The 72,089-nt window shown below is 40.2% G+C and overlaps 1 protein-coding gene across 5 annotated transcripts; it reads left to right on the forward strand.

Annotated features, from left to right (window-relative positions):
- Nucleotides 1-2,495: 2,495 nt before the first annotated feature.
- LOC127418892 (cadherin-like protein 26) lies at nucleotides 2,496-48,005 on the forward strand. Of its 5 annotated transcripts, none has more exons than XR_007893563.1 (18): nucleotides 2,496-2,596; nucleotides 4,672-4,794; nucleotides 5,697-5,855; nucleotides 6,473-6,617; nucleotides 7,106-7,278; nucleotides 7,514-7,645; nucleotides 8,396-8,578; nucleotides 18,042-18,361; nucleotides 18,472-18,614; nucleotides 23,297-23,521; nucleotides 24,330-24,551; nucleotides 33,101-33,219; nucleotides 33,346-33,405; nucleotides 34,657-34,740; nucleotides 34,831-34,872; nucleotides 34,970-35,062; nucleotides 35,238-35,574; nucleotides 45,635-48,005. XR_007893563.1 is itself a non-coding variant. In XM_051659787.1 (17 exons), exons 1-17 carry the CDS (start codon nucleotides 2,561-2,563, stop codon nucleotides 35,442-35,444), a joined length of 2,466 nt encoding a protein of 821 aa, XP_051515747.1. In that variant the 5' UTR covers nucleotides 2,496-2,560; the 3' UTR covers nucleotides 35,445-36,726. The 5 variants fall into 5 exon arrangements, 2 of the variants coding, with proteins under 2 accessions (XP_051515747.1, XP_051515748.1); XR_007893562.1 differs by lacking the exon at nucleotides 45,635-48,005 and adding an exon at nucleotides 41,869-44,239; XR_007893561.1 differs by lacking the exon at nucleotides 45,635-48,005 and adding an exon at nucleotides 38,122-40,492.
- Nucleotides 48,006-72,089: the final 24,084 nt, after the last annotated feature.

Genomic DNA, 72,089 nt, shown 5'->3' on the forward strand with positions numbered 1-72,089 from the left:
GTAACATTTTAAAATATTGTTCCATTTGTTAACATTAGTTAACAACATTCGTTTCCTATCTGTCACTCACTCGACATTGTGTCGATGTAGTGAAACTAGGGGTCACTCTTGGGAGCCCTAAACACCTCTGCTTTTTGAAAAAAGGCCAATGGGAATTGGCGAGTGGAATTTGCATGCCACTCCCCTGGACATACGGGTATAAAAGGAGCTGGCATACAACCACTCATTCAGATTTTCTCTTCGGAGCCGAGCGATTGCATTCAGTGCACTGAATTCAGTTCACCTCAAACTGCTGGACTTTATGGCGCATTTCAGTGGCTTCTCCCCCTCCGCATCCGTGGAGTGCAGAGAACGCCTCTGGGCGCTTCGGCAGAGCAAAACAAAAGAATATATATATTAAAAAAAAGAGTATATTTTCAATCCTAAAACAGCGGCACACACGGAACGTCTTTTTAAAGATGACTTTCCGTTTGTGTGTTATTCCTGGTTGCGGTCGTTATCTCTCCGTTTCTGACGGCCACGATCGCTGCCTTACGTGTCTGGGCGCTGCCCACGCGGAGACATCGTTCGTGGATGGGTCTTGTCCTCATTGCGAGAACATGACCATGGCAATATTGCGGTTGCGGCTTGCCTTCATGAGAAAGCAAGTCACCCCAGCGGCTCCCCGCCTCGGTCCTTCTACCTACGGGTATGAGGCCACGTCGGTTAGCGCTGGGGGCGATTTGGGGAATTCAATGGGAGCACCTCCACCGGGTAACCCCCCAAGGACCTCCCATCCTCCCACCCTGGTGGTCCAGGAGCGCCACATTTGGCTCAATGTGGTTGAGATGAGAGAGGCTGACAAGGCACGGTTCCTTGACACCCCCATTTCCCAGGTTGGCCTGTTCGGCTACACCATCGAGGACTTTGCCCCGCAGTTCTCGGCGGTGAAGCAGCAGACGGAGGCTATTCAACACATCCTGCCCCGGCGTGGCTCAAGACCCCACACCCCATTTGCTCGTCACCAAGGGCGTCCTCCTGCAGCAACAGCACCGGCTCCACCACAGCCCACCCCGCGGCCCAGCCCTGGTGTGGAGCCCACTGCAGGAAGCAGATGCAGTCCAACCAATCTTGGACCTGCCAGTACACATGCTAACTAAGAGCCCTGTTCTGGGGTAGGTGCTTCGCATGTGGCGGTTCCCTGTAAGGCAAACCCCATGCGATGTATATCTTCCGCTAATTCGTTTCCCTGTTGGCAAACTGCATCTTCCTTGGGCAGAGCCCCTCTGCCCCAGTCTCCATGTTTGTAGTAACTCCTCCCCCGTTGGGCAGAATCTACCTTGAAGACTCTCCACATGGTCGGCATATTTTTCCACTTAAATATCCCCCCCTCTCTTTGGGTGAGGTGTGGTCTCCTCAGTGTCCTCCCCTTGGGAGGGACACCCCCCGACTAGACCTGGCGGTCCAGTCAGATAATCCCCCTTCTTTTTTAGGGAGTGGAAAAAAGAAGGGGAAAAGAGGCCACAACTGGGTTAGCCTGTCTCTATCTTTTGGGTAGTCGACTTGTCCCCAAAGGGCTGTTCGACACTCATAACTATGTTGGGGGAGGTTACGTGTCGACCTGGTGTGCTGGCTACGAGGCACACAGTGGTCTGCCCGTGAGGCACACAGTGGTCTGCCCGTCACACACCTCCAGTTCACGTAGCACAGTTCAGCCAGTTGTGGCATTTCGTATAGGGACCCCTAGTGTCACTACATCGACACAACGTCGAGTGAGTGACAGATAGGGAACGTCCTGGTTACTTGCGTAACCTCCGTTCCCTGATGGAGGGAACGAGAAGTTGTGTCCCTCCTGCCACAATGCTGAACTACCTGCTGAAATGGCCGGACCTTGTCTCGGCTCCTCAGCATAAAACCTGAATGAGTGGTTGCATACCAGCTCCTTTTATACCCGTATGTCTGGGGGAGTGGCTCCCAAGAGTGACCACTAGTGTCACTACATCGACACAACGTCTCGTTCCCTCCATCAGGGAATGGAGGTTACGCAAGTAACCATGACATTATAATTATTTATTAGAAGTTATAAATTATAATAAGGTGTTTTATGATACATTATGTATGCAGTATAATGCATGTGGGTTCTATAAAGTGTTACCAAGTTTTTTAAATCAAGAGTTGTATTTGTTAACATTAATTAATGCACTATGAATTAACATGAACTAACAATGAACAGTTGTATTTTTATTAACTAACATTAACAAAGATCAGGTAGGAATAGCTTATTAAGGTAACAGTTATGTGGTCTTTCTTTCTTTCTTTCTTGCTTGCTTTCTTTCTTTCTTTCTTTCTTTCTTCCTTTCTTTCTCCACCTCTATAATTTTCCATCAGTTTCTGGGCAAAATATTTTGACACATCATAACCGTTGACGTTGTCACTGTAGTTCCTGCTCACCCTCATTTGACTGTCCCATCCTCCACACCCCTCTCTGTCATATGGGTATTGTATAATACTTTGATAGAAAGGAAAACTGTCTCAGTCGTGCCAAACTGCACGGTGATCACATCAAACCCCCTGCTTCAACATGAGGACCCTTCATGCCACTGTTCTCCTGCCACTGGTGAGTAAAAGGACTGTGTGAGCGGTGCGTGTGGCTGAGCACAACTGCTCATGTTTCTCTATGTGACCAGGTCATATTTCTAGACAGCAAACATTTTATGTTTCAGGAACTAAGCTCAGTGAATTCGAGGATTATTTACAATGGAAAACTGAATGTGTGGTTTCACTGAAAGATTTGCTGAAGTGATCATTTACCTTTTTTTAGATTAGCTCCACAAAAGGTAAAGTTAGGACATGCTTCAGTTGTTTCTGTTGAGTTGGGTGTACATTAACACCAGAGGGGTGGAGATGAATGTTTCCTTAAGTCTTTCATCATATAGGTACGTTAGAATGCACTGAAAGAATTGTTTGCATTGTGAAGTCAACCTGGATGCCTTGTGGTTATGATAGAATCCCAAAACATGCAAACTGTTGAAAACGTTTTAAAATTATGCTAAACATTTAAACTTGAATTAAAATGAGTGTTGTGAAATACCTATTAAATATAAATCTAATATTTATCTAATAAATATCAAATATCCATCTCTATTGCTGTTTATATAGTGGCTCTCACTTAAATCACTCTTGTAGCTGAATGGTCTACTTTAAATATAATATCAAAACTTGTTCTATATGTAAACAAATTACTCTTGAGCTTTTCTGGGCTTTTTTGCAATACATTTTAACCAACTGGTGTCAAGATGATTTTTAGAGGATGCATGAAGTCAGTAACCACAGGTGTAGTTCATCACATTAATAATGATCATGTTCCACTAACTTTTGACAAGCACAAACTGTTTTGTAACATTGTATCATTGTTTTATCATTTCACAAAACTTCTTTTTGTGAAATATTTACTTTAAAATTGTGCTATCTTTCTTGAAAATAAAGTAAAATTGAATAAAATGATTTGTTTTTATATTTTGCTCTCTAAATGCTACCATTGCTACCAGTGTTTAAATACTGTTTGGGGCCACTCTATTTTTTATAATATAATGCCGTATTGTTATGCACACAATTAATGGCTTCATTTTAAAGTGTTTGACATAACTGAAATATATTAGGCAGTTTTTAGAGGGGGTTCGTGTGTTTATGTCCTCAAGGGTTCTCCAGAGCCAACATCACAGATAGCTTGATTTACTGCATGTAGCCAAATAATGTAATGCACAATGACAGGTGATTAAAATCTGATAAGATGCTAATTGAAAGACAAAGACAGAAGGTATGTGGCGCTTTGTTAACAAGATGATGGATAATATTTTGGCGATGACATATCATTATTAAAGCTAAAGTAAAAACAAATTAAGTCAAATTGAGAATAAAGCCAATGAACTGAATGAAGGAACTTTTACCCTGACATTGACAGTAACGAATCCTTATTACTAAATGTTCTTCACATTATTTCTTTTGGTATTAAAATGTAATAATTAACCTGAATATAATAAGAAATGAAAATTAATTTAATTAGCTTTTAAATTTTTTTGCAAAGATATACCTGAAATGTATGTAACATACAATTTAGGGGAGTAAATTTGAATACAATCTACACTTTTTGCCAAATAACCATTGGAATTTACTTCACTGACTTTCACACGGCGTTGTCGAACTTAAGGTACACAAACAATTCACCTAGAGCAACCTAGGGTTGATTGTCTTGCTGAAAGGTTCAAGTTACTTTTGTTGGTGTAAACTAATTTTAGGGCCATTTAGTCAGGTAGATTAAAATTTTTAGTTGAATAAAACCAGTAAAAAAAAAAAACGTTTTAACAGTGTTGATTTTAACAGTCTTACAAAGCTTAATTTAATGTAATTTCATCTTTTTGCATTACTGTAATGAGAATTTGGATACTGAGAATGTGTTTAATTGTAAAATCCTAAATTCCCAAAAAATTATAAACAAAATCTTCCCATTGTTAAAGCACTAGGCATAATGTCTTGCTTGTGATTTTGGGGTGAAATATGACCTAGACGTGTTATTGGCAGGTTTTATGAAATTCACTCAATTAAATATATTTAGGTTACATGGTTTAGATAATTCAACAAGATTGTGAATAGAAACCGTGGTTGTAAGCTTATCGTCACTTCTCTTTAACTCAGTTTATCTGGACTTTGTGTTCATTGGCTGACACAAGAAAGATAAGACAGAAAAGAGCATGGATCATTGATTCTTTCTCTATTGAAGAAGAACACCCTGGTCCATTTCCATATAAACTAGGCAAGGTGAGTCACAGCTAAATGTACATAAAGGAATATTCAGTGTTCAATACAAGTTAAGCTCAATCAACAGCATTTGTGGCATAATGTTGATTACCACAAAAAAATAAGATTGACTGGTCCTTCCTTTTCATTAAAAAAGCAAAAATCTAGGTTACAGTGAGGTACTTACAATGGGGCCAATTTTTGAACATTAAAATACTCACTTTTTCAAAAGTTTAGCCACAAGACATAAACAAAATGTGTGTAAACATGATTTTAGAGTGAAAAATTACATAATAAACTTTGTGTAAACTTGTAGCGAATTTGTGACGTAATGTCAACAAACACTAAAACCCTCAAATGACTGAAAAATTACAATTTAAACAACTTCACAGCTCAAATAATACATGAGTTTTAACAGAAGAATTAATGTTAGTGCTTTTATAAAATTATAAGCTTCACATTTCTGCCTTTAAAGCCTCCAAAAATTGGCCACATTCACTTCCAATGTAAGTGCCTCAATGTAACCTAAATTTTTGCTTGTTTTAAACAAAAGGAGGGACGAGTCAAAATGTTTTTTTGTGGTAATCAACATTATGCCACAAATGCTGTCGATTGAGCTTAACTTGTATTGAACCCGGAATATTCCTTTAATCCAGTTTTCTATTTGTATAGCACTTTTGTCATTACATATTGTATCTAGTTAGATGGACACAAAGATGTTGTTATACAGTAGCATGAAGAAAACATTTTACTGTGTATTTATGGCATATACTGTATATAATTGCATTTCCTATTGTACAGGTGTGTTGTAGAAAATACTAGAACAGTACGAGCAGCACAGTTTTGACACCTCTGCTCATGAATACTTCTTGCAAACGATCATGAAAATGTATAGACAAGTGTAATGTGTGTGTGTTTTTCAGATTGAACTCGAAAAGACTTATTTAGTGAATTTCGAACTCAAAGGCGAGGGTGTTGATCAAGAGCCAAAGAATATTCTCTTAATTAATAGAGATACAGGTGAAATTGATGTTTATGGGAAGGTGGACTATGAAGCTATGGACATGGACAAGAGACTCAATGTATGTGCTCCCATCACGTAATATAATTTATGGGGGGCGTTCACAAAGGTTGCATTTTTGCAAAATGTAACAAAACGTGTTTTGAGAAGCGTATTTAATGGCTGAACTTTTTTTTACTTGACACAATGTTTAAAATATTCAGTGCTCATGGTTCGAGACTCAAAAAAACAGCAAGCCGCAACAGTCAAAGCAAAACAGTCATATAAAAAATAATAACATTAACTTTATGTACCTTCATTGAAATTCTCAACAGTTTTAAGCATTTTATGGTTAAGCAGTAACGCTTTTTAGTTCCTGAAAGTTCTGGAATCCCAAAATTAATTGTGATTAATTGTTGTAATCTAATTATTTTTATACGCTTAGTTTCCTAAGGGGGGATTGGGGGTTCCAATATTTTCTTGGACAACTGGGGGACTTCAAGTCAGAAATGTTGAGAACCACTGGTTTAGCACAGAGACCATAGGTGTTCACATAGATCAACATTTAAAAATAGAAAAGCGGAACACAAGACTGCAACCTGTATGAACGGCCTCCAACTTTTCCAAATGCCATTTATTTACAGTAAATACATTGCAAAAATGTATCCATGCTTTGATGTTCATCTCACCCAATTACAGTTACAATTTGAAGCGAGAAATAGATCCAATAATGTAGTGGACACAAGGCTTGGGGTTGAAATCAAGATACTGGACATAAATGACAACCCCCCAGTATTTCAGTTAGAGAAATATGAAGTAACTGTGAACGAGTCACTTGCGCAAGGTAACATATTATAGCTTGCACTCTCAGAATTATTTTTTTTACTATGTAAGGTACACAGGATGTCACTGGGTTGGGACCTTTTCTAGTTAAAATGTATAACTTGTTTTGGGTACATAATTGCATGCTAAGGACCTGTTGTGAGCCTTTAAAAGGAACATTTATATGTTGCGTTCTTCTCTGGGAAAAAAAAAAAAAAAATATATATATATATATATATATATATATATATATATATATATATATATATATTTTTTTTTTTTTTTTTTTTTTTGTCTTCTTAAGGGTAAAAATATGCACCCAAAACAAGGGTACCAACCCAGTGATGGCCATTGTACTTTAAACAGTACCCTTTTTTTCTGAGAGTGAATTTACTACATTTTATGTATTAAATTATATAAGGTAAAAGGAACAGTTCACCCAAAAATAAACAAATTCTGTCAACATTCACTTATTCCTTTAACACGTACTATTCTTTTACATTTATTTAGGTAAAACGATTCTGACAGTGTTGGCATCTGATAAAGATGATTCGAGCACAAAAAATGGCACCTTCTCTTTCACTATCAAGTCTATCATGCCAAAGACAGACAATGTTGAGTTCTATATAAAACAGCAAAAAGAATCAGGGACAGTTTATTTTAAAGGGTGTTTGGATTACCAGGTAAGAGCTTATTTTGTCTTTCACAAAAGTTAATGATCCATGACTTATTCCATTCAAAAAGCATTTTTCAAATACTTCCTAATTCCCAGCTGAATAATATTTTTAAGTAACATTTTTTCAAATGCTGATTCTACTAATAATGTTTTGTTGTTGTTTTTTTTTTTCATTATTTATTTATTTAATTATTATTATTATTTTTTTATTATTATTTATTTATTTTTTATTTTTTTTGCAGAAAGCTCAGAAATATGAAATCCTGATTGAAGCAAAGGATCAAGGAGAAAAGATTCAGCTTTCTAGTACAAGTACACTGATAGTCAACATCTTGGACGGAAACAACAACCTTCCAGAATTCTCAGGCAAAACAGTGAGTTTCCCCTTGTGATGTTCTTAATGTTTTTTTTAATGACATGGCTTTCTGGAACTCTTTTGTGTGTGTGTGTGTATGTGTGTTTGGGCAGGTTTAAGTGGTTTACAAGGAAATTTTTTTAGGTTACTAACTGGTAATTACAAGGGTATTATGCTATAAATGTGGTTTATGAGGACATTTCTAGTGTCCCCGTTATTCAAATCACTAAACAATGTTTTTTGGAAAATGTAAAAATGCAGAAAGTTTTTTGTGAGGGTTAGGTTTAGGGGTAGGGTTAGGGTTAGGGGATAGAATCTACAGTTTGTACAGTATAAAAATCATTATATTTATGGAGAGTCCTCATAAGGATAGCTGCACCAACATGTGTCTGTGTGTGTGTGTGTGTGTGTGTGTAATGAGCACTAAACTGTATATTTGAGTGTAGTCCCTGGCAACCAATCACCTACACTGTGCTAGCTGTAGCACCAAGTGGTCTATTTTCTTCTCGCATAATATTATAGTTTTATGTTTCTCTTCAAGTAAGCTAATAAAATACAATTCCAACTCAAATTAATATTTTATGTTCCTGTAAGTATTTATTTGGTAAGCTGCCATGTAATAATGTACAATCACCCTTTGATTTGCCGTTATTTTGCAATAATGACTAACTGACTGTACATTATCCCTTCATAATGTGCTCTAAGAAAGTTATTGGCATGTTAAACACAATGCTGAGTAAATTCTGATGATATATATTTTTGTTTTCAGGGACCTGGGAAAGTTAAGGAGCGAGAGACTGGGGTTGAAGTTTTGCGACTGCAAGTAACAGACAAAGACAGTCCTGGTTCAAAAGCCTGGAAAGCCAAATACACAATCATCGGAGATCCAAAACAGTTTTTTAAAATAGAAACAGACCCTTTTACAAATGAAGGAATTTTAACAATTGTTAAGGTAGGCTGATACCAATATTTAAAGTCATTTTAGGGTCTTTTTTTTTTTTTTTTACTTGAGGTTCTCTTATAATGCTTTTAAATGTTTTTGCCAAAAAACAAACAAAAAAAAAAGTCATAATATAGTTTGAATGACCTTTTTTCACATTGTCTTTGGCCCTCTGTCTGAGACGCTCCATTTTCTGTGCTGTCCTCCTGAGAGCACCCAGGCAATTATTAATAGGTATGTTCATTAATGTCCAAATTTATGTGAAGCATGTAATCAAACTATTACAGTTGATCCGAAAATAACGAATCAAAAACTGAACAAAGTTGGAATACTGTTGTGGTCGCTTCAACGTGCATCCTGTGTCATGGGAAATACAGGATGTTCACTGAGTGGGAGCTGAATTATCTCAGCCACTCTATCAGTTCATCGTGATAATTACGTGTTATATTGAGGCAGGAATACTAAAATGATCACCCCATTCCTACGTCACTATGGGGCCTATTTTAAAACAAGATATTTTGAAGGGTGTAAACAATAAATACTCTTTAAATGCTTAGGCAACCCTTCCCTATTTAAGTAAAGGGTTTTTTTTCTTCTCTTTTTTTTTCTACTCACCCTCATGTTTTTCCAAACCTTTATGAATTTTTTCTTTTTCTTTTGTGGAACACAAACTGAGAAATTCTGAAGACTGTGCTGGTATTTTTCCCATTCAGTTACAATGTATGGGTTCTGAACCAAGCTTCAAATAAGGATGCAAAAAGCACCATAAAATTATCATACAATTGACCCTTCGCAAAGCCCTGCCTTTAAAAATGTTTCTGAGCAATCCTATCTTAGCAACTGTTGCCCTGCCACCATCTCTCTGACAAGTGCATACCTTTTTTTACAGTGAGAACCTATGCAAGTAATGTGTGTTTGAGTAGATTTAAGTGGGATTTTATTTATCAAAATCATCCAAAAAATAAAAATAAACCATTGTTGCTGGGTCACTTGTAAGAGTTACATTAGGTACCTAGAGTGGATACAGTGTTTTTTCTTTATTTAAAAATCTTTAAATAAATCTCTTGAAAAGCATATATTAAACTGTCAGCCCTCATTCCTAAATGAACAGTTATAACATCAGCGAGGACACCTACATTTGCTCCAAGGTAAATTAAAGCTAACAACTTTAATTAATTTATGTATAGATTTAGGTCTTGTTAAAGCTGATAGTAAATAAGAGTTCACAGCATCAACGTGAGTGTGTTACGAGACGTTATAAGCAGTTCTTTTCATTTACACTAATGCAACGAGGTTTGTAATCGCTATTAAATTATGCTTTTCTCTTTTTATGTGATTGTGATGATCTTTTGCCTTGATTCTGATTCACGATCTGCACAGATTTAAATCAAATTACTGTGTAATTTAACAATTTATTTTACAAAAAACTTCTGATAAATATACAAATAAATATTTACGTCACTCTTTATTCTAGCCCATGTAATAATATTATCAATTCCATTTATGAAAATATTTTGCCAAAAACCGTGTTTTTCATGGCAATATCCCATTCATTCCAATGGGGAGATCTGCAGAGCTTGTAACCAAGGGGAGTGGAGCTTAGCGAAGGGTCAACTGATCAATACGACTCATGTGCTTTAATCATAGTCTTCCATACTATAGATTTATGTTTTGTGAACTTTTGTGAACCAGATCAACCAATTCATTGAAAATATCCAACTCAAAACATAGATTGGATAGATTGCAAGAATGTATTTTTAAAATTCTTGTGGTATTCATTTTAGTGGAGATGTGCAAATTTGTTTATACATTTGTGTTTAGACGTCTCATTCACATCTCGTTATTTTTTGTTGTTAGAGTTTTCACTCTGTGACTGTTAGATCTACTGTCATTTTCATTTCATTAAAGGAATAGTTCACCCAAAAAATGAAAATTATCTGATCATTTACTTACCCTCATGCCATCATAGATGTGGATTACTTTTTTCATCTGTTGAACTCAAATGAAGATTTTTTTAAAGAATTTCTCAGCTCTTTTGGTCCATACAATGCAAGTGAATGGGTGCCAAAATTTTGAAGCTCCAAAAATCAAGTCAGCATAAAAGTAATCTATATGTAAGTGATATGATAGGTGTGGGTGAGAAACAGATCACTTTCACATTATTCTTCTTGTTGTTGGGCCTCATGTATTCAGATAGAAGACAAAGGCAGGCCTAACAAAGTCATAAAACCTAACTCAGGCCCACATACCAAGTCATAAATTTTACTGATAAAAATCGTGCCAAAATCAAACAAATGGAGTCCAAAACAGACTACAAATCCCATGAAGCCTTGCTCACTAAAGGATCAAACTCTCAACTCCTATTGGATGAGGCACACGACAGAACGCACCTCAACTATGACATCATCAGGAGTAGAAATACCTCTGAATTGCTTCCGGGATTTGCTTCCAGCCACTTTGCTCGCCGTGCGTAGACGCAGCTCATCGCTGCTCTCAGGTGTAGCCTCGTGGCACAAGGAAGTAACGTCCGACTTGAAACTGTGGCCATACAATTTCCATCTCGCTGGACAAGTTGAGATTACTCTGTGTTGCACCGAACACTCTAACGGATCCGAAGGAGACCGCTGAGCAATCCGCATCGTCATCTGTTTGCCTGCAGAAGTGAAGAGATAAAAGATTTCTCTGCCATCTTCAATCAAGTCGACGTCGCTGATTTCTCCGCCAGCCCACTGAGAATCAGCAGCCGTACCGCCCGCCGACAGAGTGAGGAAACGGCCTCCCGTCATCACCCGAGCCTTGAGGAACCGTGTCGGAGTTAAAGGATGGATGAACACACATTCTACCTGTGTCCTTATGTGATTCAAGTAAGAGGTTTATGTCTGGGCAGAGATAGAATATTATAGTGTGTTATTCTTGTGTATGAAGGTTATTGCTTGTACAGTTTATGGACCACCGAGTCCGCTCATTGCAGCTAACACTCAGGGTATTCATTTTCACGAATGAGATTTGCTGTATTGTAGTCCAACCACATTGGACTGTTGTGCATTTCTGCCATAGCTGGTGAGACCGGCACACTGAGTTTATCCATTAAAGAATCAACGATCCACGATCGCGAAATCGGCTTTGGGGCCGTCACTTTATTCTCTCTCTCTCTCTCTCTCTCGTACTAACCACACACACACACACACACACACGCGACCCCTCACAAACATTCTCGCACACATTTTTGGCTAGTAGATAGCTTCGTGATAAAGCTCAGCTTTGTCCCTAAGCTACCATTGACTGGTTTCTCTCTGCCCACTTTCGCGGCCATATTCTCTGGCCGGAAGTCTCACGTGACATACTCTCCACGAGAGTCGCGTCCGCCATTTTGTGCGCGTCCCTCCTTACACACACACTCTCACACACACACCCTCATGTGTTATAGGATTATTTTGATTTCCATATCTAATCATATCACTGTTAAGTTTGTAGTTGTATGTCGGAAGTTTATTGACTGCATTGTATTAATTATTAATTGATATTACTGCATAAATAAACTTTGTTATACTTCAAAGAGAAGTGTTTTGGTTTGTTTTGCATACACCTGTGTCATGCTGACGGGATGTCAGTGCTCGGATTCAAGCCTTCATTCATTGATTTTTCCCGAAAATTGATATTCTTCGGACGTCGATTTTCCTAAGAAAACAATCTAATATTGAGACTGTTATACTATCTGGTTATTAGTCCCTGATTCCAGGGTGGTTCCCCATCAATATGAATCCTTATTAATATTCTATTGATTTTTGATAATTGATAATTATCTTTGCTGATTGTTGAATTTGAATGATCACTAAGCTGGTGTTAATTTTAATTAATGTTTCATCGATGTTAATGATTAGTGATTATCTTTGATAATTGTTGATTTAAAGGATTAAAAAAAAACTAACATTGATTCTCATCAATGTTCTATTGATTTTAATAATTAATAATTATTGCTAATAACCAAACCCACTCCTAAACGTAGCGCACTACATTTACTGGAGCCCCATATGAAGTTTTAATGAGTTAGATTAAATTAATTAATTTAAATATTAATTAATAACTAAAGAAATATTTATCAATTATTTCTGATAATAACACTGATCTAAATAACCAGTAAAGCCCTACATTGTATTTTTTTTAATTAACATTTTTTATTGATTCAACCATTAAATATAAATAACAGAACACACATATACAGAATCAATATTCAACCCCCACTACCCCCCCCAATCCCTCCCCAATCCCCCACCCAACCCCCAACAACACCCAAGTGGTAACACAACCATAGACACACAGCAAAAATAAATAAAGTAATTAATTAAAATAAATAAATAAATAAATAAAACAATCACACACATAAAACCCCTACATCTCTCTCTCTACTGTCCCTCCCCGAGACAGATATCTGCCCCACTTCTTCATATACATGTCTGGACTCCCCAGTCTTCTGGATACCCCCTCCTCAAGAGCTGCTACTCTGGCAATCTCTGAACACTACTCCTGAAACGGGGGTGCTCCAGCCACCTTCCAACACCTCAAAGTGATCTGTCTGGCAATCATAACACTAGTTAGGACCCAGTTTTTCATGTGCTTATTCTCCAAATTAATGACTGGCCCATCTCCCAAGATACAGAGTCTGGGGCAAAATAAAATATGAGAGGCCAAAACCTCGCACATAAAACCCTGAATCCTCATCTAAAATTCTTGCATCTTAACACATCCCCAAAAGACATGGGTTGTGTCTCCATGTTCTGATTGACACCGCCAGCAGGTGGGTGTGTCTTTAAGACCAAGCCTATGCAATCTAGAGGGGGTCCAATAGACTCTATGTAAAATCTTAAATTGCATGATGCGAACCCTTGCGTCTCTGGATGCAGTTTTGGCGTTTTTAAAATCCCAGCCCACTCTCCCTCCTCCAATACCAAATTTAGATCTTTCTCCCATAATCTCTTAAGAGAAGTTGAAGTTCCATCTCCCAGACTCTGAATTAGTAGGGAGTAATACACTGATGCCTCATGACCTTTTCCAAAAGCAGTAATCACCACTCCCAGAGTATTTGCTGCTTTAGGAGGGAGTAAACCACTCCCAAAAACAGTACAGAGCAGGTGGCGCAACTGTAAATACTTATAGAACTGAGATCTAGGAATCCCAAAAAGCTGAACCAAATTTTGAAAGGATCTCAACACTCCATTCTCATATAGGTCACCGAGTGTAGTAACCCCCCTCTCAATCCACTCTGACCAGCAAATACGGGACTTGTTGATGCATAGTTTGGGGTTCAGCCATATACTTGAGGCAACATTTAAAAAAATGTCAGAATTAAACAGTCTGGACACTTTTGTGCATACCGAGTTCAAGTGCGAGATAACGGGATGTAACTTAGCTTCTCTAATTAATTTGATAGAAAGGCTCTGCAGTGGCGAAATAGGGGCAAGAACTTCCTGTTCTATACAGAACCAGGGAGGGGCTCTCTCAGGTGGAAGCGACCAATGAGCCAAATGTCTGAGACTGAATGCATAATAATAAAATAAAATCTTGGGTAGGCCTAGCCCACCTTTGTCAATCGGCCTATGTAACTTATTGAAATGTAATTTGGGACGCTTACCATTCCAAATGAAGGACTTTTCTATGTTATCGAATTGCTTGAAATAAGAGAGGGGGACATCTGCAGGGAGAGACTGCAGTAAGTAATTGAATTTTGGAATACAATTCATTTTAATAACATTAACCTCCCCAATCATAGATAAATGTAATGAAGCCCACTTGCCCACATCGCTTGAAAACCGTTTTATTAAGGGGTCAAAATTAACTCTAACTAAATCACACAAATTTGATGGAAATAAAATACCCAAATACTTAATGCCCTGTTTGGGCCACTGGAAAGCACCTGGCTGGAAAGCCGTTTCTGGGCAGTACACTGTCAGAGCCAAAGCTTCGGATTTAGACCAATTGACTCTATATCCTGAAAACTTAGAAAAGGAATTAATAATTCTGTGGAGGCAAGGCATAGATCTACTGGGGTCAGAGACAAATAATAAAATATCATCTGTGTAAAGCAAGAGTTTATGTGCCATACCTCCCACCACCACCCCTGGAAAATCAGACTCCTTTCTTATCACGGTTGCTAATGGTTCCAGGGCAAGACAGAACAATAATGGGGAAAGAGGGCAATCCTGCCGGGTGCCCCTATCCAGAGTAAAATAATCTGAAATTATTTGTTTGTACCGCCACTACCGGGTGTCTATAAAGTAACTTAATCCATCCAATAAACTTACTCCCGAACCCATATATTTCCAAAACTTTAAAAAAATAATCCCATTCTACCATATCAAATGACTTTTCGGCGTCAAGTGAGATAGCAGCGACCGGAGATTGTTCATTTGCTACTGACCACATGATATTGATGAGACGCCTAATGTTATCAGAAGAGCTGCGTCCCTGAATAAACCCCACCTGATCTATATGTATAAGCGTTGTCATAACTTTACTTAATCGATTAGCCAGAATTTTTGACAACATTTTTACATCTAACTGGATCAGGGAAATTGGACGGTAACTTTTACACTCGCTTGGATCTTTGTCCTTTTTAAGAATCAGACTGATCCGGGCTTGTGTCATGGTTGGCGGAAGCTTTCCATTCTTTAATGATTCAGTATAAACTTCTAGCAAAAGTGGAGCCAGTTCTGTAGCATAAGATTTGAAAAACTCAGCAGCATAGCCGTCAGGCCCCTGAGCCTTGCCTGTAGGCAAGGCCTTAATAACCTTGCCAAGCTCCTCCAAGGTTATCTCACAATCAAGAGAATTTTTTTGCTCAGTCGTCAGTTTAGGGAGATCTAATGGTTCCACAAAGTTTCTAATATCTTCATCAGTAGACGAAGACATGCAACCATAGAGATCAAAGTAGAATTCTTTAAAAGCATTATTAATATCAATGGCCGAGGTAAATATTTCACCACCAGCAGATTTCACTGAGGGAATGGTAGAAAAAGACTCTCTCTGCTTTATATATCTAGCCAAAAGTTTTCCTGCTTTGTCCGCTGACTCAAAGTGTGACTGTCTTGCCCTGAATAACCAAAACTCCACTTTCCATGACAAAATAGTATTATATCTGTATTTCAATTGGGTCAATTCTCTGAGACCATCAGACGACATTCGGCGCTTCAGCTCTGCTTTGGCATTTTTTATATTTCCTTGCAACTCCACGAGTTGTGTGCTTCACAAATTTGTGAAGCAAAATTACATAACAGAAAATACTTTGTAAAATAACCCCCAGCCAAAAGGAAGAATGAACACAAAGAACAGGTAGATTAATTCACAGAACTGTTTTAAAGGTGTGATCCTCCACAAAACAAATTCCAGCTGATATAAAACCTTTCATTTTCACGGATAGACAAAAGAATGTTCAGTGAGCCAGCTGTTATGAGTTCAGCGGATGATGTAATCATTCCAGTATCCTGTAAATGGAACAAGCTCCAGCCACTAGGCGGAGCCAACACAAAAAGAAACAAAACCGACATCCCGATTCCCCGGATGGTCAATTCAATTCACTCGGAGGCCGCATAAAATATATACCATGACTTACTCAATCCATCAACTTTATAAAAGACATCCTTTGTGTGAGCATGTAGATATTTTGTGGTCATCCGTAGTGTCCACTCTTAAACTGGCCGGGAACTTCCATGCAAACGTAATCTTCCATCATTGCAAAAGCTTCTTTAAGGAAAGTTTTATTCACAAAACAAACTCCAGCCGTTAGGCGGAGCCAATGCAAAAAGAAACCAAAATGATGCCCAGCTTCCTCAAAAGCCAGGGTAAGTACAGCGAGTCAACCCACTCACATGAGAAATATCCAATGGTTTACTAACCCATTGATTCAATAAAAGACATTGCCTGATTGGGACTTGTAAATACTTTGCGACCGTCCTTCGTTTCTATTCTCAGTTTGGCCGGGAACATCAGAGCAAAAGTGATCTTTCGCTGATGCAAGAGTTTCTTGCATTCCCTGAACCGATCGCGTTTCTCTCTTGTCGAACTCGCAAAGTCTGGGAACAAGAAAATATTATGATTCCTCCAAGAAAGCTTCCCTTTGCTCTTCGCCTGGCACAACACGAGATCTTTATCGGATGACCTCAGAAATTTGGCCAGGATCGATCGTGGCCTGTCTCCCTCAGCAGATCTCCGAGCAGGGACTCTGTGAGCTCGCTCGATTTCCAGCTTGTGGCCTGTTATGTCGAGCAGACTCAAGAAGAGCTCGTCTAGGAATTTCACCATATCTCTGCCGTCCTCATGCTCAGGAATTCCAACAATTCTGACATTATTCCTGCGGCTTCTATTCTCAAGATCTTCAAGCTTTTCAAGAATACGTTCCAGATCAACTTTGGTCGCAGGCAGATTAGCGGATAATTTCCTCTCCAAAGACTCCAAATAATCGATTCGTTTCTCAGCATCTGACACTCTTGTAACTAACTCAGATAATTTTATTTCCATCGCTGTAATCGATCGACGTATTACAGCGAGATCCTCCAAGTCAGCAAGAACCTTCGTCATCATCACCGATATGTTGGACAACTGACGCTGGATCTCTTCTCTCGCCGTGCCATCCAAATCCCCGGTCTGTAAGCCTGTCGGGGCTTTCATCCTGAACAAGTAAGTGTCTTTTAATTTCTCCAGAGCCCAATGATTTTGACTTCTTTGCCATGTTTTACCTCAAAGAGCAAATGTGTAACTGTGTATATCGAATTTCACCAGATTATAACATGAGAATAATTAAAAATTTAGCAAAGTGTGCTGAGCTTTTGTTCACACGTCTGCTTCTTGCATGGCGTCACGTGACCTCCGTCCGTGATTCACATTCTTCATGCATACCACCCCCTACTGGGCAGGGAGAAGAATTTAAAGCAAAAAGTTTCTCACCCACACCTATCATACCACTTCTGAAAATATGGATTAAAACATTGGAGTCATATGGGTTATTTTTATGATGCCTTTATGTGCTTTTTGGAGCGTCAAAATTTTGGCACCCATTCACTTGCATTGTATGGACCTACAGAGCTGAAACATTCTTATAAAAATAATAATTTGTGTCCTGCAAAAGAAAGAAAGTCATACACATCTGGTATGGTATGATGGTGAGTAAACAATGAGAGAATTTTCATTTTTGTGTGAACTATCCCTTTAAGGAAGGCAGATTGTTAATGCTTCACTTTTTAATATGTTGTGTTACAAAAACCAAAATGGAAATTAATCCATTTTTATTTTAGTTAGATTGTGAGTAAAGTAAATATATTTTAGTTTAGTTTTGGTTTTTGCCATGTTCGTCTTTATTATTTATTTTATAAATTTTTTTAGCTAACAAAATTTTTTTCATTTATGTTTTGTTTGAAATTTTTGTTCATGATTATAAGACTGCTTCTGACTTCTCTTTTTATTATTTGGCTTGTTCCAAACACAGCCTATGGACTATGAGGAGCAAACATACCAAAATCTGTCCATCCGCGTGCAAAACGAGGCTCACTACTTCAATTGTAAGGTTACGAAGCGTGTGCCTAATGCCATGTGGGAGCTGGATAACTTCAATGAAAACTCTGCCACAAGTTTTTCAAACCTCTATAACACCATTCCAGTGTCCATTTATGTTGAAGACATCAACGACCCTCCGGTTTTTATACCCCCTGTTATAGAGATTGTAGTGATGGAAAATATAAAAGTAGGGACATTTCTAACAACCTTCACTGCTAAAGACCTGGATGGAAGACACATTAACACATTTGAGTAAGAAATGCTGAAGTTTTATGAGACTAATAGCATTGTAATTTATGGTTGGGGCCATTTATAAACATACAATCATGGCTGAACTTATCAGGTCTTTCTTGCACTCTCAGATTTGTTAAAGGAGAAGATATCGGTGAGTGGATAACTGTTGATGCCAAGACTGCCCGAGTATCCACAGCTAAAATTCTGGATAGAGAGTCACCATTCCTGGTAAACAGCACCTATAGAGCAACACTGTATGCTGTGGATGATGGTAAGAGGTGACATGTAGCAATAATCATTATTGATATTGTGATACCCTGAAGTGTACCTAGCTATGTAATTAATTTTCATTTTATTTATAAACTATGATTAATTCAAATTTATTTGGTAATGCCCCCCTTTGAAACAACAAAAACCTTTTTTCAAAAGTTACACTTCTCTGAAAAAGAATCTGCATGAATGAACATCTGAATGAATGAACATTTTTCACAATGCCAACATTGCATTGTTCTGTTATTTTGTGTATAATTTCTGTATTACATAAAAACCTAAAATATTTTAATTATGCCTATACACTTTCAAACCTTACAAAAACAGAAGGAAAAATAAATAGATAAAAAGTGCTGCAGGAGCAACCCCTGGGCATGAACACATTGCAAACCGAATCCTCCATTCATCTGCATTTAAAAAGCAGAACATTTTTCTCTCAATGGAGACATTTACACTGGATAATTATTATCATTAAGATAATACTAATAATTGCAAGGATTCTGTAACGTTGGCTGCTGGCACTGGCAATGACAATGGAGATGATGACAATGGAGTGAAGAACCCAAGTGCAATTTTATTAACATACGTGAAAACATAAACATAAACTTGAATATAAACTTGACTTGACATAAACTTGACATAGCATAAACTTGACTTGACTATAAACAATGACTACGTTACCAAACACACAATATCTAACAAAAAACAATGGAAAACATGAGGGCTTAAATACTTGGACATGGGAGAACAAACCAATGTACAAACAGTACTCTAAACAAGATAATCAAACAATGAACCAATGAAAAAAAGACATATGAACATGGAGGGAAAACAGGACATCACATGACTAGGGACACATGACATGAAACAGGAAATAACTTTCAAAATAAAAGACATGAAATACATGAACACACACATTAAACATTACATACCCCCCCCCCCCCCCGCCCCACTAGGGGTGGCTCCCGATGCCCCAAAACATGAACACACACATTAAACATAACATAGTTCCAAAGTTCTCTAGGGTGCTGGGGGGGGGGGGGTCTTGAGGCATGGGGCGTGGCCTGGCAGACAAGGCGTGGGGCATGGGACCAGGGCAGGGTCAATGGAAGGTGGGGCCCTGAGAGGCTCGAGGGGTGGAGCTGTGTGAAACTTGAGGGGTGGAGCCATGGAAAGCGGAGCCGTGAGAGACTTGAGGGATGACACCATGGATCTTGGTGCCTGAAGAGTAGCTGAAGACTTGAAGGGCCAGGGTGTAGCCAATGGCAGGGAGGACCAAGGTGGCTCTGGAGGCTCGGAGGAGCAAGGCAGAGCTGGGGGATCAGAAGACTGAGGCAGAGCCAGTGGGACTGAGGACCAAGGCGGAGCTGTAGGGAAGGAGGTCCCTGGTGGAGCTGACGGATCGAAGTGACGAGGCGCAGCCAGAAGATTGGAGAGCCAAGGCAGAGCCAGGTGACCAACAGACCAAGGAGGAGCCAGAAGGATGAGGGACCCCAGCAAAGCTGACAGGCTGAAGGATCGCAGTGGAGCCGAGGGAACGCAGATCCGAGGTGATGTTGAGGGACTGACAGGCCAAGGTGGATTCCAGGGCTTGGAGGGTCCAGGCAGGGTCAGAGGGTTGAAAGTTCCCCTTGCCTGCTCAGGAGAACTAAGGATGGGTACAAGGGCGGGAACCATCTCCAGGTCCAACTGCTCAAATGTGGTCATGACATGGTGTGGAGCAGGCTCAGGCATGGCTGTGACATGGCATGGAGCAGGTTCAGGCATGGCTGTGACATGGCATGGAGCAGGCTCAGGCGTGGCTGTGACATGACATGGAGCAGGCTCAGGCGTGGCTGTGACATGGCATGGAGCAGGCTCAGGCGTGGCTGTGACATGGCATGGAGCAGGCTCAGGCGTGGCTGTGACATGGCATGGAGCAGGCTCAGGTGTGGCTGTGATATGGCATGGAGCAGGCTCAGGCGTTGCTGTGACATGGCATGGAGCAGACTCAGGCGTGGCTGTGACATGGCATGGAGCAGGCTCAGGCGTGGCTGTGACATTGCATGGAGCAGGCTCAGGCGTGGCTGTGACATGGCATGGAGCAGGCTCAGGCGTGGCTGAGACATGGCATGGAGCAGGCTCGGGGTCCAAAGAAAAAGATGGCGCTAGCTCAGAGACCATAATGAGGAACTCTGCTTGGCCACCATGACGTGAAACTCTGGCTCGGCGGCCATAACGTGGGACACTGGCTCAGTGGACATGACGTGGGACGCTGGCTCGTTGACCATTTCGTGGGACGCTGGCTCGTTGACCATGACGTGGGACGCTGGTTCGTCGTCCACCTCCCCCACAGTGAAGGGCAAGGTCGATATACTGAACCAGGCTGTAGGTACTCCGACCGTCAGGCATCAGGAACGAAGCTGGCTCACTCACACCTGCCCGGAAAATGTCCTTGAGGGCTACCTCATTAAAGTCCACCCAGCAGGCCAGAGCACAGAAGTCCTCAACATAATCCTCCAGGGGACGATTCCCCTGACGTAGGCGGAGGAGCTGGATTGCTGGGTTCATTTGCGTCGGTTAGGTATTTCTGTAACATTGGCTACTGGCGCTGGCAATGACAATGGAGACGATGACGATGGAGTGAAGAACCCAAGTGCAATTTTATTAACAAATGTGAAATCCAAAAACCCTAACTATAAATGTGAAAACATAAACATAAACCTGACTATAAACTTAATTTGACATAAACTTGACATAGCATAAACTTGACTTGACTATAAACAATGACTACGTTACCAAACACACAATATCTAACAAAAAACAATGGAAAACATGAGGGCTTAAATACTTGGACATGAAAGAACAAACAGTACTCTAAACAAGATAATCAAACAATAAACCAATGAAAACAAGACACATGAACATGGAGGGAAAACAGGACATCACATGACTAGGGACACATGACATGAAACAGGAAATAACTTTCAAAATTAAAGACGTGAAATACATGAACACACACATTAAACATTACAGATTCATACCTGTGAATGTTAATCCGCCTCAGTATTATCTATCAAAGCATTTTTAAACTCCAGTAAACTTCCAGTAAGAATAAATTATTGTGATTGGCCCATTCTGGCCAGCACTGAGAAAAGTAACAGGTACTACATGTCAGCAAGACTGAGGGATGAGAGGAAGGTGATAGGCTGTCCTAGTTCCAAAAGCACCATACAAGTCATCCTTAACTCTTGTGCCTTATATATCAATTCTTCTGAGGCCATTCGATAGTGTTGTGTGAGGGACTGACCGAAATATCAGTGTTAATTCATCGTTTCCCCCATTTGAAACTGTCGTGCGAGACATCTTTGTTTACATAAGTGCAGCTGAGAGCACACCTGACACTGTTACATGCTTTGTGCAGTTCACACCTGCCAAAAGTATAAATAAAGCAGGAGAAAAAGCAGAGGTGTAGAAATTGCACACATTCATTCTTGCATGTATTGTCACTATTTTTTGCTGAATGTGTGAAGTGATTTGAGAACAGCTCAGTCTTCCGAGCCTCAATTATAATACCTTCATGCCCCCTCTACATGGCACGCCCCACACTTTGACAGGGTTGGAGAGTAACGGAATACATGTAACGGGAATATGTATTTAAAATACAAAATATATGTAACTGTATTCCACTACAGTTACAATTTAAATCATTGGTATTTAGAATACAGTTACATTCAAAAAGTATTTTGATTACTAAAGAGGTTACTTTGCATTTTATTGTCATTTGTTTCATTTAATATTTAGTCCTTTCAGATGGAAAACATTTATACATATAAATGATGCGATCCAAAGTGCATTTGAACAGCGGTGAAACACTTTCTTATGATGTGTTACATTCATATGAGCAGACAGAGAAGTAAGTTTGAAGTAAGTTTGGAGCAGAAGAAATAGAAATAAATCTTGTGTAAATTGTCAGCTTTACGTTAAGCTAAAATGCTATTTCTATCCATTTTACATGCACGTTACCAGGCACGATCATATTTTTTATCAAAAAAATTCATATTGGATCATAATTTTTTTTTCTTTTCTAGTAAGTCCTTTGATATTAGGGCAAAAATTTTATTCTTGATAATAATTTTTGTGTTTTCCTGTAATAATATCTAAAAATCCACAAAAAAAAAAAAAAGATCAATTTGATTTATCTTGTTTTAGAAACAACACTGCATAAGATATTTAGGTTTTTCAGAGAATGTATTTTTAACATGTGTATTTTGTCTTACTGTGCTGGCAGAGTTTTTATAGTCAAAACAAGTGAAAAAATCTCCCAGTGCTGAAGAAATAATCCAAAGTATTTAGAATACGTTACTGACTTTGGGTAATCTAACAAAATACGTTACAAATGATATTTTACAGCATGTATTCTGTAATCTGTAGTGGAATACATTTCAAAAATAACCCTCCCAACCCTGCATTTTGAGAACCACTGGGTTAAGGAAATGTTATTGGTTTCTATCAAAATGGCAAAATAATGCATGTTTGAATGGCAATGTAAGAAAGACAGTTTGACCCTCATTTTTTGTCTGACAAATAAACTGCCAACTGCCATACAACACCTTACAGTTCATATAGGCCATGCTTCATTTCAGTGTTTTGTACTTTAGTTAGATTCCTGTTCATTTCTGTTTCTGTGCCTCTGAATGGCAGGTGTACCACCGCTGACCGGAACAGGAACGCTGATTATTCATGTGAACGATCAGAATGATAACGTACCAATGCTAGAGGAAAACCACATCAATATGTGTCTGGCAAATGAACCCACAATGGCCAACATCACAGCTGTAGATCTTGACCTTCCTCCATATAGCTCACCCTTCTACTTTGAACTATTGGGAGATGTTAAGGGCAAATGGAGGACTGATCCAGCTCATGGTAACACAGCCTTCTGCTGACTTCACTAATTTAGCAGTCTGACAGTGAGACTTTGAGAAAGTTAAAAGTCATTATAAAATAATTTTTGAAACTGTTTACTTTCTTAAAGTCAGCCCATTTTATGTCTGTATTGTGACATATTTCCAGGTGAAACAAATAAAATTCAACTAGTAAAAGTTTGGGGCAGCATGTGAATTTATTCTTTAGAAATTGGTTGGATCGTGACAAGGGGCTATTATTAGAATGGAACTAGGTGGTTGGAAGGGAAGGGTTGAAAAGTAAGAGGGATTTGTGATGTCATCCAAAATAGAAAGCTGTTTCAGGGGTAGAGAAAATGATAAAATTTTAACAGAAGATAAATACAAACTTGGCTGACATCACCAAGCCTTCTTTATTTTCAACTTCTCTTCTCCAACCACCTCATATAAAGACCACACCCAGCGAGCAGCAAGTCCATCATAATATGGAACGCCTACTTTTTACAATTCAATCCATTTCCAGTGAATAAGGTGACGTCCCACACTTCATTTGTTTCTCATCAGGTATCCCATTTCATTTTGAAATATGTGAATTAATACAAAAATAAAATGGGTTATGAGTGCTGTTTCATGTGTTGTTTCATGTTGACAAAAAATACAACTTTAAAATCATTACTTTAAGTTCAGAACTTTTAAGGCCATTACTTCCAAATTTACTTGAAAGAGAGTGCTTTTCAATTATTTTTGCTATCCTTGAAGTTGTGTTTTCTTTGTAGATTGCAAGGGCTTGCTCTCATTTTATCATATCTATCTCTCTCTCTCTATTAAAGGGACAACTGTGAATCTTGTAAAAGAAAATAGTGTATATTCAGGCCACCACCTTCTCCAGATCAGGATTTCAGATCAGCAGGGATGTTATGCCATACAGAATCTGTCCGTCACAGTGTGCGACTGCTCTATTGTTCCCAATTGCCATCTCAGGATGGTGTCGGAGGCCCGGATGGATGCTAGTGCCACCTTGATTGTTGTCATTGCAGTTCTGACCCTCATAGGTAAGATGATAATTTACAACTGTTAAGCTGTGGAATATATCTTGGCACAAATTCACTCAAACAGTTGCACAACTTTTGTGATTTGTATCTTAGCACAAAAACCTTCATATTACACACAAACCATCTTCATACCAACTTCATACCAGGTTCTGGTTGCCCACTGAAGCTAAGCAGAGTTGAGTCTGGTCAGTGAATGAGAATCCCTGTGGCTCACCCTGCAGTCTGTATGGGTCCTATCACCCCAGTGTAGTGACGGGGACACTATACTGTACAAAAGGGACCATTCTTCAGTAATTCTTCAGTGTACTTTTACTCAAGTAAAAGTACAATTACTTAAAAAAAAATTATTACTCAAGTAGCAGTAAAAGTGCTAACATAATTACTTGAGTAAAAGTAAGAAAGTATCCAATTAAAAGAGTACTCAAGTACTCAAGTGACTTCCTTTCTTCTGCAGAACACACATTAAGATTTTTAGAAGAAGTTTTCAGCTCTGTAGGTCAGTACAATGCAAGTGAATGGGTGCCAACATTTTTATGCTCCAAAAGCAAATTCAGGCACCATAAAAGTAATCCATATGACTCCAGTGGTTAAATCCATATCTTCAGAAGTTATATGATAGGTGTAGGTGAGAAACAGATAAATATTTAAGTCATTTTTTGCTAGAAGTTCTTTTCCTAGCCCAGCAGGGGGCGATATGCAGAGAAGAATGTGAATCACCAAAACACAAGAAAAAGAATGTGAAAGTGAACTGTTTCTCATCCACACATTCTCAAATCACATCACTTTTGAAGATATGGATTTAACCACTGGAGTTTTATGGATTACTTTTATGCTGACTTATGTGATCTTTTTAAATGTTGGCACCCATTCACTTGTACTTTATGGACTAAAGAGCTGAGAAATCCTTCTAAAAATCTTCATTTGTGTTCTGCAGAAGAAAGGAAGTCATACACATATAGGATGGCATAAGTGTGAGTAAATGAGAGAATTTAAATTATTGGGTGAACTATCCCTTTAAGGGCTCTTGTCAGATCTGGATGAATTTGTCAATAAGAAGAGAGGTTTTGAAACTTTTCTAGTAATTATTACCATGAAAATGTGAACAATGTCCCACAGGGAAATATAAACCAAAGCAAGATCATGTTTTATTAATGCCTACTTTTCGCTATTTCATAGCTTTTAGTTGTTAGTTCAGTGTAGATAATTTTCAGTGTTGAAAGAATTTCAATCTTTAGTTCTGTACAGCAGTACTGCCGCTCCCTAAATGCAGAGTACGAAGCTTATGAAATGCTGTCTGTTTGGGCTCCAGATGTCAATAATGTGATCATTAGAGCAATAGGCATTTACACTTAACATGGATTTTTACATGGATTTATACAGTTAATCCGCCCGAAGTAGCTGCAATAGTTTCCAGTATCTCCGTGAGGGCGCAGAGTAAATGCGTAAATACTGCTTATGACATTCAGGATGCAGGACAAAGTGCACTGATATATTACTGCAGATTGAAAAATGTACACTTAAAAACTGATGTAACAAGAGCCCATATTTACAGAATAACTCTGAAAATGATCATCACCATTTCACAGAAAAGCCTGCATAATCATTAGAGCCAAAACGTCCTGGTTACTTTTGTAACCTCTGTTCCCTGATGGAGGGAACGAGACGTTGTGTCAATGTATTGACACTAGGGGTCACTCTTGGGAACCCCAAACACCACTGCTTTTTGAAAAGTGGAAGAGCTGGTATGCAACCACTCATTCAGGTTTTGTGCTGAGGAGCTAAGACAAGGTCCCGGCCATTTCAGCGAGTAGTTCAGCATTGTGGCAAGAGGGACACAACGTCTCGTTCCCTCCATCAGGTCACGGAGGTAACAAAAGTAACCAGGACGTTCCCTATCTGTCACTCACTCGACATTGTGTTAATGTAGTGACACTAGGGGTCCCTATACAAAATGTCACAACTAGCTGAACTGTGTTACGTGGACTGGCGGTACGAGACGGGCAGACCGCTGTGTGCCTCGTAGCCAGTGTACCAGGCCATCACGTAACCTCCCCCAACATTGTTATGAGCGTCGAACGGTCCTTCGGGGGGGGGAGATGTATTTTGAGTGTAAATACTTCACATGGTCTTACCGAGTCTTGTCAGAAGTATGTCATGTGGAGAAGTCCCATGGTAGGTCCTACCTGAGGGGGGAGGAGTTTCTACAAACATGGTGATCGGGGCAGAGGGCCTCTGCCCAAGAAAGATGCAGTTTACCGACAGGGAAACGATTTAGCAGAAGATATCACATGGGGTCACCTACAGGGAACCACCACATGTCAAGCCTCAGTACAGGGCCTAATTAGCACACATACTGGGCCGGCAGCGAGTTTCTCCGCAAACTCCTCTGCCACAGGGCTAAGGAGGAAATTCATCCATGGATCACAACTTGTGAACATGACTGGGAGTCAAAAGCGCACGTCTTCACCTCATAGGAGGGGAAAGGCGCTATGCGCAAGCGGTACACGCAGCCAGCTATCCCGGAACTTACCTGTTCAGACCTGACAACACACGGGACGAAACCGGCTCAACCCGGAGATTACAGAACCTCGCAACGGTGTTGGGTGTTGCCCAGCCCGCTGCTCTGCAGATGTCTGCCAAAAAGGTGCCACTGGTCAGGGCCCAGGAGGCCGCTACACTCCTAGTAGAATGGGCTCGTAGCCCCACGGGGGGTGGCACGTCCTGGGCGTGATATGCCATCAAGATGGCGTCAACAACCCAGTGGGCGATCTTCTGTTTGGAGACAGTGCTTCCTTTCCGCTGTCCACCAAAGCAGAAAAAGAGCTGTTCGGAGCTTCTAAAGCTCTGCATGCGATCCAAATAGATGTGTAAAGCATGCACCGGACACAGCAATGCCAAAGCTGATCCCTAAACGGGGTCGTGGGAACCTTGGGCACATAGCCTGGTCGAGGTCTCAGGATCACGTGAGAGTAACCCGGACCAAACTCCAGGCACGATTCACTGACAGAGAACACCTGAAGTTCCCCTACCCTCTTGATGAAAGTGAGCGCAGTCAGGAGGGCAGTCTTCAAAGAGAGTGCCTTAAGCTCAACTGAAACCAGGGGCTCAAAGGGAGCACCCCCGTAGACCCCGAAGGACTACAGAGAGGTCCCACGAGGGCATGAGGCATGGTCTGGAGGGATTCAACCTCCTAGCGCCTCTCAGGAACCTGATGATCAAGTCGTGCTTCCCCAAATACTTACCATCCACTGTCTCATGATGTGTCGAAATGGCAGCTACATACACCTTCAAGGTGGAGGGGGACAGCCGCCCCTCCAGTCTCTCCTGCAGGAAGGAAAACAGTGATCCGACTGCGCATCTCTGGGGGTCTCCACGTTGGGAAGAACACCACTTAGCGAACAGACGCCACTTCAAGGCATACAGGCACCTCGTCGAGGGAGTCCTAGCCTGAGTGATTGTGTCTACTACCACGGGTGGTAGGCCACTTAAGTCTTCTGCGTCCCGTCCAAAGGCCAGATGTGGAGATTCCAGAGGTCTGGTCGCAGGTGCCAGATGGTGCCCCGTTTCTGAGAAAGAAGGTCCTTCCTCAGGGGAATTTGCCATTGGGGGGCTGTTGCGAGGAGCATGAGGTCCGAGAACCACATCTGGGTGGGCCAGTAGGGTGCTACGAGGACAATCTGCTCCTCGTCCTCCCTGACCTTGCACAGGGTCTGTGAAAGTAGGCTTACTTAGTAGGCTTTACTTACAAATGCATATTTGCGAAGTCCAGGGGGCCAGCTGTGTGCCAGCGCATCTATACCGAGGGGTGCCTCGGTCAGGGTGTACCAGAGCGGGCAGTGGGAGGATTCCCAAGAAGCAAACAGTTCTACCTGTGCTCGACCGAATCGACTCCAAATCAGCTGGACCACCTGGAGATGGAGTCTCCACTCTCCCCTGAGCATAACCTGTCCTGACAGCGCATCCGCTGCTGTGATGAGGTCGCCCGGGATGTGAGTGGCTCGTAGCAACTTGAGGCGCTGCTGATTCCAGAGGAAGAGAAGGCAGGCGAGTTGTGACATGCAACGGGAGCGTAGACCGCCTTGACGGTTGATGTACGTTACCGTCGCTGTGTTGTCTGTCCGGACCAACACGTGCTTGCCCTGGATCAACGGCCGGAACCTCCGCAGGGCGAACAGTACTGCCAACAACTCGAGGCAGCTGATGTGCCAACGCAGCCACGGGCCAGTCCAGGAGCCGGCAGCTGTGTGCCCATTGCATATGCCACCCCAGCCCATCTTGGAGGCATCCTTTGTAACCACGATGCTCCTGGAGACCTGCTCTAGGGGAACCCCTGCCCGTAGAAATGCAAGGTCAGTCCAAGGGCTGAAGAGGCGGCGACAGATCGGCGTGATGGCCACGTGATGTGTCCCACCGCACCATGCCCATCTCGGGACTGAAGTTGCTGTCAGTGCTGAAGTTGTCTCATATGCATCAACCCGAGCAGTGTGGCAACCGCTGAGGATGCCATATGCCCCAGGAGCTTCTGAAAAAGTTTCAGTGGAACCACTGTCTTCTGTCTGAACACCTTCAGACAGTTCAGCACCAACTGCGCGTGCTGGTTCATGAGGTGTGCCATCATCGAGACTGAGTCCAACTCCAGACTGAGATAAGAGATGCTCTGAACCAGGGAGAGCTTGCTCTTTTCCCAGTTGACCCAAAGCCCCAGTTGGCTGAGGTGTGTGAGCACCAGGTCCCTGTGCGTGAGAGTCCTGAGAGTGAGCTAGGATTAGCCAGTCGTCGAGATAATTGTTGATGCGGATGCCCACTTCCCTTAGCGGGGCAAGGGCTGCCTCTGCGACCTTCGATAAGACGTGAGGGGACAAGGACAGGCCGAAGAGGAGGACCTTGTACTGGTATGCCTGGCCCTCAAAAGCAAACCGCAGGAAGAGTCTGTGTTGAGGTAAGACCGAGACGTGGAAGTACACGTCCTTCAGGTCTACCACCTCGAACCAATCTTGATGCCGGACGCTTGCTAAAATGCGCTTTTGCGTCAGCATCTTGAACGGGAGTCTGTGCAAGGCCCGGTTCAGTACTCGCAGGTCCAAGATTGGCCGCAACCCACCGCCTTTCTTCAGTACGATGAAGTAGGGGCTGTAAAACCCCTTCTTCATCTCGGCTGGAGGGACAGGCTCTATCGCACCCTTCCGTAGAAGTGTAGCAATCTCCGCACGCAAGGTAGTGGCGTTCTTGCCCTTCACCGAGGTGAAGTGGACGCCGCTGAACCTGGGCAGGTGCCTGGCGAACTGAATCGTGTAGCCAAGTCGGACGGTCCAGGTCAGCCAGCGTGACGGGTTGGAAAGTGCAAGCTAGTATGCATTCCTGCCAGTGAGCCTACTTGCACAGAACCTGTGCAAGGTCAGGGAGGATGAGGAGCAGGTCATCCTAGTGGAACACTACTGGCCCACCTAGACTTGGGTCTCGGACCTCCCATTCCTCATGACAGCCCCTCCATGGCGAATTCCCCTGAGGAGGGTTCTCCTCTCTCAGGGACTGGGCACCTTCTGGCGCCCACGATCAGACCTCTTGAATGTTCATGTCTGGCCCTTGGAAGGAACACAGAAGACCTAAGTGGCCTACAACCTGCGGTGGTAGACACGATCACTCAGGCTAGGGCTCCCTCTATGAGGCGCCTATATGCCTTGCAGTGGTGTCTGTTCGCTATGTGGTTTTCTTCCCGATGCGAAGACTCTCAGAGATCCGCAGTCGGGTCGGTGCTTTCCTTCCTGCAGGAGAGGCTGGTGGGGCGGCTGTCCCCCCCCACCTTGAGGGTACAGTCAACAGTGCAGTTGACGGTATTTAAGGAAGCACGACCTGATTATCAGATTCCTTAGAGGTGCGAGGAGGTTGAATCCTCCCAGACCACACCTCATTCCCTCATGGGATCTCTCCGTGGTCCCTCTTTAGCCTCACCTCTTGCCTCTCTCCTTTGACCATCTCAAAGGTTTGAATGGGATGAGGAATGTCAGGCTACATTCAATAATGCAAAGGCATTACTTTGCAGTTCTCTTGTTCTCTCTTCTCCATATTTCTCCAGACCTTTTAAACTGGAAGTGGATGCCAGACCAGTGCAACAGGCGCTGGTGCTCTATTGCTACTGTCATGAGTCAGGAATGAGGACCCAAATGCAGAGGGAGAAATAAATGGTATTTATTGGTAAACACAAGCAATAATCCAAGAAAACACTACAGTGGGAGAATGATCAACTGATGAGTGGCACGAACAAGCATTACTAAGGAAATGTTGTTTGCGTCCTCCACGTTACACCTTTAGACACATGAGGGAAAGGTAAACACAAAGACACACACACCAACACACAAGAGAGTCCGGGCCGGATCATGACAGTAACCCAGCGAACTCTGGGTCCACTCTGGGAAGCTGCAGAAAAGACAGACATCTCCAGGGGAGCTGCAGTGGACTCGGGCCCACTCTGGGAAGCTGCAGCAAAGACAGGCGTCACCGGGGGAGCTGCAGCAGACTCTGGCCCACTTCAGGAAGCTGCAGCAAAGACAGGCATCACCAGGGGAGCTGCAGTGGACTGGGCCAATTCTGGGAAGCTGCAGTGAAAACAGACATCAGGACCCAGGTGAGGAACTTCTTCGTCCTCAAGCCAGGGTAGGGAAAGAGAGTACCCTGAGGCACATGCAGATATAAAATCACAACAACGGATAGCCAAGTATATGATCTCCGACAGACTCTCAATTCCCATCTGGAATGCACAACCTAATGGGCTGATTATGCCAGCAGTAAACTTATCCTTAAGGAAAGTCTGATTGTGTCCAAGACCCGAGGACAACACATAAGAGGCATACTCACTCACCAAACACTCCCCCTAACAAAGCAAGAACAATCTATCTGCCCTGGCTGTTTTCCAGGCAGATGGTACATTGTCTCCATGTACACTCTTCTGGGTCCAGTTCTGGCTGAATTGTTGTGTCATGAGTTAAGAGTGAGGACCCAAATGCAGAGGTAGCATTAAATGGTATTTACTGATAAACACAAAACAGAGAAAAACAGTCCAATAATCCAAGCACAGGCCGCACTGGGAGAGTGGAGATGAAGTGGTGGGTAACACAGTCTAATAATCCAACCCCAGGCTGCAGTGGGAGAATGGAGATACATGTATATGGTGAGTAACTCAGTCCAATAACCCAAGCACAGGCTGCAGCATGAGAACAAAGATGATATGGTGAGTATGCTGAGGCGATGAGAACAGGTAAGTCCAAAGGATGAGTATAGATGAAACAGATTATAAATAATGCACTTGAACCAGGCATGGTGTATTTTACTGGCAGAACATAGACTAGAGAAACAAAACATAAAACTAAACTGTCAAGAAAGCAAGACTGGAGCATGATTACAAAGAAATTCATGAAATAATCCAGAAAAAAAACAGCACACATGAGGGAGCTTAAGTAGGGTGAGGGTGATAGGGAACAGGTGCTGCTGATCAACTGATGAGTGGCACGAATTAAGAAACCATTACCAAGAAACCGCCATTCACGTCCTCCACGTGGCACCTGTAAACACATGAAGGAAATGTAAACACAAAGACACACGCACAAACACACAAGATATTCCGGGCAAGACCATGACAGCTACAGGAAAATAATGATGGTCTTTCTTGATCACCCGGTGTTCTTTTCAAATAAGTTTATCTCATATCAAAATAAATATTCCACAATAAAAAAGAAAACACTACGGTTGTTAATGTCTTTGCAGTTTTTCAAAGCTTATCTTGGATCTACAGCTTTTTCAGTAGTTTTACATATAGACCATAATCTACTCAACGTTCTTTTCCAATTTTTTTATTGACTTATTTATTATGATGATTATTTTTTTGACAATGCAGTGGGCTGGTGCTGGCAGAAAAGCTGTCTGTCTGTCTTGTTGAGTAATATTTGAGATCTGTGCTCTTAGCTTTTCCCAAGCTTGTCTTGAAGAATCTTCAATTTTGAAAGACTCCTGAATTTTAAATTGGACTCGTTAACACAGATGCAGACATTTTCTGTTTTACCTGTTTTGTCTGAGCACACACCACTAACTGTCACAGACTGTCTTGAGACTAACTGTCTTGCCCTATATGAGCTTGACAACCTGAGGTTGTAACAGGAACTTTCTCAAATTATACTGGATAGCATGGATCATCAGGTTTTTCACAAACTTGTGGAGTCCATGCCAGCTTGAGTACATGTTGTCTTTAAGGATTCCATGAAATCAAAACTGGAGTTTTGTGGTGTTAAGTCAATGTCTAATAGTATTTAGGTTGTACATGTACAAGTTACAGTATATAGTGTACTTTATCAAATAAAATACCAAATACTACAAAATTCTGAAATTCATGTTTTGTTTTGTTTTTTTCAATTCAACTTTTCACTCAGATTGTTATGCTGAGTATAATTTGTAATTATTATTATTATTATTATTATTCTTTTTTTATTTTTTTTATTTTTTATTTTTTGGACCCCATTGCATGGATATCCAAGGTTAAAATAAATTATTTCTTTTTTCAGTAATGTTCTTGATGGCTTTACTGATTTCCTGTAAGGCAGAGAAAAATATGATTTTAATGGATGAGGGCTTTGGATGTCTAATCACAATGAATACTGAAAATCCTGGAACAGACTGCATGGTAATTTCATTACATAATTAAGAATAGCTGTTTATCAGTTAACTTCTTGACTTATTTCTATGCAACACCCACTGTTGTCTTGACAAGTATAGGATGACTGTCTATATTCACAATCTCTTCATTAAGGTGCCTGCCAATGTAAGTGTCCATCAGACAGATTCTTCCAAAGAACGGAACAACATTAAGGTGACTAGCCAAGTAAATGCAGTACAGAGCATACCATCAACTGTAAGATACAACTCAACTCTTTAGTTAAGAATAAATATTTTTCGTATTCATATTCATTTCCTGGGTTTGCACTTTTGGCAAGCTTTGCGAGAAGGGTAAACCAAGTTCCTGGAAAATTCTTATACCAATTTGTGCATAAATTCTGCCCTTTCTGGAACCTAGCTGAAGAAAAATTCTGTAAACAATAGCATGACAGCAACTTTCCTTAAACTAAAGTAAAATTATTTTAGATATTAATAAATAGCAGAGTTGGGCAAAATTCAGGGCCCATTTGCAAGAAAAGTCCCTTGAGTAAAGAAAACCTTTAGTGATAATACACTTACAGTTACTAAGGGTTTTCTTAACTTGACATTAAGAACTGGCTCCCTTAATGAGTTTTAACTTGAACTGAATTTGCCACACACCACTGATTGTTGAAATGGGGAGGAATTTAATTAATTATAATGTGAAGAAATTAGAAAAACTTTTGGCTCAATAAAATGGGCAAAAGCAGATACATTTGGGTTTGTTTTGGGGTAAATTAGAGCATTATAGGTAAGGAAATGTTCTTCCACTATAGTTCCTAAAATGAAAATAAATGTATTAAATATAACAAAATATATGTTCAATTAAATAAAAATGTATATACATTATGTGGTGTTTCAAACAATGATTATCAATATTGTGAAATATTTAAATAAATACCCAATACTGTGTGTTGACTGTTTGATTGTGTATATGGGTGAGTCATACTAAACAATGAAATGCATTTATAACTACATTTACAGTGGTTATATTAATTTATGTGAATTCAAATGTGAATTGCCATCCTGCATCCTCAGTTCAAATTGAATTTATATCTAGAAATTTTCTAAATGAGTCTGAATGGCACTCAACCACATTAATATGGTTAGGAATACTTAACAAATTAGCAAATTACACTAATTATTGATCTGTAAGTTACTAAAAAAAGTAATCTTCTATGCATGACTAATTCTCTAAAATTGTAATCAGTTTACTAATTCATGAAGTGATCATATTATTACAGTATTTTCTTGTGTAACTCATGTAATGCACTTAAAAGGAATTCAAATCAGTAACTGTAATCAGAGAATTTAAAATGTAATGCATAACACTACTTTTTGACTAAAAAATGTATTAGATAACAGTATCTATAGGAACAGTAATCAGATTACACTGATAATAATGAGAATTTTGTTACTGCTTCAGGTTGTGAATAAAGGACAGCAGGCTTTTTTGCAGGTTCCAACACAAGTACGCACTGACCAGATGTTCCATAGATCAATACACAGGGTGAGTATATACTTCCTTTGCTGCTTCAATAGTTGTCATTGGTTTTTAGTACATATTGTTGTGATGTACTGATTCTTGTGCATCTTTCAGAGCTCCACAAGGCGTTCGTACAGAGAACTGAACACTTTTCAGGTAACAATACAATGACAGTTATGAGCTTTTGCTACACCACTAACTTCATGTTCAGCACAGCTTTTCTGATGCCATCATCTGTGCTGTTTTTATCCAGCGATCAAGTATGAGGTCAAGTTTTAGAAGCTTCTCTTCCAACAATACCAATACTTCTTACTTGAGGGAAAACCTCTCATTTCTCATCAACCAGGTGATTATATGTCCCTCGGTTATAATTTTGTCACTTTGTCAATGTACACTACAAGTCAAAAGGTTTTGAAGATCATAAGAAACATAAATTCATTCAAGTCTGTCTAAAGTTTTGACTGGTAGTGTGTATGAAGCAAAAAGACCTTTCTTCTTTTTTTATGCATTTATCTCTGTAGAAATTGCTGGCTGTACAAACTCGTGAGGAGGAGATTGATGTTTATGAGCCACACTGTTATGCAGATGAAGGCAAATTTATGGCTTCTGCCGAACTGGATGCAATCTCAATTCCAGAGAACGACTTTCATCCAAATATGCTCAGAGATCTGGACAACAAATTCAATAACCTAGCAAACATCTCCAGACCTGACCTGATGGGAAATTGACAACTGTCTGTGAGGAAATATAGAGTTTTTCTTTTTTTCTTCTGTTTTCTCAATGTTATATGAGTGATAAGAGGATTGATAAATATAACTAGATTTGTATTTCCTGGAGGGAACACGCAGTGCTTGCAAGGTAGCTGAAGAATAGTGTTAAAGTTCTAGGTAAGCTCAGGTTTTAGGCTTTGGATCTGTGTAAATGAAATGCCACATTAGAGCTGCTTTGCTGTTGCCAGGATGCTCAGGGGCAAATTCACTAAACAGTTGCAAAACCTTCTGTGTGTCCTATTTCAGGGCAAACTCCTGCATCTTCTTGAATTACAATTACAATTTCATTTGATTACACTTCGTGCGTCAAGCACTAGAAAATGTCATAGAGCTTAAAAACATGATGGTGCCTAGAGAATGCAATGGCAACGATGCGCACAATCGAGCTTGCATAGCAAGATGCGCCTGCATCCATGTAATAGCGTAGAGTATGTTTGGGCCTTCAGTCTTCATAGTCTCTTCAGGAGCTGCTCTGAGTGCGATCTCCTGTGCAGTTCGGTGACCATCACAGTTCATTTTGAGTGCTCACATAATGCACTGTTGCCCTGGAAAATGAGACACACAAATGTGGCAGTCATGGCATTTCAATATTCGATTAAAATTCCCACATTTGAATAGAAAAATTCGATTATAATTTAAAGTGCTCAATAATCGCATTTAGATCAAATGATTGCGATTTTTATTTCTTTTTTTGCTTGCCAACTGCATATTCAGTGAAAATGTACTGAAATATTTACAGGTAATTGCACTAAATGCCATTGACATAAATTACACAAGTATGATTATTTGTGAGTTTTCACTGCAAAAATACAGTCATTTTATACTGCAAAAATAAAGAAAAGGTACCACGAAATCCTGTTTTTGCAAAGGTGTAATACTTAGAACAAATCACAACCAGTATGTTTGATGAATGTCAATACAGTGCTGCCTTTCAAGCACTGTAATGATTTGCTTTCATTTGATAAACAACTTAGATGATTTTATTTGATTTTATTTGATAAAAACTGATAGCACATGGGTGGATCATTAGAACTGCTAAGGAGACACCAACAGAACCTCAACAGTTTTGTGTAAACTTGTGTGTTGTCATCTTGGGGGAGAAATGTGAACTGTTGTTTCTGTTTGTTATTTTTTTTCTACAAAATCTTGCACTGAATTTTAGTATTATTTGTATCTTTGGTTGGCATATGGGAACAGATGAATCTTTAATAAAAAGCAGTATTTAATCCACTGAAATCAGTATGCTTGTTTGAGTGGGTTCATTGCCCTGAAACTGCAAATGTTGTTAGAGATTTACGTTTTGACACAATTTATGTTTTGACACGTCCCACAACCTGCTCAACCTGTTTTACATGCTCAATGCAAAGCTCTTGAAATAGCTTGCTTCGAAATGACACAAAACGCTTTACATTAACACCAACTTTTTTTTAATTAATTTTTTTTATTGCTGAATGTAGCACATGAATCATCCCTTTTGGGTTTGAACACCTCCTCTTTGTCAACACATCACATAAACTACCATCATTAGTTTGGACACCTACTCATCATTGTTACTATTTTACCCCATTTAAAAATAATTGATGAAAATGATGATAAGTCATCAAACCTATGAAATAACAATAACAGAAGTATGGGAATTATGTAGTGACCAAAAATGTTTTCTTCAATATCCACTCCAACTCACCCATATAAAAAATGTAGTTTTGTAAAGAAATTTATACCTAGGCTTCACAATTTATATTTGTCTACAAAACTAATTTGAATTTTTATTTAAACACAAGCCTTTAGATACAGAGTTTTTTAAGTTCATGAAACTCAGGCATTCAGAAAGGTGTGTCGTGTACTATTTAAATTTCTACTGAACCAGGTTAAATCCGGCCAAATACTAAAGCATACAACCAAAATGTATTGTGTCTACCACAGGTCAAGATTAACATCTTGGCAATGAAATAGCTTTCAACTAGGTGTTGCACACTGTTACGTCATATTTAGGGGAAATGACGCAACATAAACGTGATGCAACAAGCAGAATTAACCAAAACTCCCAAATGTATTGTATGAGACATTACTTTTTTCTTTGTAAGAGTGAAGCAATGACTTCACAAATGAGTGTGGCCAAAATAACAAACTAAAAAATTAATTCTAACTCCCCAGTTGAAAACTAACTTCCCTACTCAAAAAAGAACAAAATGAAATACATAATTCTTCGCTACCTCCCTAACTAATCCAGAACAAGAGAAAACTCAACACACAGTCAAAGAAACAGGCCCCCATTTCCTACGGCTTCCTCATTAAGAACAAACACATATTAGCTTCAGTTCCTGAGAACGACCTTCATCCAAATATGCTCAGAGATCTGGACAACAAATTCAATAACCTTGTAAACATCTCCAGACATGACCTGATGGGAAGGTGACAACTGTCTGTGAGGAAATATAGTGTTTTTTTATATTATTTTTTTTTTTATGACAATGAGATGCTGTATGAGAAATTGGATGAGGAATGTCGGGTGCAAAAATACAGGACAAACGGAGTGAGGGTCTTCAATGTTTTCTCAATGTTATATGAGTGATAAGAGGATTGATAAATATAACTAGATTTGTATTTCCTGGAGGGAACACGCAGTGCTTGCAAGGTAGCTGAAGAATAGTGTTAAAGTTTTAGGTAAGCTCAGGTTTTAGGCTTTGGATCTGTGTAAATGAAATGCCACATTAGAGCTGCTTTGCTGTTGCCAGGATGCTCAGGGGCAAATTCACTAAACAGTTGCAAAACCTTCTGTGTGTCCTATTTCAGGGCAAACTCCTGCGTCTTTTTGAATTACAACCCACAATCTAGTTAACGTAGGCACAATCAGCTCTAAAATACTGTTGCATCTTGAGAATTTAAGTGCCAGTACAAAAACATCTCCTTTCAATGTGAATAAGACTTATTGCAGATTGTACTTTATACTCAAAACTCTGTGCTATTTGCCCAGTGCAATCAGCATCGCACTATTAAAACCCCCTTAGCTCTGCATAACTCTTCAGACCCGCTTGTGGGTCTGTGGGCAGAAGTTCACGTTTAAAATTTGAAAGTCCCTGGATACATAAACAGCACTGATTGAAAGCTTAAAATCGTAACATTTTACACAACTTCATTACTTTTGCATTTATGTTACATAAAATACACAAGATAAGACCTGAGAACCTTCATACTGCAAATAAACCCCACCCTGTGGTGATGTAGGATTTTGAATACAAAAATAAAACTTTTCAGATAGCATTTAAATAGAAAAGTCATATATCAAATGAAAGCTCTCGTCCCCAGGAATGTAATTATGCAGTTTTGTTTGGCAATTGCGTTGCCCTAACACTACACTTCGAATGATTATCAAAAGAATCACAAAGCGAAATATTATCTCTTTAAGGCATTTAAAGAGAAATGTCCCATGTCTTCTCCGATCACTGCTGCTGTAAGCCTCCAATAGCCACAAACTCTATATCACCTTTTACCTTAGGCTGTTTTCTTCAAAATGAGACATTTTCTAATTGTGTGTGAGCTTGCTTGGGTAAATAATCCAATGTTATGTTTTAGATGTCCAGAACTAAATATGCAGGCCAGCAGAAAAAGCATGAAAAACGAATCAACTGCAAAATAGGTTATCAACTTCTGATGATGAACTATTATACATCATCGCAAATCTGAGAATCTCAGTTTTCCAACGGACCTTCATTGAAGGGATAGTTCACCCAAAAATGTAAATTCTCTTATCATTTACTCACCTTCAAGCCATCGCAGATGTGTATGACTTTCTTTCTGCAGAACACAAATGAATATTTTTAGAAGAATATCTCAGCTTTGTAGGTCCATTCAGTGCAAATGAATGGTGACCAGCACTTTGAAGCTCCAAAAAGCACATAAAGGCAGCATAAAAGTAACCAATTCAACTCCAGTGGTTCAATCCATGTCTTTTGAAGTGATCCCATCAGTTTTGAGTGAGAACAGACCAAAATATGAGTCCTTTTCCATATAAATCTTGATATCAGCAGTCTCCTTGGCGATCGTGATTTCAAGCTCGATTACACTTCATGCATCAAGCACTAGAAAATATCATAGAGCTTAAAAACATGATGGTGCCTAGAGAATGCAATGGCAACGATGCGCACAATCGAGCTTGCATAGCAAGATGCGCCTGCATCCATGTAATAGCGTAGAGTATGTTTGGGCCTTCAGTCTTCATAGTCTCTTCAGGAGCTGCTCTGAGTGCGATCTCCTGTGCAGTTCGGTGACCATCACAGTTCATTTTGAGTGCTCACATAATGCACTGTTGCCCTGGAAAATGAGACACACAAATGTGGCAGTCATGGCATTTCAATATTCGATTAAAATTCCCACATTTGAATAGAAAAATTCGATTATAATTTAAAGTGCTCAATAATCGCATTTAGATCAAATGATTGCGATTTTTATTTCTTTTTTTGCTTGCCAACTGCATATTCAGTGAAAATGTACTGAAATATTTACAGGTAATTGCACTAAATGCCATTGACATAAATTACACAAGTATGATTATTTGTGAGTTTTCACTGCAAAAATACAGTCATTTTATACTGCAAAAATAAAGAAAAGGTACCACGAAATCCTGTTTTTGCAAAGGTGTAATACTTAGAACAAATCACAACCAGTATGTTTGATGAATGTCAATACAGTGCTGCCTTTCAAGCACTGTAATGATTTGCTTTCATTTGATAAACAACTTAGATGATTTTATTTGATTTTATTTGATAAAAACTGATAGCACATGGGTGGATCATTAGAACTGCTAAGGAGACACCAACAGAACCTCAACAGTTTTGTGTAAACTTGTGTGTTGTCATCTTGGGGGAGAAATGTGAACTGTTGTTTCTGTTTGTTATTTTTTTTCTACAAAATCTTGCACTGAATTTTAGTATTATTTGTATCTTTGGTTGGCATATGGGAACAGATGAATCTTTAATAAAAAGCAGTATTTAATCCACTGAAATCAGTATGCTTGTTTGAGTGGGTTCATTGCCCTGAAACTGCAAATGTTGTTAGAGATTTACGTTTTGACACGTCCCACAACCTGCTCAACCTGTTTTACATGCTCAATGCAAAGCTCTTGAAATAGCTTGCTTCTAAATGACACAAAACGCTTTACATTAACACCAACTTTTTTTTAATTAATTTTTTTTATTGCTGAATGTAGCACATGAATCATCCCTTTTGGGTTTGAACACCTCCTCTTTGTCAACACATCACATAAACTACCATCATTAGTTTGGACACCTACTCATCATTGTTACTATTTTACCCCATTTAAAAATAATTGATGAAAATGATGATAAGTCATCAAACCTATGAAATAACAATAACAGAAGTATGGGAATTATGTAGTGACCAAAAATGTTTTCTTCAATATCCACTCCAACTCACCCATATAAAAAATGTAGTTTTGTAAAGAAATTTATACCTAGGCTTCACAATTTATATTTGTCTACAAAACTAATTTGAATTTTTATTTAAACACAAGCCTTTAGATAGAGAGTTTTTTAAGTTCATGAAACTCAGGCATTCAGAAAGGTGTGTCGTGTACTATTTAAATTTCTACTGAACCAGGTTAAATCCGGCCAAATACTAAAGCATACAACCAAAATGTATTGTGTCTACCACAGGTCAAGATTAACATCTTGGCAATGAAATAGCTTTCAACTAGGTGTTGCACACTGTTACGTCATATTTAGGGGAAAGGACGCAACATAAACGAGACGCAACAAGCAGAATTAAACAAAACTCCCAAATGTATTGTATGAGACATTACTTTTTTCTTTGTAAGAGTGAAGCAATGACTTCACAAATGAGTGTGGCCAAAATTCCAAACTAAAATTAATTCTAACTCCCCAGTTGAAAACTAACTTCCCTACTCAAAAAAGAACAAAATGAAATACATAATTCTTCGCTACCTCCCTAACTAATCCAGAACAAGAGAAAACTCAACACACAGTCAAAGAAACAGGCCCCCATTTCCTACGGCTTCCTCATTAAGAACAAAAACATATTAGCTTCAGTTCCTGAGAACGACCTTCATCCAAATATGCTCAGAGATCTGGACAACAAATTCAATAACCTTGTAAACATCTCCAGACATGACCTGATGGGAAGGTGACAACTGTCTGTGAGGAAATATAGTGTTTTTTTATATTATTTTTTTTTTTATGACAATGAGATGCTGTATGAGAAATTGGATGAGGAATGTCGGGTGCAAAAATACAGGACAAACGGAGTGAGGGTCTTCAATGTTTTCTCAATGTTATATGAGTGATAAGAGGATTGATAAATATAACTAGATTTGTATTTCCTGGAGGGAACACGCAGTGCTTGCAAGGTAGCTGAAGAATAGTGTTAAAGTTTTAGGTAAGCTCAGGTTTTAGGCTTTGGATCTGTGTAAATGAAATGCCACATTAGAGCTGCTTTGCTGTTGCCAGGATGCTCAGGGGCAAATTCACTAAACAGTTGCAAAACCTTCTGTGTGTCCTATTTCAGGGCAAACTCCTGCGTCTTTTTGAATTACAACCCACAATCTAGTTAACGTAGGCACAATCAGCTCTAAAATACTGTTGCATCTTGAGAATTTAAGTGCCAGTACAAAAACATCTCCTTTCAATGTGAATAAGACTTATTGCAGATTGTACTTTATACTCAAAACTCTGTGCTATTTGCCCAGTGCAATCAGCATCGCACTATTAAAACCCCCTTAGCTCTGCATAACTCTTCAGACCCGCTTGTGGGTCTGTGGGCAGAAGTTCACGTTTAAAATTTGAAAGTCCCTGGATACATAAACAGCACTGATTGAAAGCTTAAAATCGTAACATTTTACACAACTTCATTACTTTTGCATTTATGTTACATAAAATACACAAGATAAGACCTGAGAACCTTCATACTGCAAATAAACCCCACCCTGTGGTGATGTAGGATTTTGAATACAAAAATAAAACTTTTCAGATAGCATTTAAATAGAAAAGTCATATATCAAATGAAAGCTCTCGTCCCCAGGAATGTAATTATGCAGTTTTGTTTGGCAATTGTGTTGCCCTAACACTACACTTCGAATGATTATCAAAAGAATCACAAAGCGAAATATTATCTCTTTAAGGCATTTAAAGAGAAATGTCCCATGTCTTCTCCGATCACTGCTGCTGTAAGCCTCCAATAGCCACAAACTCTATATCACCTTTTACCTTAGGCTGTTTTCTTCAAAATGAGACATTTTCTAATTGTGTGTGAGCTTGCTTGGGTAAATAATCCAATGTTATGTTTTAGATGTCCAGAACTAAATATGCAGGCCAGCAGAAAAAGCATGAAAAACGAATCAACTGCAAAATAGGTTATCAACTTCTGATGATGAACTATTATACATCATCGCAAATCTGAGAATCTCAGTTTTCCAACGGACCTTCATTGAAGGGATAGTTCACCCAAAAATGTAAATTCTCTTATCATTTACTCACCTTCAAGCCATCGCAGATGTGTATGACTTTCTTTCTGCAGAACACAAATGAATATTTTTAGAAGAATATCTCAGCTTTGTAGGTCCATTCAGTGCAAATGAATGGTGACCAGCACTTTGAAGCTCCAAAAAGCACATAAAGGCAGCATAAAAGTAACCAATTCAACTCCAGTGGTTCAATCCATGTCTTTTGAAGTGATCCCATCAGTTTTGAGTGAGAACAGACCAAAATATGAGTCCTTTTCCATATAAATCTTGATATCAGCAGTCTCCTTGGCGATCGTGATTTCAAGCTCGATTACACTTCATGCATCAAGCACTAGAAAATATCATAGAGCTTAAAAACATGATGGTGCCTAGAGAATGCAATGGCAACGATGCGCACAATCGAGCTTGCATAGCAAGATGCGCCTGCATCCATGTAATAGCGTAGAGTATGTTTGGGCCTTCAGTCTTCATAGTCTCTTCAGGAGCTGCTCTGAGTGCGATCTCCTGTGCAGTTCGGTGACCATCACAGTTCATTTTGAGTGCTCACATAATGCACTGTTGCCCTGGAAAATGAGACACACAAATGTGGCAGTCATGGCATTTCAATATTCGATTAAAATTCCCACATTTGAATAGAAAAATTCGATTATAATTTAAAGTGCTCAATAATCGCATTTAGATCAAATGATTGCGATTTTTATTTCTTTTTTTGCTTGCCAACTGCATATTCAGTGAAAATGTACTGAAATATTTACAGGTAATTGCACTAAATGCCATTGACATAAATTACACAAGTATGATTATTTGTGAGTTTTCACTGCAAAAATACAGTCATTTTATACTGCAAAAATAAAGAAAAGGTACCACGAAATCCTGTTTTTGCAAAGGTGTAATACTTAGAACAAATCACAACCAGTATGTTTGATGAATGTCAATACAGTGCTGCCTTTCAAGCACTGTAATGATTTGCTTTCATTTGATAAACAACTTAGATGATTTTATTTGATTTTATTTGATAAAAACTGATAGCACATGGGTGGATCATTAGAACTGCTAAGGAGACACCAACAGAACCTCAACAGTTTTGTGTAAACTTGTGTGTTGTCATCTTGGGGGAGAAATGTGAACTGTTGTTTCTGTTTGTTATTTTTTTTCTACAAAATCTTGCACTGAATTTTAGTATTATTTGTATCTTTGGTTGGCATATGGGAACAGATGAATCTTTAATAAAAAGCAGTATTTAATCCACTGAAATCAGTATGCTTGTTTGAGTGGGTTCATTGCCCTGAAACTGCAAATGTTGTTAGAGATTTACGTTTTGACACAATTTATGTTTTGACACGTCCCACAACCTGCTCAACCTGTTTTACATGCTCAATGCAAAGCTCTTGAAATAGCTTGCTTCGAAATGACACAAAACGCTTTACATTAACACCAACTTTTTTTTTAATTAATTTTTTTTATTGCTGAATGTAGCACATGAATCATCCCTTTTGGGTTTGAACACCTCCTCTTTGTCAACACATCACATAAACTACCATCATTAGTTTGGACACCTACTCATCATTGTTACTATTTTACCCCATTTAAAAATAATTGATGAAAATGATGATAAGTCATCAAACCTATGAAATAACAATAACAGAAGTATGGGAATTATGTAGTGACCAAAAATGTTTTCTTCAATATCCACTCCAACTCACCCATATAAAAAATGTAGTTTTGTAAAGAAATTTATACCTAGGCTTCACAATTTATATTTGTCTACAAAACTAATTTGAATTTTTATTTAAACACAAGCCTTTAGATACAGAGTTTTTTAAGTTCATGAAACTCAGGCATTCAGAAAGGTGTGTCGTGTACTATTTAAATTTCTACTGAACCAGGTTAAATCCGGCCAAATACTAAAGCATACAACCAAAATGTATTGTGTCTACCACAGGTCAAGATTAACATCTTGGCAATGAAATAGCTTTCAACTAGGTGTTGCACACTGTTACGTCATATTTAGGGGAAATGACGCAACATAAACGTGATGCAACAAGCAGAATTAACCAAAACTCCCAAATGTATTGTATGAGACATTACTTTTTTCTTTGTAAGAGTGAAGCAATGACTTCACAAATGAGTGTGGCCAAAATAACAAATAAAAAATTAATTCTAACTCCCCAGTTGAAAACTAACTTCCCTACTCAAAAAAAGAACAAAATGAAATACATAATTCTTCGCTACCTCCCTAACTAATCCAGAACAAGAGAAAACTCAACACACAGTCAAAGAAACAGGCCCCCATTTCCTACGGCTTCCTCATTAAGAACAAAAACATATTAGCTTCAGTTCCTGAGAACGACCTTCATCCAAATATGCTCAGAGATCTGGACAACAAATTCAATAACCTTGTAAACATCTCCAGACATGACCTGATGGGAAGGTGACAACTGTCTGTGAGGAAATATAGTGTTTTTTTATATTATTTTTTTTTTATGACAATGAGATGCTGTATGAGAAATTGGATGAGGAATGTCGGGTGCAAAAATACAGGACAAACGGAGTGAGGGTCTTCAATGTTTTCTCAATGTTATATGAGTGATAAGAGGATTGATAAATATAACTAGATTTGTATTTCCTGGAGGGAACACGCAGTGCTTGCAAGGTAGCTGAAGAATAGTGTTAAAGTTTTAGGTAAGCTCAGGTTTTAGGCTTTGGATCTGTGTAAATGAAATGCCACATTAGAGCTGCTTTGCTGTTGCCAGGATGCTCAGGGGCAAATTCACTAAACAGTTGCAAAACCTTCTGTGTGTCCTATTTCAGGGCAAACTCCTGCGTCTTTTTGAATTACAACCCACAATCTAGTTAACGTAGGCACAATCAGCTCTAAAATACTGTTGCATCTTGAGAATTTAAGTGCCAGTACAAAAACATCTCCTTTCAATGTGAATAAGACTTATTGCAGATTGTACTTTATACTCAAAACTCTGTGCTATTTGCCCAGTGCAATCAGCATCGCACTATTAAAACCCCCTTAGCTCTGCATAACTCTTCAGACCCGCTTGTGGGTCTGTGGGCAGAAGTTCACGTTTAAAATTTGAAAGTCCCTGGATACATAAACAGCACTGATTGAAAGCTTAAAATCGTAACATTTTACACAACTTCATTACTTTTGCATTTATGTTACATAAAATACACAAGATAAGACCTGAGAACCTTCATACTGCAAATAAACCCCACCCTGTGGTGATGTAGGATTTTGAATACAAAAATAAAACTTTTCAGATAGCATTTAAATAGAAAAGTCATATATCAAATGAAAGCTCTCGTCCCCAGGAATGTAATTATGCAGTTTTGTTTGGCAATTGTGTTGCCCTAACACTACACTTCGAATGATTATCAAAAGAATCACAAAGCGAAATATTATCTCTTTAAGGCATTTAAAGAGAAATGTCCCATGTCTTCTCCGATCACTGCTGCTGTAAGCCTCCAATAGCCACAAACTCTATATCACCTTTTACCTTAGGCTGTTTTCTTCAAAATGAGACATTTTCTAATTGTGTGTGAGCTTGCTTGGGTAAATAATCCAATGTTATGTTTTAGATGTCCAGAACTAAATATGCAGGCCAGCAGAAAAAGCATGAAAAACGAATCAACTGCAAAATAGGTTATCAACTTCTGATGATGAACTATTATACATCATCGCAAATCTGAGAATCTCAGTTTTCCAACGGACCTTCATTGAAGGGATAGTTCACCCAAAAATGTAAATTCTCTTATCATTTACTCACCTTCAAGCCATCGCAGATGTGTATGACTTTCTTTCTGCAGAACACAAATGAATATTTTTAGAAGAATATCTCAGCTTTGTAGGTCCATTCAGTGCAAATGAATGGTGACCAGCACTTTGAAGCTCCAAAAAGCACATAAAGGCAGCATAAAAGTAACCAATTCAACTCCAGTGGTTCAATCCATGTCTTTTGAAGTGATCCCATCAGTTTTGAGTGAGAACAGACCAAAATATGAGTCCTTTTCCATATAAATCTTGATATCAGCAGTCTCCTTGGCGATCGTGATTTCAAGCTCGATTACACTTCATGCATCAAGCACTAGAAAATATCATAGAGCTTAAAAACATGATGGTGCCTAGAGAATGCAATGGCAACGATGCGCACAATCGAGCTTGCATAGCAAGATGCGCCTGCATCCATGTAATAGCGTAGAGTATGTTTGGGCCTTCAGTCTTCATAGTCTCTTCAGGAGCTGCTCTGAGTGCGATCTCCTGTGCAGTTCGGTGACCATCACAGTTCATTTTGAGTGCTCACATAATGCACTGTTGCCCTGGAAAATGAGACACACAAATGTGGCAGTCATGGCATTTCAATATTCGATTAAAATTCCCACATTTGAATAGAAAAATTCGATTATAATTTAAAGTGCTCAATAATCGCATTTAGATCAAATGATTGCGATTTTTATTTCTTTTTTTGCTTGCCAACTGCATATTCAGTGAAAATGTACTGAAATATTTACAGGTAATTGCACTAAATGCCATTGACATAAATTACACAAGTATGATTATTTGTGAGTTTTCACTGCAAAAATACAGTCATTTTATACTGCAAAAATAAAGAAAAGGTACCACGAAATCCTGTTTTTGCAAAGGTGTAATACTTAGAACAAATCACAACCAGTATGTTTGATGAATGTCAATACAGTGCTGCCTTTCAAGCACTGTAATGATTTGCTTTCATTTGATAAACAACTTAGATGATTTTATTTGATTTTATTTGATAAAAACTGATAGCACATGGGTGGATCATTAGAACTGCTAAGGAGACACCAACAGAACCTCAACAGTTTTGTGTAAACTTGTGTGTTGTCATCTTGGGGGAGAAATGTGAACTGTTGTTTCTGTTTGTTATTTTTTTTCTACAAAATCTTGCACTGAATTTTAGTATTATTTGTATCTTTGGTTGGCATATGGGAACAGATGAATCTTTAATAAAAAGCAGTATTTAATCCACTGAAATCAGTATGCTTGTTTGAGTGGGTTCATTGCCCTGAAACTGCAAATGTTGTTAGAGATTTACGTTTTGACACAATTTATGTTTTGACACGTCCCACAACCTGCTCAACCTGTTTTACATGCTCAATGCAAAGCTCTTGAAATAGCTTGCTTCGAAATGACACAAAACGCTTTACATTAACACCAACTTTTTTTTTAATTAATTTTTTTTATTGCTGAATGTAGCACATGAATCATCCCTTTTGGGTTTGAACACCTCCTCTTTGTCAACACATCACATAAACTACCATCATTAGTTTGGACACCTACTCATCATTGTTACTATTTTACCCCATTTAAAAATAATTGATGAAAATGATGATAAGTCATCAAACCTATGAAATAACAATAACAGAAGTATGGGAATTATGTAGTGACCAAAAATGTTTTCTTCAATATCCACTCCAACTCACCCATATAAAAAATGTAGTTTTGTAAAGAAATTTATACCTAGGCTTCACAATTTATATTTGTCTACAAAACTAATTTGAATTTTTATTTAAACACAAGCCTTTAGATACAGAGTTTTTTAAGTTCATGAAACTCAGGCATTCAGAAAGGTGTGTCGTGTACTATTTAAATTTCTACTGAACCAGGTTAAATCCGGCCAAATACTAAAGCATACAACCAAAGTCTTGTTCTACCACAGGTCAAGATTAACATCTTGGCAATGAAATAGCTTTCAACTAGGTGTTGCACACTGTTACGTCATATCTAGGGGAAAGGACACAACATAAACGAGACGCAACAAGCAGAATTAAACAAAACTCCCAAATGTATTGTATGAGACATTACTTTTTTCTTTGTAAGAGTGAAGCAATGACTTCACAAATGAGTGTGGCCAAAATTCCAAACTAAAATTAATTCTAACTCCCCAGTTGAAAACTAACTTCCCTACTCAAAAAAGAACAAAATGAAATACATAATTCTTCGCTACCTCCCTAACTAATCCAGAACAAGAGAAAACTCAACACACAATCAAAGAAACAGGCCCCCATTTCCTACGGCTTCCTCATTAAGAACAAACACATATTAGCTTTGGGTGAAACAATCACTCACTTCAATAAATTAGACCTTGGCTTTCACTACCACATGCTAACAAGGAAGAAAAACACTACAGAGTACAAAAGGCCACCACAGTCACAGGAGGAACCATCCTCCTCTGATCAACACCATACCCTTAAGTAAGTAGACCTCTCCACATACACCAATCCCAAGGACTAGCTAATTTTCTCCATGGTCCAATCCTGTGAGAGAGGTAGAGAAAGAGAGAAAAAACAAAAAGGAAGGGAAGAACAACACACATAATAACAGCGCCACCTGCTTCACAATACGTCAAAGGACGTAACAACATGCAACCAGACCTTTTATTTAAAAACACACTCAATCCCTTATGCTTTTCTAGTTGGATTTTAGTTGTATTAGTTATTTTACCACATCCTGTAGGGTTGGTTGTTACAAATGCACAACATACTCATTCATTAAAAAGTCAATAATGGTTTTTGTTTTGTTTTTTTTACATAAGAATTTTAGCTTTCATTTGCACCTATTCGGGGTACCTTTTGTTCCACCCAAGATTCCAAAAAATATAAAAGTGTGCTAGCCAACCCCAGTCTCCCCTTCTCACAATTAGCATTAAGTATACTGTAGGATTCCATTCCAAACATAACTAAGCTCTTCTTAAAACATCAGATCAGCATGTGGAGTAGTCAGTTCATCTGGCTGGGCTTCATTTCTAGAAGTGACCTAAATACTATTACTGTGACACTGTACACTAGGCCTTTGTGCTGTTTATCTGACAGTGTAGATGAATATGATATTTGATCATGATGTAGGCATCTCATCATTCAGCATACAAAAACACTGTTGTGTTTTTATGGTAACAAATAAATACCTGAGAAAATATATATGTGTTGTGTGTTTGACAGCCTGTTTTTTCAGCTTGGAAGTAATGAATCCTGCTGTATCATTTGTTGCATCATCTCTTTAATATTTACAAAATAAAACATTAAAATATAACAGAAAATATTCTATTCTATTATTTTCTAATTGTCTTGAAAGTGCTTTGACATTTTTACACTATCTGGGCACTTTATACTTTTGTAGATCCATTTTGATAGATATGCATGCTGGGTTCCAAATGACTTGGGTATAAGGGTTAAAAAAGTAAGGGACAATCCAAGGCTAGGTGTGCGTTATCAAGCCTTTGGTCAATGGTGCCATCTAGTGGTGTGATATCTCAGAGTAACAACCACACATCTGGGGATTTAGACATATAAGACCTCTAAATCCTGCTTCTCGGATCACTGTGTAATCTCTACTAGTAAGCTAATAAAACTATTTAAACTCAAATCATGTTTCATGTGCATTTATTTGTTTATTAGGCAAGTAGTCTTGTAATAAGCTGAATACTGAGGAGTCAGATGGTCATTTCACAAAATAAACACCAACAAAACTCTCACAAATTCTCACAAAATTACATAATTTCAACATATTTAATTATTTTATGTCCATTTATATATTTATTTGCTTAGTAGCCATGTAATAAGAGAGATAAAGTACAGTCAGACAGTTGTTATCACCCTTCCGCTTCACGCTGGGTCCTGATCGCCCTGTCGGGGTTGACTGTACATTATCCCTTACGTAGTAAAATACCTTAGTAAAAGTAAATAATATGACTCATGCACTATATTCCAAGTCTTTTTTACTTTGTGTGATGAACAGATAAAAATGTGACACAGTTGAAGTAACTGACGTATAGGTACCATATGTGATTTTGAGTGTCTTAATGACTTCAGAGTGAATAGCAACTTTAATTTCATTCTGTTCCTCACACAAAGTGGTTGTATGGCTTTAGAGGGCTTGGATTATAGTGCATGAGTTGTATCGATACCCTGCAACATACCGCAATATGTACATCACAATACAATATGATATAAGAAGTAAAAACTTGGACCCATGTTACACAGTTTGCATTGCAAAAGCTTCAATGGGCAAAAAGAAGAACAATGTGATTGTGGGTGCAGTAGTGCATATATGAGCTTTTGCTATTTTTTGACATTTGTAGCAACTAAATAGTTGGTGGTGCTAATAAATCTAATATGCTAATTTCCTGACCCATTTTCTGCACTGATTTTACAGCCACTCACATGGACTTAGCGAATGCTTGCAAGAAAATGCCAAAACTTCATGCCACTGACTTTGCACGATGTCCCATATTTCACCAAACAGATGCAGTATATGACATCCTAACACACACAAAATAAGGCAAAGAACATTAGACTTATGAAATAAATGTTACAAAAATTTTACAGGAGAATTCACACAACTATAGGGGCATTAATATTTTAGTTAGAATACACAAGTGGTCATTGCAGACAGGGCTGTAGCTAGGCATTCTAGGCCTCTTGACTGTATCTTGATCACACTGTTCACCCTTTGAGCTATGGGCCTGAGTGTATATGATACAGGTTGTCATAAAAGTGAAAAGTGAAAAAGACTGACCTTTTGTGGTTACACTGTGAACGTGATGGGCTTTTACATTTTGTATCTAGAAGTATCAAAATCAAAATGTCTTTTAGTCACCAATTCATATGACATACATTAATGTACTTTGGTTACATTTGAAATCTGCTCCACATGAAACAATAAACACAGTTATTACATAACCCTCTGGAGTCCTTAATTATGATTGGTCAATTTTTGTTTGGCTGTGGTCTATTTTGTAATAAGGGTTGGGGGGTGGGGGGATGTGTTTAAAGTAACAGCTATTTAATGCTGAATCATTTGAATTTGTTTACAGTGTTCAGAACATTAAGCAATACACAACACATCCTTTACACTAGACATATCTGTCGGACCCTACACACAGTAAACAAGACAATTTAGTTAAAATATAAGAAAGAATATAAGAAAGAAATAATACATATACATATTCATATATATATATATATATTCCCCGTATATATATATACAGTATATACCGATCAGCCACAACATTAAAACCACCTGTGTAGGTCCCCCTCGTGCCACCAAAACAGCTCTCACCTGTCAAGGTATGGACTCCACAAGACCTCTGAAGGTGTTCTGTGGTATCTGGCACAAAGATGTTAGAAGCAGATCCTTTAAGTCCTGTAAGCTGTGAGGTGGGTCCCCCATGGATCGGACCTGTTGGTCCAGCACATCCCATAGATGCTCAATCAGATTGAGATCCCAGGAATTTGGAGGCCAAGTCAACATCTTGAACTATTTGTCATGTTCCTCAAACAATTTATGAACAATTTTTGCAGTGTGGCAGGGTGCATTATCCTGCTGAAAGAGGCCACTGCCATCATGGAATACCGTTACCATGAAGGGGTGTACGTGGTCTGCAACAATCTTTAGGTAGGTGGTAGGTGTCAAAGTAACATCCACATGAATGTCAGGACCCAAGGTTTTCCAGCAGAACATTGCCCAGAGCATCACACTGTCTCCGCCAGCCTGCATTCTTCCCATAGTGCATCCTGCTGCCACCACTTCCCCAGGTAAATGTTGCACACGCACCCGACCGTCCACATGATCTAAAAGAAAACGTGATTCATCAGACCAGGCCACCTTCTTCCACTGCTCCGTAGTCCAGTTCTGACGCAACATGCCCATTGTAGATGCTTTCGTCGGTCGACAGGGGTCAGCATGGGTACTCTGATATGCAGCAAGCTGCGATGCACTATGTGTTCTGACACTTTCTATCATGATAAACATTACGTTTTTCATCAGTTTGTGCTACAGTAGCTCTTCTGTGAGATTGGACCAGACGGGCTAGCCTTCGCTCCCCACGCAAATCAATGAGCCTTGGGTGCCTATGACCCTGTCACCGGTTCACCGGTTGTCCTTCCTTGGACCACTTTTGGTAGGTACTAACCACTGCATACCGGGAACACCCCACAAGACCTGCATTTTGGAGATGCTCTGACCCATTCGTCTAGCCATCACAATTTGGCCCTTGTCAAAATCGCTCAGATCCTTACACTTGCCCATTTTTCATGCTTCCAACACATGAAATTCAAGAACTGACTGTTCACTTGCTGCCTAATATATATAAGATATAGTCAATGTTTTTCACTTCACCTGTCAGTGGTTGTGGTGTTGTGGCTGATCAGCGTATATATATATACAGTAGATATATACTGTACATACATATATATGCTGGCAGCCAAAAGTTTGGAATAATGTACAGATTTTGCTCTTATGGAAATAAATTGGTACTTTTATTCACCAAAGTGGCATTCAACTGATCACAGAATTAATTAATGTATAGTCAGGACATTAATAATGTGAAAAATTACAATTACAATTTGAAAAACATTTCAGAACGTCTTAAACTACTTCAAAGAGTTCTCATCAAAAAATCCTCCATGTGCAGCAGTGACAGCTTTGCAGATCCTTGGCATTCTAGCTGTCAGTTTGTCCAGATACTCAGGTGACATTTCATCCTGCACTTCCTGTAGCACTTGCCATAGATGTGGCTGTCTTGTCGGGCACTTCTCACACACCTTACAGTCTAGCTGATCCCACAAAAGCTCAGTGGGGTTAAGATCCATAACACTCTTTTCCAATTATCTGTTGTCCAATGTCTGTGTTTCTTTGCCCACTCTGACCTTTTCTTTTTGTTTTTCTGTTTCAAAAGTGGCTTTTTCTTTGCAATTCCCATAAGGCCTGCACCCCTGAGTCTTCTCTTTACTGTTGTACATGAAACTGGTGTTGAGTGGGTAGAATTTAATGAGGCTGTCAGTTGAGTACATGTGAGGCATCTATTTCTCAAACTAGAAACTCTGATGTACTTATCCTCCTGTTTAGTTGTACATCTGGCCTTCCACATCTCTTTCGTTCACTTTTTTTGAGTGGACAGCCAAGATCTGGGGCTGGCCGTGTGCTCAATGGGCGGCCAGGCTCATTCCCTTGTTGTCCGGGGAAGCCCAACTCGTGGCACAACAACTGCCGGTGGCAAGCCTCCTGGTTTATGATGACCTGAGGAAGGCCATTTTGCAGCAGGTCGGCTGCAGCCCTGAGCAGTACAGGCAGCTTTTCCACTCGATGAAGTTGGAGGGCGGCGGTCGACAGTTTGCCTTCACCCAAAAGCTCAGGGATGCCTGCCGGAAGTGGCTGCTGGTGGAGGACCGTGGCGTCGAGGGAGTGATCGACCAGGTGGTGCTGGAGTAGCTGATCCATTGGCTAGGGCAGATTGGGTCTAGTGCCACCGCCAGGCGTTGCTGGAGGAGGCCGTCCAATTGGCGGAGGACCTTTTGTTGGTTTACCAGAGGGCGGAAGAGCCCTCCCACTCTCTCTCCCTGCCCCTTGTGTTTTCCCCGATCTCTTCTCCCCCTCCTCTCTCCTCTCACTCTGCTCTCTCCCAACAGCCCATCCCAGTACCCTGGAGGTGTGGAATCCTGCTGCCGAAGCTGGTTCCCCATTTGTGGGGGTTTGTTCCCCCCCCCCAGGGGCTTCATTGCCTCATCGCTCTCCCCCTTAGGTGGATGTACCCGCCGACAAATGTGCGGGCATAGCACCTGGGCCAGCCTGCTGGAGTTGCGGGGATCCGGAACACTTCAGGAATCAATGCCCCGTGATGGAGCTGGGAACTATAGTCTGGACCCCGACACTCCACGGGCTTCCCCCGATCAAGCCGGAATATATAGAATACCGGTAAGTGTCAAGGGGAGTACTCATAAAGCCCTGATGGATACGGGCTGTAACCAGACCACTATCCACCAATGTTAGGTTCAACACAAGGCTTTGGGCACAACCAAAAGGATGAGGGTGAAGTGTGTGCATTGGCATATTCACAACAACCCTGTAGTGACCCTCATTATTACATTTTGGGGGAAAATGCATAGAGTGGAGGCAGCGGTTAGTTCCCGCCTCACCCATCCGCTAATTCTGGGAACTAATTGGCCAGAGTTTAAAAATGTTTTAAAGGGGATATGCGCGGATGGGTCCTGCAAGAAGGCTGCTAGATGTGAAATGTGTGATGCTTTGGCAGGGGAGCCGGAGCCAGGGCCGTCTTCATCAGCTCCACATAAGGATGACATGAGGGCGGGGGAGGCTTCGGCCCCTCCCATCCTTAGAGGATTTTCCGAAAGGGATTTCCATCTAGAGCAGTCAAGAGACGAAACCCTTAGGCATGCCCTCGACCAAGTGAAAGTTATTGATGGCCAACGACTCCAGCCAAACATCGCACTTTCATATCCCTATTTTGCTATAATAAAAGAGTGGTTGTATCGAGTGATGCAGGATGCTCAAACAAAAGAGGATACAATCCAACTCTTAATACTGCAGAGCCACCTGGAAATGTTATTCCAGGCGGCTCATTATAATCCGATGGCAGGTCACTTAAGGACCCATACGGGTCTGTACATTTCTGCGTGGATTATAGGAAAGTCAACGTGGTAACTGAATTTGACACCTACCCAATGCCTCGTGTTGATGAGTTGCTCGATCGGTGCCTATCTGGATGACATCGTTATATACAGTAATGATTGTCAGCGGCAAATGCAGCATCTGAGGGCGGTTCTGAGGTTGCTGCGATGGGCGGGACTCATGGCAAACCCTAATAAGTGTGGAATTGGACGGGTGAAGGTACGGTATCTGGGGTTCCACTTGGGCCACGAGCAGGTGCATCCCCAAATTGATAAAACTGCGGTGATTGTGACCTGCCCGAGACCCAAGACCAAAAAGGGGGTGAGACAGTTCCTGGGGCTGGCTATTATAGAAGGTTTGTGCCTAATTATTTGGACATCACCAGCCTGCTGACTGATCTCACTAAAAAGGGAGCTCCAGACCCGGTCCAGTGGACGAAGCAGTGTCAACAGGCATTTACGCAGATGAAAGCCGTGCTTTTACATTCACCTAATTTCTCTCTCCTTTTCATTTTACAGATGGACGCTTCAGACAGAGGGCTGGGGGCTGTGCTCTCACAGGTGGTAGAGAGGGAGGAGAGCCCAGTTCTGTACATTAGTCGCAAGCTAAGGGAGACTAAGTATGGCACCATTGAGAAGGTGTGTCTTGCCATCAAGTGGGCGGTCCTCACTCTCCGCTACTACCTGCTGGGGTGGGCCTTATATATATATATATATATATATATATATATATATATATATATATATATATATATATATATAATTTAAATCCTATTGTTGCCAAGTGGCGAAATGTCATGTAATTTAACTCTAGCCATAAACTGGACATGGCCCCTTTAAGACCGGAGTTTTATGACACCTGCTTTCGGCACTCTCTCATGTTAGATATGTTAGAGCAGATGTTGTGCAAGAGAGCTCCCGGTTTTGTTCATCATTTGAGAATTACTTGGGATGCATATGGATTGCATGTGTGGAGTTTGACCACATTTTGGTGCACATGCAAGGATGGGCCTCTACCGTATATCGTTGAACCATATTTAATTTCTGTATTTCAGTTTTTGTATCTCGGGTTTTTCCGCTTTTCTACTGTTTCAACTGTGTGTATTTTACCTGTTGCTGGTGGCGCCTAGCTCGAGTCTGTGTTTGTAGCCTTCTATCTTTTTTAGCATCGCTTATCTATCTGTTTTCAGCCTTTAATCCTTAACATCTGCCATTTTTCAGCACGCATCGGGATTCCCCCGCATTATTCTCTTATCACAATTCAACTGCGTGCATTTTCCACGAGCATCCGCTTTCTATTTTTATCACGATTAAACTGAGTGCAATTTACAGCACGCAACCGTTTTTCTCCTCTGTGTTACATGGATTATTGCATCAATCTCAATGCACCGCTTATCAAGAACAACCATAACAACAAACAATTGCGTGAGGGATTCACTACGATCTCAAATCCTCACCACTCAGGAACAACAACAAACAGCTGTGGTAAGTCATGGCATCCGCTCATGTTATTTCTTCCTGCATAGCATGTCACGTTTACAATAGCCTCTTTCGTCAGCAGTAAGGGATTCACATGTGATAAATGTAAGGAATTAGTCAGGCTGATGGAGAAGGTTAACGAGTTAGAGACCAAACGCTAGTGGAGGTCAGTGAGAAAGAGAAGCCGGTAGATACTGTTTCGGATGCGGGCAGCACAGAGAGCAACACACACACTTTGGTTCTGGCTGTAGAGCCCCCACAGCAGGGCGTTTGGGTGACGTCTAGCTACATGCAACTCTCCCTCACTCACTGGCATTCTCAACGGCCTTTTTAAGCCCATCTCCATCATCACTATAATGAGAAACAGGTGTTATGAATCATTAATCACCAGGTGATGGTCCTTACCGCTTCCTCTCTCCCCAGTGACAGACACACAACCACGTCCCACTCCACATACCCCCACCGCCTGACTCAGGCCCAGGCAACATCCGGCCTACCAAATCCCCCCCCATTCCTAGAGAGGAAATCAGCCACAACCGTCTGTGGCCCCGGCCTGTGGACCACCTTCAATTTGAAGGGCTGAAGTGCCAAGTACCAACGAGTGATCCGCGCATTAGAATCCTGCGGTGGAGCCACTGAGGCGGGGCGTGATCCGAGTGGAGGATGAAGGCCCACCCCAGCAGGAAGTAGCGGAGGGTTAGGACCACCCACTTGACGGCAAGGCACTCTTTCTCGATGGTGTTGTACTTAGTCTCCCTCAAAGAGATCTTACGACTAATGTACAGCACGGGGCGCTCCACACCCTCCACCTCCTGCGAGAGCACAGCCCCCAAACCCCTCTCTGATGCATCTGTCTGCAAAATAAAGGGGAGAGAGAAGTTAGGATCATGTAAAAGCGGCCCACCACAGAGTGCAGATTTCACTCTCGTGAAAGCCTGTTGGCACAGCTCCGTCCACTGGACCGGATCTGGTGCCCCCTTTTTAGTGAGATCAGTCAAGGGACTGGTAACAATGGAGAAATTAGCAACAAACCTTCTGTAATAGCCAGCCAGCCCCATGAACTGCCTCACCTCCTTTTTGGACTTGGAACGTGGGCAGGCCGCTATCAATTTGGGGACGTACCTGCCCATGACCCAAGTGGAAGCCCAGATACCATACTTTCACACGCCCAATTGCGCTCTTTTGCGTGTTTGCCATGAGCCCTGCCCGCCTCAGCAACCTCAGGATGGCTCTCAGATGCTGCATATGCCTCTGCCAATCATTACTGTATATAATGACATCATCTAAGAAGGCAGCGGCATACGCAGCATGTGGCCGGAGGATCTTATCCATGAGGCGCTGGAACGTGGCGGGAGCACAGAACAAACAGAACGGAAGAGTGACGAATTGGTGTAATCCAAACGGTGTGGAAAAGGCCATTTTTTCTCAGGATAATGGAGATAAGGGGATCTGCCAATAACCCTTTGTTAAATCCAATGTCGAATAAAATTGAGCAGCACCCAACCGATCGAGCAGTTCGTCAATTCGGGGCATTGGGTACACATCAAATTTAGACACCGCGTTGACTTTCCGGTAATCAATACAGAAACGGACTGACCCGTCACTCTTCGGTACAAGAACAACCGGGCTCGCCCAATCGCTGTGCGATTCTTCTATTACCACCATCTCAAGCACTGCCTCTAATTCGTCCTGAATCACCTTTTTCTTGTATTCGGGTATGCGATATGGCAGACTACGCACTCCTTGCCACTTGGCGAGTAATTTGGAGCTCGATGTGGGGAGCAATACAAGTACTTTGTCTCCAAATTCCCGTAGTTGGGCGCCCCTATTATTTGTGTCTCTTGAGCTTGGAGCAAATTCTGTTGTGACAACTGACCCAGTGTGTGTAGCTTTGCTCAAAGATCAAGGACGTACTGAATTTCACTTTTGCTCGGGAAGGTCCTTCCTCCCACACCTCCCGTATGATGTAAAGCACCCCGCGGGGCTGGCGCAATGGTGCAACGGTAATGGGCGCAATGGTGCTCTTGGGGTGGCCGGTGGATTCACCAACTGACATTCACGGCATGCCGCACACCATCTGCGCACATCCCCGCGAATGCCCGGCCAATAAAAACGGGCCATTAAATGGTGTAGTGTTCTTTCTGGTCCTAAGTGACCCACCATAGGATTGTGGTGAGCTGCCTGGAAAAGTGTTTCCCGACGGCTCCTCGGGACTAATAGCTGGGTTGTATTTTCATGGGTTTGAGTGTCCTGTGTCACTCGATACAACCGGTCTCTAATAATTGAAAAGTACGGGTATGTGAGGGCGACGTCCGGCTGGAGCTTCTGGCCATTGATTACTCTCACTTGGCCAAAAGCGTGCCTAAGGGTTTCGTCACATGACTGCTCTAGAGGGAAGTCCCCCTCCTGGAATTCCCAGAGTGCAGGAACACTGGAGGATTCCCCTGTTGCATCATTCTGACACTGAGCAGATGCAGACGGCCCTGGCTCCGCCTCCCCAACCATCGCGTCACACATCACACACCATGTTTTCAGTTTGCAGGACCATCCGCACATAATGCTTTGAATAATCTTTTAAACCCCGGCCAATTTGTTCCCAAAATCAGCGGATGGGTGAGGCGGGAATTAACCGTGGCCTCCACTCTTTGTTTTACACCCCGGAATTGAATAACAGTGGTCACTACCGGGTATTCGTGAACATCCCCATGCACACACCTCACCAACACCTTGTGATTTGTACCAAAAGCCCCATCATGAACCAAGCTGTGGTGGATCGAAGTTTGATTGCAACCCGAATCCACCAGGACTTGGTATGTACGCCCCTTAACCCTTACTGGTATGTGATACATCCCAGCTCGATCGGGGGCGGCCTGTGGTGTGTCGGGGACCCGGATCCATGTCCCCACTTCCATCACCGGTCACCAGTCCAGGACATGTCCCAGCTCCCCACAACTCCAACAGACCAGCTCAGGCTCCCCGGCTGCACTCGTGGTGGAGGAGACATCACCCTGGGAAGGACAATGGAGAGGGGTAGGGGAGGGGTTGGGCGCATAATGCAGCCCGTTTAGGGGGGGCGGGAACAGATCGAGAGGGTGGAGAGGGAGGGGCAGAGGGGGGAGTAGGAGAGAGAGAGAGAGAGTGAGAGAGAGACTTAGTTCACCATGTTGGCTTCGGCCAGCTGGATGGCGTCATCCACCGATGTGGGGCGATGGCACTGGACCCATTCTTCAGTCTTCTTGGGCAGACGAACGGTCAGCTCCTCCAGCACCATCAGCCCTATTATGTCTTCCATGGCACGCCCTTCCCCGGCTAGCACCCATTTTTGGCAGGCATCCTGGAGCTGCTGGGCAAATGCAAACAGGTGCCCGACTTTCGTAATGGAGCGGAACCACTGGTGATGTTGTTCGGGCGTGCAGCCCACCCGTTGCAGGACAGCGGTCTTCAGTTTCACATAGTCCAGGCGGTCCGCAGCTGACAGTTGTTGCGCTACGAGTTGGGCCTCCCCGGAAAGCAGCGGTAGCAAGTGGAGGGCCCACTGGGCTTGAGGCCAGCCGGAGGTGGTGGCTGAGTGCTCAAAGAGGCCCAAGAACGCCTCTGGGTCATCCTGAGGGCCCATCTTCATCAGGAGGAGCTGCAGCTTCATCGCTGCCTCCAGGGTCGTGGCGGAGCATCTGCCTGGAGCTAACCAGCTCCGTACAGCCTGCCGATCCTCAAACTGGGCCCGGAGGAGCTCCTGGAAACGATGCTCCTGGGCGAGCAGGGCTTGGTGATGGGTCTCCTGGATGTTAGCCAAGGCGCAGATGACTTCGCCCAGCAGTGAGGTATCCATAGCGAACAGTCTTCCTTCAAATTCCCAGGTTTCGGCACCAGTGTAAAGGTTTCAGCAGGAAGGAAGCCAGAAGCGGGTTGGCAGTCCAGGTAAATCAGCTTTTATTCAGCGTTCAGCTTCACAGACAAAGTATAGGCTTTTCAGCTTCATGTAACAAAGAGCAGGCTTTTCAGCTTCATGTAACCCTAAACAGGTTCTCAGACACAGATGTGGCTTCCAGTTACATGCAACTCTCCCTCCCTCACTGGCATTCTCAGCGGCCTTTTTAAGCCCAACTCCGTCGTCACTGTAATGAGAAACAGGTGTTACGCATCATTAATCACCAGGTGATGGTCCTTACCGCTTCTTCTCTCCCCAGTGACAGACACATGACCACGTCCCGCTCCACAGCGACACCACTCTCCCGTTCCTGTTAGGGTTTTCAATCAATTCTGCCCACTCAGTGATGCACTCACTGAGAATCATGTTGAAAGAGCCCTTGTTATTGGTGATTCTATTGTAAGAAACATGGAAATAGAGACTCCAGCCACTATTGTTAAATGCATTTCCGGTGCCAATGCATCTGACATCAAATCAAATTTACAAGTGCTGGCTAATGCTAATCATAGATTTTCTAAAATTGTTATTCATGTCGACACTAATGATGTCTGACTTCGCCAGTCGGAAATCACTAGAGAAAATGTTAAAGAGGTGTGTCAATTTGCTAAAACAATATCAGACACTGTAATACGCTCTGGCCCCCTCCCTGCTCGTCGTGGTGGCGAGGTTTATAGTAGATTAGTGTCACTGAATGGCTGGATGTCTGAGTGGTGTCTGGAGAATACAATAGGATTTATAGACAATTGGAAGAGTTTTTGGGGTAGACCTGACCTGCTAAAGAGAGACGGACTCCATCCCTCCAGAGAAGGTGCCACTCTTCTCTCTAGTAATTTGGCTCATAGTCTTAATAATGACAGTATTTGACTAACTGGGGCCCAGGTCAGGAAGCAGACAAACTGGTTTATCGAACGTCTGCTAGCTGCCTTGAGACGCCACACAGGTCACATAAACTACAACACATAGAGACTGTATCACCTAGATATCACATAGAGACTGTGTCTGTTCCCCAAACTACCAAACACAAAACCCTCACTAAATCATTTAGAAAAAAATTTGATTAAGGTCAAACTTGAACAAAACAAACAACTTAAAGATAAATACCATATAAAGATAGGGCTACTAAACATTAGATCTCTTTCTACCAAAGCACTAATTGTAAATGAAATTATTACAGATCATAGTTTGGATGTGCTCTGTTTGACTGAAACCTGGCTTAAACCGGATGAATATATTAGTTTAAATTAATCTTCTCCCCTAGGGTATTGTTATAAACATGAGCCTTGTCTAAAGGGTTGAGGAGGAGGTGTTGCTACAATTAACAGTGAAGTTTTTGGTGTTACTCAGAGGACAGGATATAAATGTAAGTCTTTTGAACTAATAATGCTTCAGATATTGATATATGTTTATGATATATGTTTACCCTTGCTACAGTATATAGATCACCCGGGTCTTATTCTGATTTCCTTGGCAAATTTGCACAATTTTATCAGATCTTGTAGTTACTGTAGATAGAGCTTTAATTGTTGGTGAATTCAACATTCACATAGATAATGAAAATGACACACTGGGATTAGCATTTATCGATTTTCTCAACTCTCTTGGAGTCAGACAAAATGTAACAGGACCAACTCATCGCCATAATCATACGCTAGTTTTAATTCTGTCATATGGAGTTGATGTTGATAATATAGAAATTCTTCCGCAGAGCGATGACATCTCGGATCATTACCTTGTCTCTTGTATGCTGCGATCAGCTAATTTTACTCAATCTACACCACGCTATCGTTCAGGTAGAACTATTCTTTCGACCACTAAAGTTAGCTTCACTAATAATCTTTCAGATCTATCTCATACACTCATACACTTTGGGTAAACCCCAAAGCCTAGAAGTAATAACAGAAAATATAAATACAGTCATCCCTAGCACTCTTGATAATGTCGCCCCCCTTCGATTAAAGAAAATTAAAGAAAAAAGCCCTGCACCATAGGACAATGATCACACTCATGCTCTCAAGAGAGCAGCTCGGAAAATAGAGCGCAAGTGGAAGAATACAAAATTAGAGGTATTTCGCGGTGCATGGAAGGATAGTGTCTGTAGCTACAGACAGGCACTAAAAGCTGCCAGGTCAGCATACTTTAGCAAACTCATAGAAAATAACCACAACAATCCTAGGTGTTATTCAGTACTGTGGCTAAATTGGTTAGGAATAAAGCCTCAACAGAACCAGATATTCCGTCGCAGCACAAGAGTAATGACTTCATGAATTTCTTTACTGATAAAATTGAAATAATCAGAAATAAAATAGAAATTATGCAATCATCTGTCACAGTACCTCAGAAAACAGTGTCTCATAATTTTCCTCACGTGCAACTTCAATACCAACCAAGCTCTTAAAAGAGGTATTCCCAGTAATCTCAGAACCTCTTCTTAATAGTATTAACTCCTCGCTATCCTTAGGACATGTCCCAAGAAACTTTAAAATGGCAGTTATCAAACCGCTTATTAAGAAGCCACAGCTTGATCCCGGAGAACTGGCTAATTATAGACCAATTTCAAATCTCCCATTTATGTTGAAAATTCTAGAAAAGGTAGTATCCTCCCAAATATGTTCATTTCTACAGAGAAATAGTATATATGAACAATTTCATTCAGGATTTAGGCCTCATCACAGTACAGAGACTGCACTTATCACAGTTACAAATGACTTGCTCTTATTATCTGATCGCGGCTGCATTTCACTTCTAATGCTTTTAGATCTTAGTGCTGCATTCGACACGATAGATCACAACATTCTCTTGAATAGGCTAGAGAATTATGTTGGCATTTGTGGAGTTGCATTAGCATGGTTTAGGTCCTATTTAGTAGACCGCTTCCACTTTGTCTATGTAAATGAGGAATTGTCAAACCAAACAAAAGTAAAGTATGGAGTGCCACAGGGATCGGTTTTAGGGCATCTGCTTAACTCCTTGTATATTCTTCCCTGGGACATATTATCAGGAATCGTGGAATACGTTTCCACTGTTATGCCGACGATACCCAACTTTATATTTCTTCAAAACCTGATGAGATTTCACAATTATCCAAATTAGCAGAGTGTATCAATGAAATAAAAGATTGGATGGCCAGAAATTTCCTTCTACTCAATTCCGACAAAACAGAGGTACTAATTATTGGACCAAAAACCTCTAAAAACAAGCCGCTAAAATATAATTTTACTCTCGATGGATGTACTGTTACATCATCTTCAACAGCAAAGAACTTAGGTGTTATATTTTATACCAATCTGTCCTTTGAAAATCAAATTACCAATGTTTGTAGAACAACATTCTTCCACCTAAGAAATATTGCTAAATTACGACACATGCTCTCTGTTGCTGATGCCGAAAAACTAATTAATGCGTTCATAACCTCAAGATTAGATTATTGTAATGCATTACTGGGAGGATGTCCAGCAAGATCAATAAATAAACTTCAATTGGTTCAAAATGCAGCAGCCAGAGTGCTGATGAGAACCAAGAAATATGATCATATTAGCCCCATTTTATCATTGTTACATTGGCTACTGGTTAAATTTCGTATTAATTAAAAAATTCTGTTAACTACGTACAAAGCTTTGAATGGTCTAGCTCCGCAGTACTTAAGTGACCTTCTACCACGCTATATTCCATCACGTTCATTATGATCGCAAAATTCTGGCCTGTTAATAGTTCCTAAAATATCACAATCCACAAAAGGAGGTAGATCATTTTCATATTTGGCTCCTAAACTATGGAATAGTCTCCCTAACACTGTTCGAGATGCAGACACACTCACTCAGTTTAAGTCTAGACTAAAGACTCATCTATTTAGCCAGGCATACACCTAATTTATACTTCAACTCACAATTAGGCTGCTTTAGTTAGGTCTGCCAGAACCAGAAACAGTGATCATGATCTATAACTCTGCAATAAATTGAATGGCATCTATGCTAATATTATTTCCCTGTCTCAACCTCGGGACTCCTATCCTGAGGTCACCAGAACCAGCCAGATCCAGCTCCTTTCCTGCTTGGTGTTGAACTCTACTGCTACGCTGTGTGATGATGACTAATAGCAGCCGGTGCCAGCCAAACATCACTTCAGTCTATTACGATGGACTTCAGAGTATGAACTGATGCCAACTCCAACCATAAGACATGGGATACTTCATATGCCACTGCCTGAACCATGGATTTAGAATAGACCTCACCAAAATGACCGACCAGGTTGAACTGCGATGTACCTAACTGATCTCTGCCTGCATCATCTCAGTCTAATTATGGACTACACTCTTGAAATGGAATACTTAGGCTATCAATTAATTGCCAACAAAAGCCTTCATCAGCCAACTAACAAGGACAATTGCATCTATATGAACTTCTGCAGTTAATCCAGGATGAACTTCAAAGACATTAGTCATTAATCTTACAGTTCATACAAAATATTTGTTTTAAACACTGACCCTTAACCTTACTTAGTTTAATAATTAACCACGACTTGCACTATACATAAGTAATATTGGCATTATATTCATGATGTTAGCCAGAGGGGAACTGGACCCCACAGTAAATCCCAAAGTTATTTTTCTCCATTAACCAACAACTTATGTAGTTTTGTGTTCCTTGCCACAGTCGCCTTCAGCTTGCTCACTGGGGTTATAAATACAAACTACACACTGATGAATCTAAGACTTTATAGATATTACAGTTCTTCTTCTGTTACAATCTTCTGTTAATGCCTGATCTTCTGTAAAGCTGCTTTGAAACGATGTGTGTTGTGAAAGGCGCTATACAAATAAAAATTACTTGACTATTTTCCTTATTCTTTTTTTTTTTTTTTTTTATACAATACGGCCACATCGACTGCTGTTTTTCTTCTTCTTCTTTTTTGATAAAAAAGCCCTCTGAATAAAACCCCAAAAATATATTTTTGTATCCCATGTGGTTTATTCACAACCCACCAGCTACACTATTAATACATTTTTAAATGGATAAGAACAGGCATCTTCCCCTTATCAACATCAACATAGTAACAGTTATAGCAAATAAATGCTGGCTTGATCTCTGTGTATTCTTCATGCTGTTCATTCATACAGACAGGAACATTGCTGATGTTTTAGTAATATTGCTGCCAAACCAAACCCAAAAACAATACAAAAAACATTTGTAACTTTTGAAGATAACTGTTTAACATGATGGATGATTTGATGTATTGTATTGCAGATAAAACTACAACCATAAAACCAAGCATTACCAATGGAGGACACTGACTCATCACCGTTTGCATGTATGCACCCCACCTGAAAAGATTTGCTGCTCTGTTTCAACTGAATGGCAGCACCCTCAACTTGTGGCCTGAGGGTAGAAACTTCACTTCCTGAGAGATCTGGTTTTATAATTTTTTTCTTAACAGGTCAAATAAATATCAGTTTCAAGATACAAGACTCTCTTCTGCTACAGTGGCATTTCCAATCTAGCAAATGTAAAACATTAATAACACTCAACAAAAGTGCTATAGAACATTTTACAACCAAGTCTCCTGAGAAAAACTTGACTATGCCACTCAGTGGACATTTCTTTTGGAAACTGCAAAATAAAAAATAAAAGTAAAAATAATAATAAATAACATAGGCTGTGGACATTTTTCTAAGTGCATAGTGACATTTTTCTTGTTGATATTAAATTAAACCAGATTTTTAAACATAGCACTGAGCTCAGTTAATTTATTCCACTGCAGCTTGTAATTTAAAACAACCCCAAGTTATCTGTTGTTTGTGACTCTCTGTATAGGCTCTGCTTTGGAGTAGGGCCAATTGATTATTGCTTTCCTTTGTAATCACATAATAACATAATTGACACATGCATTGAGATTTGTAATGTGTAATGTAAACTTTGTCATGTAAATATCAAGTTTCTGGATCATTACATATAAAACAATAACCAATTTTTGGACATTAGCATAACTTTGACAAATGTAAAAGCTTTTGAACCCAGCTGTATACCATTGTACTACCATGATGTTCTTGGAACTACTTTGGAGTAAATACCTTAGTACATGAGTCAGATCATTATTAAGTACCATGGAATATATCATATATTTCATATTTAAATCAGGAACAATAGTGACACACATATAACTTCAGGCTTTACTCAATGATTAATAGCCTATGTCGAAAAATAATTGCTGATGTTTCGCAACTTTAAGATATTTTATGATGTGTACACCATCTAGTTTACCATTAACCAATGTTTACTTGGATCAACAGAAATATTTAAACTTATGAGGAAATGACTTCATGAAGTGCATGTTTATGGTGAAGAAGAACTGATATTCTACAAAAGAAAGAGTCTATTTTGTAAAAGTTAAAAGGTGTTGTTTACATGACATGTCTTGAAGTGTGAAGTCTTGAACTATTTTAAACAGCATTCTTCTAATTCCTTCATATCATGCAGTTTTTTATTAGCTTCACTGAGAAACCGCATGCTGTTAAAGTCACACTGCAGGACTAAGTAAATTGCACAAAAAACAAAACAAAAAAAACTTGCAAATTAATTAATATGGTGAAAATTCTAAAAGAAATACTGACCAGTTAAAGTCACTACAGTATAAAATATACACTTTCTCTAATATATTCATATACATAACATCTAAAATCTTGGAGTTGAATAAAGACGCTCATGTAATGTTATTTGTCAACTGTGTGTACTCTAGGTGCAAAGTCAGACGTGCTTCCGTGACTTTATTGTCTTGTTGTCCTTTCCGTTAAAGTCTAAATACTTTTCTCTTTTTTTAAAGGACCTGGCACTATATTTAGAAAATGAAATCACAGAGAACAAACAACTGCTGTTATTTTGTTGTGTGCTGTTAGCAGATTTAACATACATTATTCACAGATATGAGGTTTGCTTTTAAAAATGCACAATAAACTGAGGCTTGGTTCTTATTGAGCTACAGTAGGGACAAATAAGTCTGAAATATTTAGAGCACTTTATAGCCTACTCAGGAAACTGAGGCACATGCCAGTCTAATTCCTTTGAACAGTATATGGAACATGCTGCTGTCAGTTTTACCATGATGGCATCTGCATTAACTAATATGTAACTGTTTTAATAGAAAGTTATTTAAAACTGCAGCATAAAAAAATGCTCATTTCTCTGTGCCTTAAAGAGTTAGATGACCCCAAAAAGAAAATTCTGTCATCATTTATTCAAACTTTTATGACTTTGGCAGGATGTCCAAGCTACCTTTTTTCATTTTCACTGTATAGAAAATGGCAGCTTGGAAATACCGCTTGATAACTCCACACAAAAAAGAAAGTCATTTGATTTAAGAATTGCATGAGTAAATGGTGACATATTTTCTTTTCATTTTTTAGTGATCTCTTCCTTAAAGAAGACAGATAGTCTACAGTATGTACATAGAAACTCAAAAATAATAGCAATGTGCATAGGCCATCTGTCCTCTTAAAGACAGAGTATATGCATAAAATGACAAATCTGTCATCATACACTCACCCTCATGTCCTTCCAAACCTCTTTGGCTTTCTTACATGAACCACAAAGGACACATTTTTTCATAATGTACCAGCCAGTTGCTATTTTTCATGTAATTACAATGCATGATGATTCACACTTTCATGCTTCAGAAGGACTGTCCGATTTGTGAATGAATTGTGAATAATTTGTGAATAAGTTGCCACAAAGTTGGAAGCACACTATTTGCTATGATGTCATTGTATGCTATAGCATTAAATTAACTGTTCACCTAAAAATGAAAACTCTTAATTTACTCCCACTCATGTCTTTTGAAATTTGCATAACTTTGTTTCCTTCTTTGGAACACATTGTATTTCCAGATAAACAAAAACCAGGAAAGACAATTAATGCCTTCCACACCAGGTTAAGACAGCTTGCAACAACCTGTGAATTTTCAAATGCAGAAAGAGAAATAAAATCTCAAATCAAACTTACCTGTTCATCATCACGACTATTAAAGAGAGCACTAAGAGACAGCAGTTTGACACTGAAACAACTTTTGGATCTAGCCAGAACATTTGAAACATCAGACACACAGGCAGCTGGCACTGAAAATAACACACAAGTCAGTAACACCGAACGTGTTGCAGTAATAACTAAGACATACTTAAAAAATAAAGACGATAAGTAAAAGCCAACAACAGAAAACAGTACAAAGAAAACAACAGTCAACATGCAGAAACTGTGGCAGCTCTTTTCCACATCCTGGTGGACCATCAGCATGTCCAGCTAGAGGGCTGTCATACAAATCCTGTGGCAAACCAAATCATTTTGCACGCTGTTGTTTCAGCAAACTACGCATGGAACAAGACCACAGAACACATACAAAACCACCACAAAGACAGAGTATTACACATAAAGTGAGAACAATACAGATAAAGGAAAACAGCCCACCAAGAGACCAAGAGTCAGCTGCAACCTCAAGTACAGACGATGAATATGTCTATGTCATGCAAGCACTTTCAAACATCAAACAACCAATGACAAAAGTCTGGATATCTCAACAACCTCTGGACATACTAATTGACATTGGAGCCACAGTCAATCTTCTTGACAAAAATGCCCATGACAGAGTAAATATGATGACAAAACTGGAACCAACAAACAAGAAAATATTACCGTATGGCAAGCAACACCCTCTTCCACTGCTTGGCAAGCTAACCACTGATGTTTCAGCTCACGGAAGAACCACTGAAGCAACATTCTATGTGGTTCAAAGTGAACATGGTTCACTACTCAGTCACAAAACAGCCTCAGAACTTGGATTCATTCACATTGTCTACTCTGCAGACATATTTCAGCCTACCCTTTCTGTTGCTGATCAGCTCATGCGACAATACCCAAACATTACGAAGGGCATTGGAAAACTGAAAAGTGTTCAAGTTAAGCTACACATTGATGACAGTGTCAAGCCTGTCATCCAGCTGCATCGTCACATCCCTTTCCACATCCATAAAAAGTTGGAGAAAGAACTGCAACTCCTTGAAGATCAAGGCATCATAGAAAAAGTGGAAGGTCCAACACCACGGGTCTCACCCATTGTAGCAATGCCTAAGCCCAAAAATCCAGAAAAGATACGCATTTGCATTGACAAGCGCTTGCCAAACCAAGCTGTACTCAGAGAGAGACACATTTCACCAACGGTGGATGACATTATCCATGATCTCAAAGGAGCAGTGATATTCTCTAAACTGGACCTCAACTCAGGTTATCACCAGCTTGAGCTAGCACCTGAGTCCAGATACATCACAACATTTTCAACCCATGTTGGACTGAGAAGGTATAAAAGGCTCATTTTCGCTATCTCATCTGCAGCTGAAGTCTTTCAAAATACCATTCAACAGGTCCTGCAAGGTATCACTGGAGTCAGAAATTTCAGTGACGACATCCTGGTATATGGCACCACAGCAGATGCCCACAATAGATTGCATGAAAACAACCTAACAATCAACAAGGACCAAAAAAAAATTGAGGCAATCACCTGTATGACACCTCCACAAACTCAGAGTGAGGTAAGAAGCCTTCTAGGAATGGCCAATTACAGTGCAAGATTCATTCCTGACTATTCTTCAGTCTCACAATCTTTGAGAAAACTCACAAAGAAAGACTCAGAATGGCTTTGGGGTAAAGAGCAAGCAGATGCACTGACGACTCTTAAAGAAAGACTAGTAAATGCCCCTGTGATGAGCTACTTCCACCCTGAAAGAGAAACCAATGTGATTGTCGATGCTAGTCCAGTTGGCCTTGGTGCTATCTTCGCTCAGAAAGACAAGAACACTAATCAAGCATATATTGTTGCTTATGCAAGCAGGGCATTAACCCCAGTCAAACAGAAGTACTCCCAGACAGAAAGAGAAGCTCTTGCCATCGTCTGGAGCTGTGAACACTTCTATCTATATCTCTACAGTGCTGAATTCGACATGATCACAGACCACAAAACCCTAGAGCTAATCTTCAACAATCTTAAATCAAAACCGCCAGCACGAATTGAAAGATGGGCTCTCAGACTTCAGCCTTACAAGTACAAGGTAATTTACAAAGCAGGGAAGACAAAGACTATATGTCTCGCCACTCGCCGCAACTCCACATGTCCTCCATCACAGATGACGTTGACACAAAAATACATGTCAACTTTATTGCTACTAATGCAATCCCCAAAGCCATGACGCTGGAGGAAGTAAAGACTGCAACATCAAAGGATCGCCTGCTTCAGCATATTATCAACATTGCCCACACTGGTCAATGGCACACATTTTATGATCACTTCACCACAGAGCGTGATCAGTCTGATCTAAAATCATTCTACAATGTCAGAGAGGAGCTTACCATCCTGGATGACAGGAGCGTAATTCTCAGAGGACACCGCACTGTCATGCCAAGGGTCCTGCAACGCAGAGCACTTGAACTCACACATGAAGGCCATCAGGGTTTAGTCAAAACAAAACAGCTGTTGAGAGAAAAATTCTGGTTCCCAGGAATAGACAAACAGGCAGAACAATTAATATCAGCCTGCATTCCCTGTCAAGCATCAACTGCTCACAGCAAACATCAACCGCTCCAGATGTCAGAGTTACCTGAAGGTCCATGGCAGAATGTCTCTGTAGACTTTTGTGGTCCATTCCCCTCTGGTGACCATCTTCTAGTTGTTTTGGATGAATATTCCAGATTCCCCTGTGTAGAGATAACACCATCAACATGGCACTACAGCTTTAAGAAAGGGTTTTCCCGCAACCGCCTGTTGTCGAATGCTGGTCATCAAATGTGTCACTGTCTGAGTGGGATGCTACCAATCAGTAAAGCATTTGTTCATCACACAAGGTTGTTGGTCTGAAGTCATTACAGTGACCAGTGATGTTTAGCAACATTTTCAAGACAAGATTTCCAGTGAATGTCAATTAAAATTTCAGTCTGTCACACAAAGCTACCATATTACTTAAGAAGACTTTAAATGTAGCACACAAGTCATATGGACTACATTTATGGTACATCTAAGATTTTTGGAGCTTGAAAGCTTCAGTCCCCATTCACTCTAATTGCACGGAATGAAGCGACCAGTACAGTCTTCAAAATTTCTCCTTTTGAGAATTCTACTGGTTCAGTTGGGTTTGGAACAACATGAGGGTGAATGGAATGATAAAAAAAGATCTATACCAGTCAAATGTCCAAATACTTAACTTATACAACTGTTCTTCACTGAA

Source organism: Myxocyprinus asiaticus, chromosome 28, assembly GCF_019703515.2.
Source record: "Myxocyprinus asiaticus isolate MX2 ecotype Aquarium Trade chromosome 28, UBuf_Myxa_2, whole genome shotgun sequence".
Classification (NCBI taxonomy): domain Eukaryota; kingdom Metazoa; phylum Chordata; class Actinopteri; order Cypriniformes; family Catostomidae; genus Myxocyprinus; species Myxocyprinus asiaticus.

What these genes read in the sequence shown, in the direction of transcription:
- LOC127418892 (XM_051659787.1), top strand. Translation starts at nt 2,561, where the DNA reads ATGAGGACCCTTCATGCCACTGTTCTCCTGCCACTG. An exon ending in CAGAATTCTCAGGCAAAACA is followed by an intron (nt 7,646 to 8,395) that starts GTGAGTTTCCCC and finishes TTTTGTTTTCAG; the next exon opens with GGACCTGGGAAAGTTAAGGA. An exon ending in TCTCATTTCTCATCAACCAG is followed by an intron (nt 35,063 to 35,237) that starts GTGATTATATGT and finishes TTATCTCTGTAG; the next exon opens with AAATTGCTGGCTGTACAAAC.